We start from the raw sequence: 72089 nt of genomic DNA, 5'->3' as shown, positions 1-72089 counted from the left end.
TTAGGTAAAATGAAAGTGTTAAAATAATAATAGCAGAATAACAGTTACTGTCAACGGGTTTTCTGTTATGGTTCTGCAGCAGGTTGGCGTTTTGTTGGTCTGCTGTTTGCCTGTTTTAGAGGACAGTTTTGGGGTTCTTCTATTTTTAGTTTGGCTGTTGCCTTTCGGCCTTTGTCCTGTGCCAGCTGCAATCCTGTTTTGTTTTTCGGCGAAAAAACAGTTACAAGGCAAAAGTTTATTCTATCCTTCCACAACAAAGATGGTTTGAACACATCCCACTGTATCAATTATCAAACTATGCATGATCAAATAAAATGACAGGGCCTGCAAGCTTAAAATCCCATGGTGTACAGCAATCAAAGTAAAACGGTTTTATCAAAACTATAAAAAATGTGAAATGATTAACTCAGATGCAATGCCCCAGATAGCATCAAAGTACAACGGTAAGTACAAGTGGCTAAACCCACCTATGAAATAAAGTACAACTAGGCTTGAAATTTTTCTCAAGAGTCTTATCTATCCGATGTGGGACTTGAGTTTTTCCCAATACACCCACCTCACGCCCAACAGTCTTTGGGCTTGGTGCGTGAATAGGTAGGTGGCCCTTGAATTCGACAAGCTTTGATAACATGTTGAAATTTGGGACCTAACTCATCCTTAGAAAACCGGATTTGTAAGGTGATGATTGCCTCATCTTTATAAACTCTTCTCGAGAGTCTTATCTATTCGACGTTGAACTTAGGTTTTTCCCAATAACTAGTACTCTTTTTTTTTTTTGTTTTTTGTTTTTTAAGGAGTACAACTGGTACTCTTGTTACCCATCTCCCATTTTATTAATATATTTTATTTTCTTATATTTATTAAATCAATAATGATTAGTCAACCATGCAATTAAGCTCAATAAACTAATGTGTTTCATTTAAACTCGAATAGTTTAGACTTAATTACATTTTTGACTCCCATATTTTTACTCACGAAATTGGTTTGAAAATTATCTAATTTTGGTCTCTTTCTCTAATATTTAGACTAAAAAATATGGTGATGTGATATATTTTAAACTACATGTCATATGCTCTAACGACACATAATGATCAATACCCATGGAATCACTTGAGATCTCCTTAAAAGCTTCAATATAAAGTCTTCGTGAGCTTAACTCAGTTGGTAGGGACATTGCATAATTTATACAGGGACCGGGGTTCAAACCTCGGACACCCCACTTCTCCACATTTAATTGTGTGAGCTCTAACCACTAGGCTACTAGACAGAAAAAAAAAAAAAAAAAAGCTTCAATATAAATATAACATGTCACCATTTAGTTAAAAAAAAATTGAAAGATAGACCAAAACTGAATGGTTTTAAAATAGAAGTACTAATTCCGTGAGCAAATGAAAATAAGGGAACCAAAACTGTAATTAACATAATTGTTTAAGAAAACTTGAGAATAAATCTTACATAAATAACTTTTTGTGCTCTTATGAGAACATATAAATATTACTCTATGTCTCAAATTAATTGACACGATTTAATCATGTGCAATGTTCTCATAATCTAGTTTGACAATTTTTTTTTATTAACATATAAATACATTCTTAATTTTACAAAAATATAAAGACAAACGTTAATATATATTGGATGTTTGATTTGTTTCAATAACTATTTTCAAAATTACATTTTTCTATATTTCTTGCTAATTAATAATAATTAAACATTCAAAGTTGCATGTTCAAGAGAATTTGGATTTGATACATAAATGAAAGAATTCTTTACAAAATTTCATTTTCATTCAACCAAACTTCAAATTAGTAAGCCCCTTTCCCCTTAAGAGTTGGGGATTAACACACAAAATAAGTCAAAGTTGTATGTAGGGGTGGGTATGGTTCGGTTTTTGAAGAAAACCGTGTTAACGGTTTGAAAAATTGAACCGAACCATTTGAGTTTTGCGAGGAATCGAACCAAACTAAAATTATTGTTCGGTTAACCATTTTGTTGTCCTTGAACCGAACCTAAAATAATATTTTGAATAAAAATGTATTTTCTTATCCTTTTGCGAACCAAATTGTTTTTTTATTCTTTTTCATAAATTGGAATTGTGCCACAAGTGTTAAGAATTTTTATCCTCCAAAAAAGTATCAAGACTTTTTATTAATTTCTTGTGATTTTACAAGTTGTATTATAGGAATATCAACAAAAACATCAACAACTTTCAATGATAATGCATGATAAAAGAGAAAATAAATCTTCACTATTAAAATATTAAGTTTGTGCTTTGCTAATGGTTCGGTTTGGAATTTAAAACGGTTCGGTTATGGTTTATTAACTGTTATTAAATTAATTATACGGTTCACGAACTATTATAATGGTTCGGTCAATTCGATGGTTAGGTTGGATGGTTCGGCTCGTAGTTTTTTTTCCGCATCCCTAGTCATATGTATATCGACATATGTAAAATTGAACTATTTTTTATGTTAAGTAGAAAAGTTGAACTATGTTAAATGTTAATTATTAGTATGAGATGAGATGGAAGGAGTAAAATCTCATTTGTCTGAGAATGGAAAGGATCTTCAAAATAGGCATGACGACATGAGCAAAGCTAATTACAGTATCTTAGTAGCGTGGTACTCGCATGTAGCGTGGTACTCAAATGTAGCGTGGTACTTACACAAGCTAACACGTCTTATAATAAACAAAATCTATATATTTTTATCAGTTTTTTCTAAACTATGTAAAATAAATAAATAGGTAGTTACTTGCATTATTGTGGTTAATGTATGTAATCAGAGTGATTAATGAAATATATATGTTTTTAAAAGTCTTACTCTATATTAATATATATAATATTTTTAAAAGTGGCAAAACAAAACAATGTTTAACGTTCCTTAAAAAAAACATTGTTTACCGTATAAATGCCATAAACGGTGCAAGTCTAATATTTGTATGTGTTTCAATATCAAAGCTGACTAAAATGGAGGTGTTTGTGTTTCCCACAACAACAACAATAATCATCTTTGTTCTAACAGTTCTACTTGCTGTGATTCCATGGCATCTCTTCAACAATTTTTGGCTTAAGCCAAAGAGGTTTGAAAAACTTCTCAAAGCTCAAGGTCTTCAAGGTGAACCATATAAGCTTCCATTCTTTGTAGACAACTCAAAACAAAACTATATGTTGAGGTTGCAACACGAAGATAAGTCTAAATTCATTGGTCTCTCCAAAGAAGCTGCTCCATCTATCTTCTCACCTTTTCATCAAACTCTTCATAAATATGGTACGTACATCTTTCTATTTTGTTTATTTAACCAAAGTACACTTTAGGACAAAATATATTGTTTGGAAGTATGCTTTCATAAACATATGTGAATTTTTAGAAATGTGGGAGGTGGGGAAATTTGCTTCCTTAGGATAGACTCTAAACTTGGGCTTTGTTCTAACTCAATCCAAAAGACAAGTATTACTTACCTATATATTAGTCGAACTCCGATTTACCAGAGTTGCATTTTCTCGAGAACAAGAGAGTTAAAAATAAAACAATGAGTTGTCCTCCATTTATAACTTAATCAAATCCGTAAGTAGACATGGCCATCGATGTTGCACTCGATGGAAGTTTACTACGGGTTCAATTGAAGTCGTAGAGATGTCAAAAATCATGATAACACATCTCAAATCATGGTCGGTAGAATATATGTCTAGATCCTTAACTAAAAGGAAAATCATAAAAGTCTTGAAATTTTGATTACAACAGCCTCAGTGTTTTATGTGATACGAAAGTACCACTCAAGTTGAAGGGAAACTTTTATCGCATAGATATAAGACTGACGATGCTGTATGGAATAGAGTGTTAGGTGGTGAAGAACTGGCATAAGAATAAAATCAGTGTAGTAGATATGAAGAAGTTGTGTTGGATGTGTGATAAGAAGATATGAGATAAGATTAGAAATGAAAAATTAGAGATAGAGTTGGGGTGGGCAGCACCTATAGTAGAAAAGATCGTGAAAAATGGGTTTAGGTGGTTTTGGTGTGTAGAGAGAAGAAATGTAGATTTTATAGTAATGAGAAATGATCAGACTGAGGATAGTCAGAGATAATATAAACTACACGCTTGTCGTATCACAAGAGTTTTTTAAAACTAAACGCTTGTCTTGTCGGATAACGAGAGTTTTTAATGAAGAGATTGCATAATAAAAAATTACAACCACTACTCTGGTTTCAGGGATGTAGGCACAATTGGCCGAACTCCGTAATCAATCATTGTATTCATGTGCGTTTATTTATCTGTTCACTTTAGAATTGGGTTTGCTGTTCTAACATAAAGGATATGCAGGAAATAATTCCTTTTTATGGGAAGGTACAATACCAAGGGTTATCATCACAGACCCTGATCAAATTAAGGATGTCTTTAACAAGACTGAGGACTTCCCCAAACAAAAGTTAAGACCCATTGCCTTGTATTTGAGTGTTGGTATAGTACACCATGAGGGTGAGAAATGGGCTACACATCGAAAGATAGTCAATCCGGCATTCCATATAGAAAAATTGAAAGTAAGGTTATTACTTAGCTAATTATTTCAATTTTGCAAATTGAATTTCTAACTTTTCTTCTTATTATATGATTTACTTCATACTATAGGGTATGCTGCCTGCATTTTCTCACAGTTGCAATGAAATGATAAGCAAATGGAATGGTTTATTGTCATCAGATGGAACATGTGAGATTGATGTTTGGCCTTTCCTTCAGAATTTGACGTGTGATGTAATTTCTCGGACAGCATTTGGAAGCAGCTACGCAGAAGGAACAAAACTATTTCAACTTTTGAAGAAGCAGGGAGTTCTTTTGATGAAAGAACTACAAACGAACACTCCATTATGGTACAAAATAACATATAAAGTTGTTAAATATGTTTCAAGTTTAATTGTACATAACCAGAAGCAAGTTAGAAAGCTTCTACATGTTGTTAGACGTAATTCAAAGTACGCAATTAATTGAACCATGTTGCACTTATTATACTATGACATTAATCAAGTGCCTTTCCTCACAATTAACAACACTGGATATATGTATTTTTCAGGCCTTTACCAACAACTAACGAGAGGATGATGAAAGAAATTGAAAGAGACATCCGTGATTTACTTGAGGGAATCATTAGAAAACGTGAAAAAGAACTGAGGAACGGTGAAACCACCAATGACGATTTACTAGGCATGCTTTTGCAATCAAATCATGCCGAAAATCAAGGACATGGAAATAGTAAGAGTATTGGAATGACCACTCAAGAAGTGATCGATGAATGCAAATTGTTTTACTTGGCAGGGCAAGAGACCACTTCAAGTTTGCTGGTTTGGACAATGGTGTTATTAGGCAGGTATCCTGAATGGCAAGAACGTGCAAGGCAGGAAGTTTTGCAAGTTTTTGGGAACCAAAATCCAAACTTCGAAGGACTAAGTCAACTTAAAATTGTACGTATCGATTATTCTCATGTTTAAATTTCAAATGATCTTAGTACATGAAGTTTTGTAACTATCTCTCTCTTTACTGATATAAAAGGGGTGATTTCAAATTTGAGCTTTCTGGTTCGAACCTTGTATAAAGTAAGTCGACCTAGGTCGGAGATGAATTGGTATGAACCCCCGCTAGGACCATGAATCCCCCGGAGTGGGGAACTTGTGGAAATTAGGGGAGATCATGTCAATTGTCGAAAGAGAGATATATAATCACCCTTAGCAATTTCACTTGAAAATTTGACGTGAGAAGATCGTTTTTAATCACACAATTTCATTTTGATGAATATTAATACATAATCTTTTCTGATTCCATAGGTTACCATGATTCTGTACGAGGTACTAAGGTTATACCCACCTATAATTGGCTTAGTCCGAGCTCTTCGAAAGGATTTGAAACTTGGAAACCTTTTGTTACCTGGAGGAACACAAGTTTCGCTACCAGTACATTTGATTCACCAAGATCAAGATCTATGGGGTGATGATGCAAAGAAGTTCAATCCTGAACGGTTTTCTGAAGGAATTGCAAAGGCCACAAAAGGCCAAGTTTCGTATATCCCTTTTGGATGGGGTCCTAGAATTTGTCTTGGACAAAACTTTGCCTTATTAGAAGCAAAGATAGCAATATCACTGTTGCTGCAGAATTTCTCATTCGAACTTTCTCCTAATTATGTGCATGTTCCTATCACGGTGCTTACTTTGCAGCCAAAAAATGGGGCAAGCATCATTTTGCATAAACTGTAAGAGCATATCTAATGGAGTTACTTAGTAGCTTAACTTCTTTAGAATAAGACACTATTGCTTCATGTAGGAAACCACATTGATGAGTTTATAAATTGCGACAAATTTGTTAACGATGGTGGTTAATCGTTATTGCTTTTTTAATGTCGTCGGATCAAAGATAAATGGGTCCTAGGTTTTCTACTCCTAATGTCTATATTTTTCTTCGAGTGTTGCTGATTTTGTTTTCTGCTAGCGTTGCTTGTCTATATTGCTGCTTTGTTCAAAACTTGTCTATATTTACTGCTGGTTATCATGTGCAATATTGCACTGGTGTTATTGATGTGACTGCATCTCCTCTTCCTTTCTATAAATGCACCACATAAAAACCATAACCTGAAAAAAAAAAAAAAAAAGTGAAGTAAATAGTTCAATTTAAAGTTAGGATACAACGTAAAAAAAAAAAAAAGCTAGGATACATGATTGTCAATTTCACTTCCATGTATGCACCCTCCTAAGACTTATAAGCATAAGAAGCATAAAAATTCTACAAGATCATATTATTAGACAATTTTAGCAAATAATAATATACTTCTTATACTCTCCCTTTTGTTATCAACAAAAAGAACTATTTGTATTAAAGATACTGAGAAAATAAATACAAGTGATAAAGAGTTCAAATTAAAAAACAAAGGGTTCCTAGGAGACTAGAGTCATTAGAAGCTGCTGAATGGTATCCAGTTGAGTCCTATGAAACATGGACTCCGACACGGACACCTGACACGACACTGATATGGACACTTCGACACTGTTAGTGTAAAAAATATAGGACACCGACACCATTATGTATATATTAATTTATTTATAGATAGTCTAAAATGAAAATCAAAATACATATATAAGTATCTAATTTGAGCAAATTATTTCATTAGAAAAAGTTATAAAACAAGATATCACAGTATTTGACATTTATTTATTCATCTACTATCAAAAAAGCTAAAAATGTTATATGTCTATAACCTCCCAGTTGATCAACATTTTTCAAAACATATGTAACTCTTGTATCTACGGAATGTGGAAGCAAGAGAGAAAAAAATATTTCAGATATTCGTCTTAGTTGTCCGACACACGGCTCTTATAAGTGTTATATAGGTGTCAGACACCGGTCTTAAGAGTGTTGAATTAAAGAAAAAACAATTTTATTTAGGACACCGATTTTAGTTGTCTGATACGTGTCGTACGAGTGTCATAGGAGTGTCGGACACCGTAATACGGCTGGTTCAAGAGGTGTCCGTGCTTCATAGGTTGAGTCTTCACTACAACTTGAGTCTCTAATTGCCCTTTAAGTTGGTTCTGCATTTAAATTTGAACAACATGTCGAGAAGCCAATTCAGCTCTAACATCCGCTAAGAATGTTGAAACTCAGTAGCAGACACAAACTCAGCAGAGTTCTGAGGTCTTGGGTCAGAGTCAGAGATAACTATGTTATCAAGCTTCAGAAGCACTATAGGAGTATCAGACACAAACATATAGATCTCTGGCAGATTCATCAAGATGAGGAAGCAAATGACGCTTAAGATTCCATCTGAGATCATCTAAGTCCATGTGACTGAGCATGTTTGAGAATCATCCTCCCAGAGCTTCCTTATTAGCTAACATTTGTTCACTCCCACCTTTAGCAGAATGTCATCAACTTGATTTCTGGTCATTCTTTTCAAAGCTATCAATCTAAAATAATTCTTACATGAACACAAGAATTTTGCCACTTCATTCGGTCACACACAAAAAAGTATAAATGCTAAAATCTTTTTAAAATTAATGATTATTTAATTAAGACTTTTTCTTTTTATGCGTGTTGATCAAATGAAGTGTCCAAATCTTTATGTCCACCCACGAATTGTTCATCAATCTATGACGTCTCATTTAGCGAATTCTTCACCCTATCATAAATAGTTGTATTTGGATAAGGTCAGGCCAGATTAAAAGTTGAGAAAATTATGATTGTTGGGTTATTTGGATTCGATTATTGGCTGAAAAAATATTTGACAAAATTTTATTTTTCTTCAACCGAACTCCGAATTAATAGATTTTTTTTATTTTTTATTTTTTAAGAATTGAGGTTAAGAAACAAAAGTCAAAGTTGTATGCATAATATTAACAAATGTAAAATTGAACTATTTTTTATTCTTTTTTGTACAAAATTGAACTATTTTTTTATTTTGGGTTAAACTAATAAGTGTTCTTAGGACACTAATTAAGAAGTAAAAAATATAAATAGATTATAAATTTGATGTATAAAAATTACATTTTTAAAGTTTCAAGGTTTTCAATATAACAATCCTAAAATAAACTTTCTCTTTTAAGTTTATTAACAAATCCCTTTGAAGTATCCACAATGATAGTAAACTAAAAAGAATCTTTAAATAAATTCCAACGTCATTTATTTTTATTTTTAAATAAAAGTATTTATTAAAAACTCAATAACTTCAATAATACTAAACTAAAAGGAATCTTTAAATGAGTCCACTAATATGTATTTTAACATGTGCATTTAGAAAGTAAAAATAAATTGAAAAGAGAAATGTTGTGAAATTGAAGAGTGAGTCCTTATATAATTTACCCGGAACTAATAAACACCCACTTTTTTCTTCTCTAATAGAGGTCTTTGCTAACTAAATAAATGACTTTTCATTGAAGATATTCTTAGGGCATCTTCAATGCAGGTTGTTTATTGCCTAGCTGGATGTGAAGGTTCCGTCCCTTAAGTTCTGGAGCGTTGGAGGAGATCCAGCTGAAGTTCTCATTGTTTATTTCTTTGTGTCAGTTGCTTATTTAAGTAATGCATAAAGTGTGTTGCTTGCCATTAAAAAATAATAAAACCTTGTTGAATTCTCAACAGAAAATTTGAAAATTTGAAAAAAATAAGAGAACAGAGACATGAAAATGTCTCAAAGACACACTTTCTCCACAGATTAATTCACGAATGCTAAAGAATACAAAAACAAATGGTAGATCTAAAAATAATGGAGGAAGGAAATTATAGATCCAGAAAAAGAAAAATCGAATTAAAATGTGCTGGTGAAGTAGATTGATCCAAGGAGAATTTGAAAATGGTGAGAGATTGAAAATTGATTGAAGAATGATGGAAGTGAAGTCTATACCGTGGGTTTAAATTTGAATCAAATTAAGTGAAAATGAAAAAAATATTAAAAGAACACAAATTAGTGGGGTCAAATATAGGTTGCTTATTGTAGTTATTATTGGATTAAAATTGGTTGAATTATTGTAGTTATCATTTACCTTTTATTTTTTTATTTACTTTTTATTTTTGAGTAAATTACATTCCCGTACTCTTAAAGATGATTGAATTATACTCCTCCCCTCTTATGTTAAAATATATACTTCTCTTCCTTTGAAAAGTAAAATCTACACTCCTCTCTCCCCTCTTATGTTAAAAAAAATATTGAGGGAGTAAAGTGTAAATTTTAACATAAGAGAGAAGATGAATGTAATTCAAGTTTTTTTTAGAAGAGAGGAATGGAATGTTTACTAATATGTTTTAAATAATAGGAAAGAGAAGCGTAATTCAAGTATCTTTATTTTAATCGTGAGCTTAGCTCATTTGATGAAGACATAATATAGATAAGATCTCGGATTCACACCAGATCGAGAAAAAAATCTCAGTACAATACCGACATGAAAAAGAATCTTCCGCAGATATCCGTCCAAAAAAAAGATAAAGATCTATTTTGATGCTTCACAATTTCTCATATTTTCATGTTGAGCAAAAACTTGTCACTCTAAAATGGAGGTGTTTGTGTTTCCCACAGGAACAACAATAATCATCTGTGTTCTGTCAGTTCTACTTGCTGTGCTTCCATGGCATCTGTTCAACAATTTTTGGCTTAAGCCAAAGAGGTTAGAGAAGCTTCTCAAAGGTCAAGGTCTTCAAGGTGAACCATATAACCTTTCAGTATTAAAGGACAAATCAAAACAAAATTATATGTTGAAGTTACAACAAGAAGATAAATCTAAATCCATTGGTCTCTCCAAAGAAGTTGCACCATCTATCTTCTCAACTCTTCATGAAGCTGTCCACAAATATGGTACATATACTAAATTCCTTTCTAAATCTTCACAACTAGAAGTTTAGTTTATAGGTCAAATGCATCTAAAGGTTTTTTAAGTTTTTCATTTTTCCTAAAGTGGTCCTTTAAGTTTCAAAAGCTCCAAATAAGTCCTTTTAGTTTTTGAATCGTTTCAAACAAGTCCTATTGTAGATAGCATAGTTGGTAATTGCTTCCTTGAACTCATCTTTGGTACCAAATCTGGCTCCTAACACCCACTTAAAATTAGTCATCTTTTTAGGCATGGCAAATGGTGGATAATCACCATCATCCTCTAAAAGGACATGTTTGAAACGATTCAAAAACTAAAATGACTTGTTTGAGACTTTTGAAACTTAAAAGGACTTGTTTGGAACTTTTGAAACTTAAAGGACCACTTTGGGAAAAACGAACAACTTAAAGGACCTTTAGATGCATTTGACCTAGTTTATATTATCAGATGCAAGGGCCAAACATGCATGAAATGGACTTGATGTTAATATCAAATCACAAATAGATATCCAGTCCTCCATAAGTCAAGTGTTAAGTATGGTTTATATTCACTGATAAGTGGGAAGATGCTCTAGCATAATAGAGCAAGTAAAGCTGAAAGAGCAACGAGCTTAGCGAAGTATTTAAACTTATCTTGTACTATGTAATCTTAAGCATTGCATAATAGAAAATTACAACTGCCACATTGCTCTCTGAGACGTAGACACAATTGGTAGAACTTTGTAATCAAGCATTGCATTCTTGCGCGTTTATCTATCTGTTTACTTTGGAGTCGGGTTTAATTTGTTGTTCTAACATAAAGGATATATATGCAGGAAAGAATTCCTTTTTATGGGACGGTGCAACACCAAGTGTTATCATCACAGACCCTGATCAAATTAAGGAAATCTTTAACAGGATGGAGGACTTCCCCAAATCAAAGTTCAGATCCATTTCCAAGTATTTCGGTGTTGGTATAGCACACCAAGAGGGTGAGAAATGGGCTAAACATCGAAAGATAGTCAATCCGGCATTCCACATAGAAAAATTGAAAGTAAGGTTATTGCTCTAGCTAATTATTTCAATTTTGTAATTGAATTTCTAAATTTTCTTCTTATAATATGATTTACTTTATACTGTAGGGTATGCTGCCTGCATTTTCTCACAGTTGCAATGAAATGATAAGCAAATGGAAGGGATTATTGTCATCAGATGGAACATGTGAGCTTGATGTTTGGCCTTTCCTTCAGAATTTGACCTGTGATGTAATTTCTAGAACAGCATTTGGAAGCAGCTATGCAGAAGGAGCAAAAATATTTCAACTTCTAAAGAAGCAGGGATTTATTTTGATGACAGCACCACGCACGAACATTCCATTATGGCGGTATCACTATTAATCTTTAGCATATTATTTTTCATTCATATTCACAATGAGATAATACAATCCTTAGATATACTAATACATGCACACAATAAGATAACTACAACAATTAGACAATAACTACTTAATATCTAACTAGTACAATATACCTACCTATAACCCCTTTCTAATATAAACTACCTTAACCATTATTTTATCATTATCAAGTATACTATCACTGTGTTTCAAGTTTAATTGTACATAACCAGAAGTGGGTTTGAAAGCTTATGTATGTTGTTAGCCTGCTAATATGCCTGTGTGATTGATGTCTACATGTCTGTAGTCTTTGTTGTCTGAAGCATAACATGCTAGACAAAGGAACCATGGGACACAAGAGGTCTAATGTGTGACATATAACTCTAAATAATGAATGTGCAAGAAACTTGATTTATAACTAACTCTATGCATTTCTTAAAAAAAAAAAAAAAAACTAACTACATATTTTGTTTTACTGTATTTCTCATCCCAAGTTATAATCTAATATTATTAAACAAGTGCATTCCTTCACATTTAACATCACTAAATAAATGTGCTTTCTAGGCTTCTACCAACAACTGCCGAGAGGAGGATGAAAGAGATTGAAAGAGATATCCGTGATTCACTTGAGGGAATCATTGAAAAACGAGAAGAAGCACTGAAGAATGGTGAAGCCACCAATGATGATTTATTAGGCATTCTTTTGCAATCAAATCATGCCGAAAAACAAGGACATGGAAATAGTAAGAATATTGGGATGACCACCCATGATGTGATAGATGAATGCAAATTGTTTTACCTTGCTGGGCAAGAGACCACTTCAAGTTTGCTGGTTTGGACAATGGTGTTATTAGGCAGGTATCCTGAATGGCAAGAACGTGCAAGGCAGGAAGTTTTGCAAGTTTTTGGGAACCAAAATCCAAACAGCGAAGGATTAAGTCAACTTAAAACTGTATGTATTACTTACTCTTATGTTCAAATTACAAATCAAATTTCAAATGATCTTGGCACATAAAGTTTGTATCTATCTCTTTTTTTACTGATATTATTGGGGTGATTTCAAATTTGAGGTTTCTGGTTCGAACCTTGTATAAAATAAGTCAACCTAGGTAGTAGATGAATTCGTATGAATCCCCGCTAGGACCATGCCTGGAGGGTGGAAATTGTGGAAATTAGGGACATCATGTCAATTATTGAGAGAGAGATTCATAATCTCCTTATTAATGTCACGTGAAAATTGGACACAAGAAGATAATTTTTAATCACATAGTTTCATTTTGATGATTATTAATACATAATCATTTTCGGTACTATCTGATAATTCTTTTGTTTCCATATAGGTTACCATGATTTTGTACGAGGTACTAAGGTTATACCCTCCTGTAATTTACTTCAATCGAGCTGTTCAAAAGGATTTGAAACTTGGAAAACTTTTGCTGCCCACAGGAACAAATGTTGCCCTACCAATAGTATTGATTCACCATGATCAAGATCTATGGGGGGATGATGCAAAGGAGTTCAAACCCGAAAGGTTTGCTGAAGGAATTGCGAAGGCAACAAAAGGACAAGTTTCTTATTTCCCCTTTGGATGGGGTCCTAGAATTTGTCTTGGACAAAACTTTACCTTATTAGAAGCAAAGATAGCAATATCATTGTTGCTGCAGAATTTCTCATTTGAACTTTCTCCTAATTATGCGCATCTTCCTACCATGGTGCTTACTTTGATGCCAAAGAATGGGGCAATCATCATTTTGCATAAACTGTAAGAGCATGTCCATTGGAGTCACTTAATATCTTAACTCTTTTAGGTGATTTATCTGGAAACATGAATTTATTTAAAATAGGACACTATTGCTTTATGTAATAAACCACAGGGATGAGTTTATGAATTTGGACAAATTTTGCTCCAATATTGATTTTGGTCTCCTGCTCTTGCCTAAAACTGATCATGCTCCACAACATTGGTGTGTTTTTGTTTAATTTTTCTTACAGTTAATCGAACCTGGTTCGCCATCTTTAAACCAATTTGAAGAGCTTTTAATACATTGAAAAAAGGCGTATGGTCATAGGATTTAAGGCAAAGGATTGGTGGTTTATTTCCTGATGAGGTTGTTGCTGGTTTTTGATATTTCTTCTTTCTGGTTTCTGTGTGGTGCTCTTTTCGCATCGTTGGATTATAGAAAAAGAGTCCGAGCATAATATCTGACAAATTTTCTACTCCTGCTTGATGTCCATATTTTGCCCGAGTGTTGCTGATTTCATCTGTATATTTTAAAAGTTCTCCCATAATGAAAATATAATAACATGATTCAAGCATTAACTATCCCTTCTAGTGTAGGAAGTTTCAAGTCATTACCTATTATAAGAGAACAATATGGTCCAATTAAAAAGCAAACTGAAAACTAAATATTGATTGAACAATACTTGATTAGTAGCAACTGTGCATCAGTCTTGCACTATTTTCTCTGCTAGCTCAGATGGAAGCGTTCGATTCACCTAGATGAAGTAAATGGAATAGTAAATAAAGTAGCACGTCCTACTTCCATAAAAATGGCCATATCAATATCAGAGATTTTAGTAGGTAATAAATAGTATAGGCAAAGTAAATGGAAAACAAAATAAATAGTCTGTCAAACAATATAGCTTCACCATTCGATTAATCAAAGAAAATAAAGTAGCATGTCTTACTTCCATCCTGCAAACAACAAGCGAAACATTCAAAGGAAGGAAAATACCAGAAAAAAACTGTCCAATAGGTAAGAAACTAATCACAAAATAAAGAAGTAATGAGATACTTTCATAAACAAATTTAAAATCCAAGTCTTCTGTGGAGCCAGAAAGAACTACTAATATACACAACAACTGTGAGCCAGAAAATCATTTACAAAAAACAGCAGGTAATGTACTTCCCTCCAGAGGCACATTGCCCCCTCCAACAAGACCATCTCCTACTATGCAAGTCCACATCCACGAGGTATTTTCTTCGAACTCGAGTCTTCAATGTACGTCCTTGGGATCATACATTCTTTGGTTGTGAGTACTAGTTCATGGTACAAAACTAATCTAGGAACAACCTCTGCCATCCCCGAACTAGGATGTATGTGAACAGTTTGTAGATGTTTAACTCTTCTATAAGTTCCACTCTTTTGCAGCTTTGTAGTGCTTTGTAGTATGTGGGAAAAATCCAGATATTATATGGATTTCTTGATGGCAACTAAATCATTGGAATTTGAAATTAGTTCGATGTCAACCTTATCTAATAGACCTAAAAGTTGATCACGGATATCCCTAGCACGTTTCATACTCCTTACCTGTATATAATTCTCATAACACCATCGTGTTGAATAATTGGCCTGTTTCCATGTACTGTAGACCTTTAGATGAGCAATGTGGTCACCAACATCTCCAGTGTGAAAATTCATTCTTGCATTGTCTGCATGTACTTGTTTATCCTTCGGACGGTAGAATATTGAGTTTCCAACAGAGAGCATAGAAGCAATGGAGATTATCTCGTCAGAACACTTGTATTTTTCTGAAGCAACTATCATTTTTGACAACATAGGATCAAGTGGAAACTCTGCCATCCGTCTGCCTACCTTAGTTAACTTGCCATACCCATTTAAAGCACCCAAACTATATAAAAGCTCCATGGCTTTCTTACGGCATCAACTGGTGGAGGATCCATAAATTCAAAATGCAACAGCTTGTCATACTCAATACGAAGACTATTTAAAGTTAACACTACATTTGCAAGGTTCGTCCTTTGTATTTCAGGTGTAGTGTCATCTTCCAAATCATTTTCAAAACTGTATGCAGTATACAATCAGAAGCACTTAACAGGACCTATTCTTCCAGACCGACCAGCTCTTTGCATTGCTGAAGCTTTTGAGATGGGAGTTACTGGTAAAGATTCGATTCCAGTCCTTGGATTATAATTATAACATTACATCTTGCAGAACCCTGGATCAATGACATACTTGATCCCATCAATTGTCACTGGTGTTTCCGCAATATTGGTTGCAAGGACTACCTTTCTAGCCCCTTCAGGTGTGGGTTCAAATATTTTAGCTTGTGGTTCAGTTGGTAGGTTGGCATATATAGGACATATAATTAATTCAGCTATTTTAGTTCCTAAACGTCTCATCCGATGCTTCAGGATTTCTTCTACGGTTTCAATTTCTTCTTGACCACTAAGGAATACCAATATTTCTCTGGGAGATTGAGTGGCATGGATTTGAAGCGTTGTGACAATAGCAGCATCCAAGTAGTCAGCTTCTGGTGCTTTTGTGAAGTGTATTTCAACTGGATACCGTCTCCCAGGAATTTTGAATATTGGAGCAAGATCAAAGTAGTTACTAAACTTCTTTGCATCAAGAGTAGCACTTGATATCAGCAACTTAAGATCAGGCCGGGTACGAGCAACATCCTTAACCAATCCAAACAAAATATCAGTTGAAAGTGTTCTTTCATGAGCCTCGTCTACCATTATAACACTATAACTGTCCAGCTCAGGCTGAGCAAGAAATTCCCTCAACAACATTCCATCCGTCATATGGTCTTTTCCGACGTGCAATCCTCAAATCGTATGGAGTAACCAACCTCATGTCCTAGTTTAACACCCATTTCTTCAGAAACTCGGGCAGCAACACTCATAGCAGCAACACGTCGTGGCTGAGTACATGCAAGCATTCTTCCATGCTTTATGTATCCAGCTTCATGAAGATATTGAGGAATCTGTGTAGTTTTCCCAGAACCAGTTTCACCAACAATCACAAGTACTTGGTGATCATGAACAGCTTGGAGAAATTCATCCCGAAAAGGATAGATAGGTAGCTTTTTCCTCTCCTCCTGAAGTGCCTCGAAAACTGATCTCTTTGCGCTAGATTTTTTCAATGCAATCTCTTGTCCATAATCAAACTTATGTCCATCCATTACTGATGCCTTGATACAATCAATCTGCTCCTCAAACACAAACCGATAATCATCAGAGACTTGTCGCTTATTTTTCGAACCATATTTCAGCTTTGCCTTTCTAATTTGATGTTCCTCCCAAGCCTCTTCTTTGTGATTAACATTTGCATCGCTATAAGCTTAATTGCAACAGAAAATCTCTTTTCTTGATTAACGCCACTTTGTTGATCATCATAAGCTTCTGGCATTCTATACGCATTATCCGCACCCTCTAACCCTATTTTCTTCACAAGTACCTCGTATATCTCTTTCTTGTGCATGAGATCACGGCATTCTTCTTTTGAAAGCTCAACTCCTTCAAATATTTCTCATCTTCAATATCATCTTTGAGTTCTTGTATTTTCTTTTCCTCCCGTTTCAAATACCTTTGCTTGAATGAATCAGTGGCGGAGCCCCGAAATTTATGGAGCCCGTCAAAAAATTAAGAGTTTTTCTATTTACACCCCATGTTTTTCTGGTTACACCCAAATTTTCTTAAAAGTTTTTTATAATACCAAAATTGCTTTTTTATATAAATTTTCTTAAAACCCTAATTTTATTCATTGTCAGTGAGTTTCACCCTCTTTCACCCCACAAAGCGATCGATCAAACAATTTGATGTTCAATATCAATCTCCATGAAAATTAAAGAGTGAATCAAAATATTTTTCATCCATACTCAATTGAATATAAGTAAGTGAATTTCTTCTTCTATTTGCTAGTTTCAATTTTTTTTCCTTCAACTGCACTGATGCACTGTACGATTACAGTTTTAATTTACATTGGCAAGGTTAACTTAAATTCAGTTTAAGTAGGTTCATGTAAACTAAGTTTACATGAACCTACTTAAACTGAGTTTACATGAACCTACTTAAATTGAGTTTACATGAACCTACTTAAACTGAATTAACATGAACCTACTTAAACTGAGTTTACATGAACATACTTAAACTGAGTTTACATAAACCTACTTAAACTGAGTTTACATGAACCTACTTAAACTGAGACATGAACATACTTAAACTGAGACATGAACATACTTAAACTGAGTTTACATGAACCTACTTAAACTGAGTTTACATGACCTACTTAAATTTAAATTGAGTGTACATGGCTTAACTTACATAAACTGAGTTTACATGAACCTACTTAAATTAAGTTTACATGAACCTACTTAAACTGAGTTTACATGAACCTACTTAAATTAAGTTTACATGAACCTACTTAAACTGAGTTTACATGTGCATACTTAAACTGAGATGAACGTATAATCATTGAATAGGATTGAACTTTTAGATGTACACTTAAACTAAGTTTGCATGATCTACTTAAACTAAGTTTACATGACTTACTTAAACTTAGTTTACATGAACCTACTGAAACTGAGTTTAAGTTGGTACTTACTTAAATTTAGTTTACATGAACTTAATTTACATGACCTACTTAAACTCAGTTTACATGAACCTACTTAAATTGAGATTAAGTATATACACTTAAACTCAGTTTATATGACCTACTTCAACTAAGTTTTAGATTAAATTTTATGAAAGGGTAATCTTGTCATTTTGGGGTGCAACCATGATTAACTAGGGTGCAAGTAGAAAAACTCAAAAATTAATAGTAAATTCAAATGTGACATAATATATAAACAGTCATGAATCGAAATATTTTTATTTTTTATTTTTTTCCTAAAAAAAAATTAAATAAAAGAGGTTTATCATTTTGTCAACAAAAGTGCAATTTAAAATAGGATTATTAATTAAAATTGACCACGTAATATACTTAAAGTCTGAAAATTGACCCTGTAATTAATTAAATAACATGTATTCTGACTATGTAATTCGAGATTTTTATTATTTATAACCTGTAATATACGCGAAGTCCAAAAAAGCAACCGAGAGATTGAATTTTTTCATGATTTCCTAGAGGCGAGTTAAGAACGTTAAAATATGGCTTTAACAAAAAAATTATAAATTTTCGACAAACGACAAATTAATTATGAATTTTTAAAGTGTCAAAAGCTCAAAAAACAAAACAACAGAAATCTCGATCTATAAATCGAATTTTGAGCTCATTATTTGCAGAGACATCTATAAAAATACATAAAAAGGATTTGTAAAGTTTCATAGAATTTCGAAGTCGTTTAAATTTATTTTGATTTTTCAACTGAAACGTGCAAAATTGAAATTTTGTTCCGCGAAAACGTATACTCACAAGCAAATTTAGTTCCCTAATTTTGTAGGCATGATAAGAACCTTCACAATAAAATTTTGTAATTTTTAAACGAGATACAAATTAATTATAAATTGTTTAAGAAATTCATAATTATGAGGGAATACAAATTCATAATTAATTTATCCCTAGTCGAAGAAATTTAATTTTGTGCAAAGCTATATTTTAACGTGCTAAACATGTATGAAAAAAAATAGTGAAAAAATTCAACCTGTAGGTCACATTTTTAGACTACACGTATATTATAGGGTGTCAAAATTAAATAAGAAGAAATTCAAGTTACAATGCTAGAATATATGTTTTATATTTTATTGGGTCATTTTTCAAACATAGAGTATATTACAGGATAAATTTAAACAATTAACCCGTTAAAATAAGATATATGAACCCGTCAATAGTGTGCTAAATAAAATTCCAAGACCTATTTGCGTGTGAAAATTTTCAGATTGCCCAAATTTTTCTTTTGTAAATGTGTTAATGGACTTTTTGGTTGAGTTTAATGTGCAAAAATTATCAATCGAGCCCGGGTGACCGCCCGGGGTCGCCATACGGTAGAACCGCCACCGCCTTGAATCACTTCTCAACGTTTGAATCGTTTTTCTCTTCCTGGAATCCCTGTCACTTTCCTCAACTTGACCTCCTCTTCTACTTCTCTTCCTGGAATCCATGACTTCCACGAGACTGGAGGTGCGATGACTGACCAACACCATAGGTGGTGGTGAAAAGGTTGAAGAATGCTACACTAAACTTTGAAAGAAAAATATTACGCCAATAGTTAGGGTTTTTCTTTCGATATAAGCAATCCTTCTAGGATAGTAGATCAGTTTGAAAACTAACTCTAAGAAATTCAGGCGATGGGATATATCTATACTTCTTTTTTTGGTTACAATATATCTATACTTCTATATTAGAGTATTATCTATTTTATAACCCCTAACTTTTTCTCTTTTCAAAAATACCCTCAATTTTCAATAAAAATAACACATTTAATAAATTGATAAAAATAAATTTAAATATTAAAAAAATGTAATAAACATAACATGAATATATATCAATAGTGTATATATATATATATATATATATAAAGTAAGATTTTTTCTGCCAAATGTCACTTCCACATTTATTTTCAATATTTTTTTTATTTTTCTATTTTTTTAAAACCAATATTTACTTTAATAGGTCCTTCCACGTTAAAACGAATATTAAAACGAAAACCAATATTTTTATTATTTTTCTATTTTTTTAAAACCAATATTCTATATAAAGTAAGGTTTTGACATTAAATAACTTTTTCTATTATAAAGATTGTTATTGGTGTCATAAAAAAAATTGATTATATTTTTTTGTTATATTGTTGATGTCATTGAGATAGGTAATCATGATTAGTTTGGTTTGTTATAACTTGAAAGCAACAAACATTTATATTTTTAATTTTTAATCAAAATTTCATAAAAAAAAACACCGTTATAATTTTCAAACGTTAGCGCAATAAAAAGAACATAATGGCGGGCACGATTTAGTCAAAAATTTAATCCCCTATTTTCAAAACCACCAATTTTTTTTTTTTTTTTGGTCAAGTGGCCTAGTGGCTGGATTCACACACATTATGTGTGGAAAAATGGGGAATCCAGAGTTCGAACCCCGACCCCTGCACAAATTATACCTGATCTATCAACTGAGCTGCGCTTACGCGACTCAAAACCACCAATTTAGTCCCCTTATTTTGTATTTCTTTGTTTTCTAATTAGTCCGTCGTCATATTTGGTTATGTGTTATTCTCATTAATGACGACGATTCAATGATGTGTCGGTGCATGTTTGCTAATTTAGTTTTCATGTCATAATATAAATTATTAAAAATAATAGGATTAATTATTAAAATGAGAAAAAATAATTAAAACATCAAAGAAAGGGAATCAGATTGGGGAAACATGAACACTAATTTTTAAAACCCCTAGTTCATTCATCCTTCTCCACCTTCCTTTCCAATTATCCTCGTCATTCTCTTTCTCTTTTGCGTTTTCGTTTTTTTTTCTTCAAGCACATAGACACCATTCCTTTTCGTACATCCTTAATCTTTCTTAAGCAGAACATGAATTCGAAACATCCCTAATTCATTTTTGAATACCCAAACTATTTCATTTTCCTTTATTCACCTATCAAACATGTTGAATTCGAATTTCTCATACTTAAGTCGTGAATTCCTACTGCATCAACTATTGCATACGGGCTCGACAAAAACAAGTGTTGGTGAGAAGAATGTTGATTTTTTATTTGGAAGTGTTGTGTGCAAGTGTGATCACTCACATCCGATAGTAAAGTGGAGGTTGAACACTTTAAGTGAGACCATAGACTCATTGCCTTAAGATTTTAGATAAAAGTGCGGTGTCTCTCGCTTATGTTGTTGATATGGCCTAGATGTGGGCAGTCCTTTAGACTCCCCTTGTGATCCAATAGTCGTATCAGATCCTAGTTTGATGGAGGGTACATTGGGCTTCTTGTGTCGGAAGTCTTCCTAACAAGGTGTTCAGCAGCTTATATTTTTAATCATAGTTATGAGAATGAAGTTCTCCTAAGGTTTCAGAAGCGCTGAGGAAGGCCTAATGAAGATGGAGTCTCTAAATATGGGAATTGAAGTAGTTGATGGTGCTTCATTATACTGTGAATTTTGATTATGAGAAGGAGGAGCACAATGTCTATGTACGGTTTCGTCCTCACCTAAAAGAATTCCTTTACGAAGTTCCTGGTCTTTTTGAGATTATTGTATATTGATGCTCAAAGTATTTATGATGACAAACTCCTAAATATGCTTGACCCAAGCCGAAAAATATTCTGTTATCGTCTATTCCGTCAAAGATTTAACGTTGCTTGATCGAGATTTAGCATGTGTTATAATGGTTGAATTCTCCCACATTAATTTTGGTTCCAAGTGGAGAATGAATTACTAATTAAGAGTTGGTTTTCTGATCCTTCAGATGAAGAATTGATTTTATTGCTTCCTTTCTTGAAGAGTTTTGTAGGAGTTGATGATGGGCAACATATTTTAAAAAAATGCATATGAGAGTGTCTGCATGTCACTAATACACTTAGACCTTTTGGTAAAATTTGATGGGCAACATATTTTAAAATGTTGCTAACCTAAGTTTAAAGTAGTGTTCTTGTTTACATTGTTGCAAGAATATTAGTATTTATTAAGTATTGCTCTCATTAAATACACCCCGTTCTTAATTTCTAGCTCGCTCTATCGTTTTTTCTGATGATTATCTCTTGATGAAATTGCATTTGCCAGCTTTGCCGTTCATTATTCTTTCTCAATTTTGGAAAAAGATTTGCATCTTGTTCACATCTTTTGTTCAATTTTGCTCTAGTTTTTGTATCATGATCCCAGTGTTTTTGTTCAACTCTTCTTTTTAACATCTCACATGTCTTTAATATTTCGGAAGAACAAATCAAACTGGTAAGTTTTTACTTTATATAACTTCTGATTTGCTCTCAGATTATAATTCCATTCCATTTTAATGATAATTTTGTATTGATATAATCTAAACATGTAACTTCCTTTTGGATTTAGAATTCAAAGGTACGTAAACTTCTTGTATTTGATTTTGAAGTCTTTGGTGTGATGACTTCTTGTCACAAGGTTTGATGGCAAGATTTTTGAAGCATATCATCACATCTCTACTACCAAACAGCTCCAAAGTATACTTTTCATGTGATGTGCTCTTCCGCCTAAGTCAAAATATTCTCAAATATCGTAACTACAAAAATTCACATTCACAGGTGTAAACATGAGACACTTTCAAATAATATTATGCAATATATGACATGATATGATAGGCAAGGATCCCTAAAGTGAACAATTCAATTTAGAGTATAAAGCGAGAAAATTAAGAGTTGTTAACGTAAGAAACTCATGATTTGTTATGATATTCCAATATCTATCTTTAATTTGCTAATTAACGGCTGATAGGTCAAATTGTGGCAAACGCAGGCAGTAAGAAGAAAAGAATATTTAGGGATGTATTGAAGTAGCAATAAACGTCGCAAGAAATGGGAGGTTTGAATTGTGAACCTTTTAAAATTTATTCCTGAAACTTAAATAAGTTTATATACTCAAGAAGGCTCTTGGTAAATGTTAGTCTAACAAGATTAGAGTATTATATATATAACAATTGATTTATACAGGACCAGAATGATCTGGATTAAATAACCTTAAGTGATTAAATAGTTTTGACAAGAACCAGAATGTTATGGATGAATTAAAGCTTAATTGTTTTAATTGGTTTTAACACTGAAATGTTCTGGAGAATGATTATATAAGCATAATGATAAAAATGATATTAAACTGAAATATGAAAACTATTTTATCAAGGACCAGAATGTTCTGGAGAATGATTAATATAAGAGCAGAATGATAAAAACATTATTATAAGCTAATTTTAAACGTGAGTTTATCTTTAGATATTTATGCAGTTGTTTTATCTTGAACAAGTATGTTCTTGATGCAGTTGTTCAATTAATATTGACTGAAATAATAAAACAATAGTAATGATTAAGTTAGGACCTCAGAACTATGGATTAATTTGGTTGTGATTAATTAGTACTAGAATATTCTAGAGAGATTAATAAATAATAATATGATTGTGATTGTGTGTGTAAATAGTGTAACTTAAACAAAAAGAGAAAGGGAAGAATTATAACACAAGAGATTTATCTTGGTTCACCAAATCCGGCTACTTTCAGTCCACACACCTCGTGTGAGATTATCCATTATAGTATCATGCTAACTGAAACTTCTGACTAGCACTATAAGTTCTTGACCATACCAGATAAGTTCGTTACTCCCTGTATTATCAACATCAGTAGGTTTCTACAATTCTTTGCTTTCACACATGAAAGGTTGTTTCATTTCTTTCTCAAACTATCGTACGAATAGACTTGAGAAATACAATACACTTTGTATGTTAAGATTTGGTTTGGATCAAATAAATTTCTCAGCACATGTTTGAGATTTAATAAACATATTTGTATGAGTATGATCCAAAAGATATAATGAGAGGGCTTGCAATTTGTTTGTTTGTGAGGAGCTTTGTATGTAGTGATGATTTTCACTTGAGAGAATGCTTGCCTTCAAAACTCTTGCTTTCAACCTCCAAGACCACTTGTATATCGTTTTGTGCAACTGTCCAAAGCTTCAATTGATTTCGCTTTTCTTCTTCAATTCGACCAGAATGTTCTTTTACACATCTAGAATGTTCTGGACGGGTAAGCAGGCCTTTGCTGCTTTACGTGAATGAGATCTGACCGTAGTGAGATGTTGCTTTCTATGTTGAAGTGACCTTGATTATGTCATTCATTTGTACTTTGATGATGTCATACTATTTCACATGTGCTTATTTACTTTTCATGAGATATTTATCCATTAATTGGCTTTTCTTTAAATGGATCGAAAATTCTCAAGGCCCAAGATAACTTCTCGTGTTCTTCTCATGTCATGCTTTCCCTTTTTGTTGATTTGTTCTTTGATGTAAATGTTTTATTTTCTTTGTGTCTCAGAACATTCTCATGAAATAAATCCTCGCCAAACAAATTAGTAGATGATAAGATTAAATAAAGATAACATGTTTGTAATCTTTGAAACATCAAATAAAGATTTTGTCTCAACAATCTCCCGTTTTTTGATGATGACAAACATTTATATGTTATTTGAGAGTATCACAAGAATATTTGTTTGTTTTTGAGTTTGACAATTTTATTAAATAACTCCCCCTCAATTTATGCATTCAATACTCATATGCAAATTGAGATTTTAAAACAAACATAAACATCATTTCATTAGATAAAATCATGAAGATTAATACAAGGTTTCAATCCTAGTATTTCAAACATAAAAAAGATCTAGAAATGCAATAATCATTTTCCCACATACTAGCATCATCATTGAACCTTTAATCCACATGATCAAAATACAACATCACATCAAAAATAAATAAAAGACATACTAATAACAACAACTAGCAAACAACAACTGCAGCAACTTTTCTTAACCTTCCCTTGATCCTAAGTCTTTTTCTGGTCCCTCAAAATCATAACCCTCTAAATCATCTCATTGTCATCGCAAAAAGGGGCAGGAGCAGTACTCGGAGGCAGAGTTGGAGAAGAAGCATCAGAAGAAGATGAGATAGTAGAAATAGGCATGGTATACATTGGAACTGGAAAAGGATTAGGTTCCGGTGGAGGTACATCAAACTTTATGCTCATAACCTTAGACATCCATTTCCTCTGAATTTGCAGCTCAAGGGTATTGTAAGAAAAGTGATGCATGATTGCATTGTTTCCTTCAAACAATCTTAGCAAATCAGTACGAGTCTTGCTAACATCTCTTTCGACCCTTGTCCTTTTGAACGTCTTACATTGTTTTGGGTCACCCTTTGGGCCATGGAAGTTGTTCCGGCAAACCGAGAAGCAGCATGGGGACAATGTCTTAAATGAGTAGTTTGAAGAGACTTAAAGGATTCTGTGCTCGCGATTTTCGGTTATCAAACCATTAATTGATTTGAATCGTCAATCTTTGAACTCTCGATTTTTATTCGTGGGAAGGGAAAAAATGAGTAAAAACCCTTATCGAGACTTTGGATTCGGGGGTTGGTTACGCAAAGGGAAGGTGCTAGCACCCTAAGCGTCTACGGTATTCCGTAGGAACCTCTTACCTAAATTATCTTGTGCTAAATTCATTGCTTATTTGAAAATTATTACCTAAAAGTCTAAGTGAAAGAATGGAGGGAGAAGAAATATGTTTTTGGTTTTTTTTATTTGATTTGGAAGGACAAGTGTCCTCTGCCTACGTACCCGTGAGGGATCAAAACCTCGTAGTTCGGGGTAGAAATTGACGTTTGATTTGTTTTTGTATTTTTTATTAGTTTTCAAAAAGGTTTTGAAATAAAAAGGCAAGTGGCAAATGAGGATTGATTTGTGTTTTTTAGATTGAAAGAAATTGACTTGAAGTTGAATTAGAATTGATTTGAAATTTGATTAAGAAAAATAAAATAAAAAGACGGTCACTTGATTTAAGATCAAGGTTTTTTGTGAAAAGTTCTTTTTGTTGTTTTGGAATAATGATATGAAAATTATATAAGCAGAATGAGAAAAATGACGTTAAGCTGAATTATGAAGTTATTTTAACATAGACCAGAATATTCTGGAGAATGATTAAATTAAACAAAAAACAAATAAATATTAACAGTTAAGTTTGGACCAGAGCACTCTGGATTAACAAAATTAATATTAACAGTTAATTTAGGACCAGAGCACTCTGGATTTAAACTAATTATCAAGGACCAGATTATTCTGGAGAATAATATAATATTGACGGTTAATTGAGGACCAGAGCACTCTGGATTAATTTAATTAACAAGGACCAGATTATTCTGGAGAATAATTTAATTAACAAGGACCAGAGCACTCTGGATTAATTTAATTAACAAACAAGGACCAGAGCACTCTGGATTAATTTAATTAATAAGGACCAGATTATTCTGGATTAATTTAATTAACAAGGACCAGATTATTCTGGAGAATAATTAAATTAAACATAAATATAATATTAACAGTTAATATAGGACCAGAGCACTCTGGATTAATAGAGAGAGAATTAAAATGCATGAAAAAAGAAATTAGAAAGATGAGATGCTGGGGTGTGTGTGAGCAGTAAAGGAGGGTGCAGAAAATAAAATGAAGAGGATTTGGGCCTTGGGTGAGGCCAGGCGCGTGTGGGCCTGGAATAGACCGGTTCAGACCGGTTCCAAGGTTGAACCGGTTCGGTCTAGCATTATATATATAGGCAGGCACCGGTTTTTTTATTCATTTTCACTTCAAACTTCTCTCTCTTCCCTTATTTCTAGAGAGAGAGGCTCTCTCTTCTCTTCTCCTTTTCTTCATCTTCTCCGGTGGAGAGATGGTGGTCGGAGGTGGTTCCGGCGCGGTGGTCGGTGAGCCATCGCGGCTGCGCCGCCGCGCCGGAAATGAAAGTGTCCCTTTTTTTATTTTTTTTCGTCCTCTCTTCTTCTTTTCTCTCCCTCTTTCCGATTTTAAGCTCAAAAATTATTTTTACCAAGCGGTTTGACCTAGATCTAAGGAAAGAAATACTACCTTTTGGTAGATCCGGTTTGGATTCGAAATCGGTGGTGGTACGGTTCGGATTTGGTGATTTGTTGCGCTAGGGTTACGGTTTATGATGGTTTGGTGATGGTATTGTTTGGATCGATTTGTAGATTTGGTGATGGGGTTTATGGTACTGTGATGTTATTACGTGAGATTGGGGAAAGTTTGTGAGATTTTGTTGTACTGGAATTTTTTATGAGTTTTCTCCTCCCCTTTGCTGGTGGTTGTTGGTTGTATTTATAGAGCTGAGTTGAGCAGAATTTTGTTGCTTGGAGAGGAACATGACAGGCTGTTTTTTGTGGCTTGGAGAGGAAGTGTGGCAAAGCTGTCGTGGCTTGGAGAGGAAGGGTGGCAAGCTGTTTTGGCTTGTGTTCCCTTTGGATAAAATTTTGACAATAATAATAATAAAAATAATAAAATAAAATAAAAATACAAGGACTAAAGTGAATCAAAATGAGATAAAAAAAGATAAAAATTTAAAACGGATTTAAAATTAATAAAAGTTGAAAATAAAAATTAAATGAAAATTGAGAGAAGAGACCCGACTCGGAATCAAATATGAATATGAGGTATTTTAAAATACCTCTTTGCTGAATTTTTTGCTCGAAAGGCTGAGACCGGTTGGAGTTAAATGACATGTGTCACTATTGTCTTAGGTCAAAAATTGGGGTATGACAGATTCCATTGGAATGGAAGACTCAAACCGAGGTTGTGGAACAAAGAAAGTATCCACAAAATCAAGTTGGAATAGCGCAGAGTAGTTAGTTTTTGGTGGAGAGATGAAGAGATGTGATGGCTTTGTTACCCTTATGGTTGAGGTTGGTTCAGAGGAAAAGCTTTGAAAGACATGAGAAGCTCGGACAATTGAGAATGTTGGACAGTTGAGAACGTTCTCTAGCAACGTTTTGGTGGCTGAGTTGCATTAGCAGAGACATTTTGAGTTGATGGATCAAGAGGAACAGAGGAACACTCATCCCTTTTTCTCTTTTGAGAAGGTATATTTGGTCTAGTGATGACAGTTTCATCTTACATATGACTCATGTTTTTGGGAGTAAATTGAGAGAACTCAAAACTTGACTCTTCTCCATCAAGAGAGCCTTTGAATTTGTGAATTTTTTTTGTCAAAGCCATGTTGTATAGGAGGTTGAATTTTTTGTTAGAGGATTAAGTAGTAGAAATCATGTTCTGAATAATAATGAATGCTAAATTTAATTTTTCTTCCATTAAAAGATGATAATTGAATAACAAATCATTATCATGAATTTGTTGAAAATTACAATTTTTTGGTAGAAGACTATGCTAACTCATGACATTGCGCATTTTGGGTGTTTGTTTAAGATTGGAAGAGCATAAAATCTGGGTATTTGGCAAAGAAAATTTTCAAACTCAACATCTAGTTCTTTATACCAAGATTCGCCAAACATAGAAGGACCATTTAGAGGCAGACCGAAGATATCAGATATTACCTTAGGAGTAAGATGTATTTCGACATCTTTGATTTTTGGTACGATCAAACTTTTTCTAGAAGAACTTCTGCTCGGAAGTAAAAGGCTTGGATAACTTTTGGATAGTATCTTTCTCTAATTTCCTGAAATTTTGTCCATCCAAGAGCATCAGAGTATTCTTTCAGAGAAATTTTCTCTTTTTCTAGCTTTGCAAAGTCGATGAATCTTCCTACCCCAATTGGTCTTGTAGACCATTTTTCCTTAAAGTCTTTCTTAAGATCTTTATCAAACAGAGGGACCTTTTTCCGTTTGGACAAAGACAGTTTGTTAGAAGAAGGTTTGGAAGTTTTGGAAGAAGAACGTTCTGGTTGAATGGGAGAACGTTCTTGTTGGGTGATAGCCTTCTCTTTTCCCTTTTTTTTTGGGTAGGATGTGGTTTTGATACAGACTTTCGCGGAGTGGATACCTTATAGGAGACTTGAGGAAAAGGTTGACTTTGTTCGATGGATGTTTCGGTTCAACTTCTCAATCTGAAATATCATAGATAGTGTTGTTAACACTCCTAGTTTTTCTTGTACCAATCCCCACTATAACTCTTTGAGAACAACGAGTTCGTATGTTTAGAGTGGATTTGGTTTTCTTAGGTTTCGATTTCTTTGAACGGGAAAAGGTAGGTTTTGGGTTTGGAGGAGGCGAATCATTTCTTGGGTTTGAAGGAAGGGAAACCTGAGAACTAGTGTACACAACCATGGAAAGGGGATTCTAGTAAACAGGTTTAATATCTGGGTGGAAATGACTTTCTTCCAGGTTTTGAGAAGATTGATCATGAGTTTGTTCTGGAGGAGAAAACAATGTTTTTTCTAGAGATGCATGAAGGGTCGAATCGAAGTTTTGCATGGGTGTGATTTCTGGAAGTTTTGATGGTGATTCTGGTGGGATTTTGAATGATGTTAGTTCCTTTGCTTCTGGTGAAGGAGTATAGGAGGATGATGGTGATGGAGTTGGTGAGTTAGGTTCCTTCAGTGGTGGTGGTTTTGGAGAGAAGGAAGATGAGAAGGTTAAGGGAAGTTTAAGAGAAAGTGGTTTAGTGAGAGAGAGAGAGAGAGAGAGAGAGAGAGAGAGAGCCGGTTTTGGGAGAAGAGAGAGAAAATTTTAGATTAGACAAAAGGTGGTTTAATGATGGTAAAATAGGTGCTTAATTAGCTGTAAGAACTTGTCTTGGAACTAGTAAAAAAATTAAAACTTATTATTTTTACTAAGAAGATAAAAGGATCCTTTTGAGGCACATGACTCAAGTTTGTTTAGGAAGGGTTTATTAACGAGAATGATTCTAGAACTATCTAGTTTCGTTTTTTGCAAGGATTTTTCCTTGATAAAGATGGGATTTGGTTTGGATCAAATAAATTTCTCAACACATGTTTGAGATTTACGGGTTAATTAAGATTTTATGCCCTATAAATATTCACAGTTTTGTTTTTAGTCCCTACAAAATAAAATCACACTTTTTAGTCTCTGTGACATTTTCCTTAAGCATTTTAGGGACTAAAAATGTTGATGGAAATTTTTTATAGGGACTAAAAATGCTGACAGAAAATTTTATATGGACTAAAAACACTAACGGAAAATTTTGTAGGGACTAAAAAGTGTGATTTATTTTTATAGGGACTAAAAACAAAATTGCAGATATTTATAGGGACCAAAAACTTAATTAACCCGAGATTTAATAAACAAATTCGTATGAGTATGATCAAAAGATATAATGAGATAGCTTGGAATTTGTTTGTTTGTGAAAAACTTTGTATGTAGTGATGATTTTCACTTGAGAGAATGCTTGCTTTCAAAACTCTTGCTTTAATTTCAACCTTCAAGACCACTTGTATTTATAGGTGAGGAGTGATTTGTTAATCAAGAGTGAAAATAGATTTGTTGGTCACGATTTGTGCAGCTTTCTAAAGCTTCAATTGTTTTCACTTTTCTTCTTCAATTCAACTAGAATGTTTTTTTACACATCTAGAACGTTCAGGATGGTTCAACTGGCCTTTGATGCTTTACGTTTATGACAAACAACGACGCACAAGTACAACGAACAAAACAACGTCGCACTAAGACGACGAAATCACGAAAGAAAAATCAAAATAGATATGAAAACTACTTATTTCAACAAAAGTGAAAGGAAAAAACGAGTTAAAGGAGCAATTTTGGATTAAAAATTGACCCTTTTGATAGATGAATGAGAAGAAACTAAAATTTCGACGATGGCTCACAAGAGAGAAGGGGAAGAGAGAGAAGAGATTACATAGTAAAGTATCATAAAAAGTTTTTTATATTCTTATTACATTTTTTGACTAATATAATTGATTAATTAATGCTACTTGTACATTTAGAATCCTAAGCATAATCAAGCTCAAATTAACAAAACGTACTCGAGCTCAATGCTCAATCAAACTATTGCACAAGTATTATTATTATAGCACTACCTTAGTTTTCAACAATTGCAGGAATCTTCCAAACACCCTTTTTCACAAAGTTCTTGTCGTCCCAACTATGATATAACCCATCTTGCCTTACCTCCCAATAGACAAAAGCATGACCTTGATCATATTGTGGATCATATCCATCGAACAAAGCACTTGAACCATTCCAACTTGCACGACAGATTACACGTTGACCAACAGGAACAGTGACATGCACATTACCAGACCCTTGATTAGTGAGACCATTGCTCTCACTATTGCAACTAACAAATACCCCATCTGAAAAATTAACATCGACGTTAACTGATTCAATTGAAGCATTGCATAAGCTAGATGCAAAAGCAAGAGCAAACAACATGGCAACAAATGTTGTCACGGGCATTTTGGAGTGTGATTCCATATTCATTCATACACATAGACAAGATGGTGTTGCATATTTATATGTGATTTGTGTGTGTTTTTACATTAAAGTAAATGTAGTATTTCTTTCAACGCAATTTATGATTTACCAATAATATTAAGTATTGACTAAATATACGATGCATATCATTAAATTTTTTTGACTATATTTATTATATTCATCAATGTATAAAATATAAAGAAAAAGAATAAAAGAAAAACTAAATGTATTTGGTCTGAATTTTGGACTAAATAGGGTTGACTAATTACAGTCTAGAAGGAGTAGTATTTAATAATATTGCATCGTAAATGTTGAAATACGAGTTGGAAATCGGAAGAAAGTTGAAAGACTAAACACCAAGTTTTGGATGATGTCTAGATTAACGTCTCTTGTTTAGAGGATATTTACCCTTTCAAGATATCAACCAATCAAAATGTAATATACAAATGTAACATTAAATGTCAAATAAATGTGTCAATCTTTTTATAAAAAAAAAATCAATTTTAATAAGGTAACTTTTTATTTTTATTTAATTATATTTATGTATGCAATCTTAATTAATTTACACTATATGACTTGTAACAATTAAAATTTCACATCAAATTCAACCCATCATGGCTGTAATTGGTAACACGAATAAGCTAGCTTATAGCTTGTCTAGCTTATAATCTTGTTTTGATATAATAAAATGTGTTTGGTAAAAAAAAACTTTTTTCACTAGCTTATAGCGTTTTTTTAGAAGCTATTTCAAGTAGCTTTTGAGTTTATAGCTGATAGTTTTATATATTTTCTTCCAATTTTAACCCTATTAATTTAATTTAATTATTTTTTCATAAAACAACATGTTCATGACTTAAAAAATAACGGCCAAGTTCATAGCTTATTTTTTAATAAAACAAGTGCCACATTTTTTCATTTAAAAAAAAATTGTCATGCTTTATTTTATTTTTTAATGAACGCTTTATATATATTTCTTAAAATAAATTTTTTATATTTAACTATAACTAGCCTACGATACGTTGTAAAATTTTATATATTCTTGCTTGCATTTTTTTCCACCTTCCTCTTATTTTTGGGATTCATAAAAGTAGAGATCAATGAGCTTTTGCCCTCTTTTGTACAAAAAAAAAAAAGCAGAGATCAAAATTGTTGGTGAAATTTAGTCTCCAGTAAAATTTAACTCATTTATTTGACATTTAATGTTACATTTGTATATTACATTTTGATTGGTTGATATCTTGAAAGGGTAAATATCCTATAAATAAGAGAGGGTAATGTAGAAAATACCCAAGTTTTGGATATAGAAATGTTGTTGTGTTAATTCAAAAACGCTGTAGTTTCACATTGAAAGGAACACACAAATTTGTATGTAAGGCTGATATAGTCACTGCGTCTTAAACTGTAAGCAAAAAAATTCATTTTCTTTGTCCCAAAATGTAGGAAAAAAAATAAAATTTTATTCTATTTAATCTTGTTTTTTTTATTTTAAAAATCATCATTTTCAATAATTTTTTCTTTGCTTATTCTCATGAAATTAAATGCAATAATTTTTTTTGTTTATTCTCATGAAATTAAATGAAAATTACATTAAATTTTCTCTCTCTTCCATTTTTTTCATAACCAATAGCCAATTGTTTTTACATCTTTCCATGAAACTTATTCTAAAGAAAACACAAAAAACTATACTTCAAATTCTTATGTTTTAGTTTTCTTACTAAATGCGATTTTTGTTTTTTTGCTTACAATTTGGGACAGAGGGAGTATTAATTAGGAGATGGACTTTCACACGGCCGTTGACTTGGGGTATCCACTTTTGTGAACAAAGTGAGTATACACAAAAATATAAAGTACATGTGTGTCAGTTCAGGCTTGGGTATGGGCTTGGCCTTGAGACATTAATTAATTTTAACATTTTATGCGTGAGTTTTTTAATGTACATGTTTATTATGTCTGTTTAAACTATTTCCGTTATTTTTTCGATTCTTATCCGCGCGCAGTGGTGGAGCCACTTATGGGCTAGGGTGGACCACGACCCACCCAAACAAAAAAAAATAAAAATTCATAGATATGTATACATATTGGTGGCATTTATCATGGGTAAGGCTAATCCTTTTCCACCATGGGAAATGTTGCTTTATAAGGAAAGCTTTTTTTGTTGTGTTGCTTTGAACAAACAGAATTTAGTGCAATATAATACAAAATTTGGATTACACCCTCCCCTATTAAAAACGCTACTTTTTACACCCCACTTATCTATGTCACTCCAAAATATTTATACCAAAGCAATATTGTTTTATACTAGGATAATTAAAATACACAAATACAAATTTTTTTTTGAGAGCAAAATACACAAATACATGGTTAACACTTTTTTTTTTTTTTTTAAGGATGGTTAACACTTTTTATTAACCACTATTCTGAAAATGTAAATAAATAAAATGTGATACCTCAATTCCCTAAAAAAATCAATAAAATAATGAACGTCAATTATACCAAAAAAAATTAACAAACATCAATAGTTAAGAAAAAAAAATCATCAAAAATAAATTGACAGAATAATCCAATTAAGTACATTTTTTTTCCAGTATTTAAAGTATAGGATCAGACATAAACGCAATCTCATATATCAATAAAAATAATAATTTCACATTATTAATTTTTTTAAGAATATCTTCTTAAGCAATCTCATTATTAATTTTAAAAAAAAAAATATCAGTTCAAATTAATGGCTGGATGATGGAATTTCATTCCATAGATTAAGAATATCTTTTTACCACTATAATATAATAAACTGTATATTTTCTTTCAAAAAATATCAATCCTTCTCATTGGTCCATTGTACAAAAAACATTTTACAAAAAATAAATAGAATAAACTTTTTACTCATTGGTTCATTGTCTAATATTGTACCTATATCCCATTAAATAAATAACATTAAACCAATATAATGTGGGGTCATAATTTTTGTACAAATTTTAAAACCAAAGAGTTAGCAATAGGTAGCAAGTGGTCCATCTCAACCATTGAAATTTTTTATTAATATATCAAAGGTCAAAGATCACATTTCCCATGGTAGGAAAGAATTCACCTTTTCCATGTTAAACATCACCATACATATTTTATAAAATGAAGTCATATTATATATGGGGTAATAGTCATTTTATTCCCTGAATGTGTGTAACTAGTAGGCACAGTAGTCCATGCATGTTTTGTCAAAAAAAAAAAAAAAAAAGTAGTCCATGCATGTATTGAAATTCCAAAATAGTCCTTAATTGTGCACTTTGTTAATCAAAATAGTTCTTTATCTTAAAATCTTCCATTAATATTATCATATCATTCTCTCAATATACTTACTTACTTTCATATTAATCTATATAAGTATTTTCAAATTGTCATATCAATCCTTATAAAAAAAAATATTGTTAACATCGAAGGATTATTTAAACATCAAGGACTATTTTGACTAACATATTGCAAACTCAAGAACTATTCTAAAATTTTGATATATTAAGGGATTATTGTGACAACTTGTGACAGATTCAGGGATCAAAAAGACTATCACCCCTATTATATATACTATATGATAAGTTCTCACATGATTGCGACACGAGACCATTATCACTTCTCTCTCTCGGATTTTTCTCTGACCTCTCTCTAAAAGTCGCTTACCTCCTTCCTCTTATCCAAACCGTTTCTTCTCCAATGTAGAGTACAAGAGTGGTGGTGTGACAAGGTTTAACATGCGCAGCACTGGTACCACCCTTTCCTCTTCCGGCGATTCAACGTCTGCTCTTCGTCAGATCCGTCATATCCGACACCGGTGTCCTGTTTTTCTGTCGTTGTTGCAGTTTGTGATTGTTTAGGCAGCATGTCTCAGCCTCGCTGGAGGACTTGGGGTTGTTACGAGAAGCGGCACCGCCGCTAGGTTCAGTAGTAGGTGGGTCGTTCTGCAAAAGTCGCCTTCGGTTTCACATCTATTTAGCCTCTGTGGATCGCTCTCCGTTTTTGCTCCGGTCCGGTTTCCGATTCGTTTTGATTTGTTTCCAGATTTCCGATTCTTGTTTGTGTGTGTCCAGATCTCTCCTTCACCGGTGCTGTTTCGTGACTGTTGGTAGCGATGGGAGGGTGGTGTTTAGGGAGTTTCGTGTTGTTGTTGTGAAGGAGGAAGCTGTTAGGTTTTTGGGTCTATGTGGTGGAGACTGGTGGCAGTGAGGTGTGGTGGGGTGATGCGGATACAGTGGTGATACTGTTTCGGTTGTGTGGTGGTGGTGCATTTTCATTGTCACCAACGGTCGACTTTATACGATCTAGGTTGAGTTTCCGTTTCAAACAGGCATCGCTGCCCAGGTTTTGTTGTTCGGTTTCATCTTCCTCGAGTCTTGTTTGTGTGGCCGTTTGTTTCTTGGTGAGGCAGTTTGACGAGTAGTTTTTGTAGTGGTGGTGGGTTGTTTAAGTGGTGGTGGTGGGTCGTTTTTGAGGTGGTGGTGGTGGGGATTTGATGTTGGAACGGTTTGCGGACGGGAGCTATATAAGGGAGTGGCTGATGTTGTTTAGGTGAGGAGGCGGGTGTTTGTTGGGGTGATTTCTTTTTGGAGGCAGCCTCTATTTCATGGGTCCATATTTGTCGTCACGTGCTCTTGTTGGCGCTTTTGAGTTGTTTAGGTGCTAAGGTTGTTTGGAGGGTGCGTGTCCTGTTGTGTTTGAGCCTTTTCCTTGTGACTGGTTTGTTGTTTGCACCAATCACATATCATGTCTATCGTCTTACATATTGTGTGTTGGTATCTGGTGGGCCGATTATTTTTTCTTTGAGATCGGAAGTTGGTGCCTAGCTACAATCCTGTTTGGCTTGATATGGTGTTCTCTGGTGTACCGAGGGCGAGGGGTGCCCTGCTGATTTGGTTCTAAAGTCTGGTGGGCTGATCACTTTTGATTCGAGATCGGGAGTCAGCTCTTTGACTTATGTTGGTTTTTGGGCTTTTGTTTTGTGCTCTTTCAGTGGATCAGAGGTCGAGAGGTTGTGGAAACAACTTGTTCATTTGGTTAGGAGCTTTTCGAATGTGGCTCAGCTCGGATGTTGAAGTCTGGGAGTTTTATTTTGAGGAGTGTTCTTTTGGAGTGAGTAGTGGCGATGAGTGGTTGTGGATTTTGTGTTTACCTTGTTTTGTTTCTGTTAAGGTGTCTGTCTTAGGTGGTGATGTGTTTTGGTGGTTTTATCTTCAGGGGTTTTATTTGGTGGTTATGGTATACCGTCTATATGCGGCACCATTTGTATCTTGTTCCGTCCATACCTTGCGTCTTGCAGGATGACGTTTAATAATATTTGCTGATTCAAAAAAAATATATATACTATATGATGCGCCTGAATTACCAATGGTGTTTATGTTTCTTGTTCAAATGCTTGCTAGCCGCGTTTTTTTTTCTTCATTTTTAGTTCGTTTAAAAGAAACAATTATTTAATAAAATATTTAAGGAGAATCAAACCAGCGCACCCATAGACACTCAAAAAACACCTAACCGCCAAAGCAACAAGCTAAAATAGCCAAACAATCACATAAAAAAGTAATTAGAGAATCTGAACCTCTAGGGCTATGTTTGAATATTTTAAAACGAACGGAATGGAACGGAGCGGGATGGAATTTCCATTCCATTGTTTGGGTATTTTATAGAACTCATTTTACGACGGAACGGAACAAACTTGTTTATTCCATTTTTACCCTTATTTAAAAATAGTATCATATATAAAATTGTATAGTTATAATAAAATAGTAACAAAAATAATAGTAGCAAAAAAGTTTTAATTTTGTTTGAAAAATTTGTCCATCACGTTACCCCCACCATCTCCGTTCGTTGCGTTTTTTACACTTTTTTATTTAATTATAATGAACTTTCATTGATTTTCATGAGTAGTTTGGCTTTGTAGAAAGGATTTTGATGTATTGGACTGTCTAGTGTTACGTAGAACAGTGTTGTAGAGTTTGATGTTGTTGGGTATAATTCGACATGAACTCATGAAAAAATAGGGAAAACAGAGGTAACGTGTGTAATTAAATAAAAAATTGGGTTCAATCGGAAATTTGTGGCTACCAATTAGAAATAAAAAAAAACTGGGTTAAAAAGGTAATTGTCAAATTAATAGACCTCATTCCATCCTATACACCCCAAATTGGGAGGAATGAAAATAAAGGAAGATGATGGAATGGGATGGAATGGATTACATCCTATACCACTCCATTCCACTCATTTTTTAAATATCCAAACAATGGAACTCTATTATATACCACTCCATCCCATTCCATTCCACCATATGCCATCAATCCAAACAAAGCCTAGATCTAATACATATATGCAAGTTGGATGGATGATAACTTTACTAGAAACGGAAAATGATATTTTATTGCTTTTTTAGATGACCGTTCTGACTTTACTTATCTATATGTCAGAGACGCTGAATATTGTTCACACAATTTCAACGAGCTTTATAAATAGCACACCTTATTCTCCAGATATTAATGGTAAAGTTGAAAGAAATAATAGAACCTTTACTTAGGTAGTGGACCAGTGGTTGCTATCATTCTTAATTCTAGTGTTGTGTCTCATTGCAGTTGCTCCTTCAATTGCTTAATTGGTATCTTAGTCTAGGTTTTGACGATTATTAGGTTGATGTTTTGTTCTTCTTTATTTTCTTAACTAAAATTGTAAAAGCATCCTAGTTAGCCTCTATCAAAAGTATCCAAGTTTTATAAAAAAATTCCTTTTATAAAACTTTTATTGGATTCAATTTTTTCTTGGAAAATTTGAATCCTGTGCAAAGTCGTTGTTTCGATTCAAATGGCTGCTTTGCAGAAGTTGAATCGATTCACTCATTGCCTCTGATTTCGGACTTGTGTTTGTTGAATCGTATCAAGGTTCTTTTAATCGTATCATTTCACTTCTGAAAACTTTGAATCAATTCAAACCTTTGCCTATAAGGTTTTTATTCGATTCAATCTTCATTCTGAAATTGCTCTTTCGATTCTACTCAATCTTCATGTCAACCAAAGTTCTATTTTTTGCACTATTGAATTTATTCAATCATTCATTGATTTGATTCAAACACAGCTTTTCATGGCAAGGATTTCGATTTCGATTTTTGAAACGCCCGAAGGATGACGAGGGTGGGGAGTGGTCGCCAATGCACAAGGTATGATAATTAGTGGCTCATGGAAACTTCTAGAAAAACCGAATCACATCAGAATGAGACAACATGGTTGAAGGAATGCTTAGAAAAATTGTTTGGTACTACATATATCAACATGATGCATCTTCTTTTCGGTAGCACATTCCATAAGAACTCACAGTTAAATTTGCTTGACTTGGAGTAGGCTTTGGATGGGCGACCTTCTGGGAAGTTTCCCGAAAAGTGTGCGAGTGAGGACAAAGCACACTGAAAAGACTTGTGTTGGTTTGTGGGGCCAGTCGGCAATACTTAAAGTCGTCTGGATGAAGAGGAAGACTCATGATGAAAAGTTGGGTTGAAGAGAAAGACTCCTCATCGTACTCCAAGCTGACATTATCTAACAATCATCGTCTTGAATATTTGTACCAATCAAGGGTACATGCGTTCAATCCACAATCGGGGTGAATATATATTCAATATAAGAAGATCGCATAAACATAATGAATAGACTCGGATATTAAATACAGAAAACATCATTGATCATATATATATATATATATATATATATATTATTCACATTATTAAATAATCATTATTTCAATAATTACATAATTTTATAATCACATCAATACACAACGTCAAGTAACTCACCAATAAAGAAAAAAGAAGTTTTATTTTATTTTTTTATTTTATTTTTTATGAACCGAATATCTTCTAGGAGAAACGGTAAATATTAATCCCTCGATATGGATAGCACCCCAACATATGTCAAAGCTCTCCCTCAAGATATTTACCGGTGATACATTTCAATGATTAGATTCGAACCCAAATCTTTTGGTTAAATTAAAAGAAATTTCTTGTGTGGAAACAAAATAAGTATTTAGTTGAAGCTTTTTTGCATGTAAATTAAAAATATGATTATCTTTTATGATCTTGTTCATAAAAGTGACCTAGTTGTTGAAGTTTTTTTTTTTTTAATGATTTATTTAAGGAATGTTTAGCACGTGAAAATATTACTTTACACATAAAATTTTAATTTTCAGATAGGTGACAGATTAATTATGAATTTTTAAAGCGCCAAAAATTTAAAATACAAAAAACTGAAATATCAACTTAGAAGTCAAATTTTGAGTTGATTTTTGCATGCAAGTCTATCAACATGCATAGAGAGGATTTGAAAAGTTTTGTAGCATTGAAACTATGCCTCAATTTATTTTGATTTTTGAACCAAAATGTGCAATATTGCAATTTTGTTTCAAATAAACAACCATTCACTGGTCAAATTATGTTCCCTAATTTTGTAGCCATGGTTACAGCATCATAAGAACATTCACCAAAATAATTTGGAATTTTTAAATGAGGGATGAATTAATTATGATTTGTTTAAGAAATTCATAATTTTGGGGAATGAAGTTTCATAACTAATTGGCCCGTCATCTAAAAATCCAAAATTTATTGGTGAAGGTTCTTATGATATTGTAACATGACTACAAAAATAAAAAAAATCCAAAATTTATTGGTGAAGGGGTGTTTATAGAGGTGTCTGCAAAAAATCAACTTGAAATTCGACTTGTAGGTCGAGATTTTCATTGTTTAGTTTTTTGATTTTTTGGCGCTTTAAAAATTCAAGATTAATTCACCCCTTGACGAAAAATTGAAATTTTATGTGGAAAGTCATTTTTTAATGGCCAAGACATGCCTACAAAAAATAAGAAGAAATTCAACCTTTATGTCACTTTTTTTTTTACCTCTATGTATATAGAGAAAAATATGAGGTCAAAAATACGAAGAATCACAGGGTTAAAATCTGTGTTTTCTTTGTTCATGGTCATTTTTCAGACTTTGCGTATATTATTGTGTCAATTTGAATAATTAACCCTTAAAATATAAATAATATCATAATATTTTGAAAAATAAAAATAATTGTTTCTTAATAAACTTTTTATTGTCTTTCGTGTTAAAATATTACCTTAAAGAGGGAAAATTACATCTTAGTGAATAAACATCCAAAATAGTTAAGGATAAAAAATAAAAATTAATAATTTACTTGACATTATAAAAGTGACATTAAAAATCTATGAATCCTTCAAAAAAATTAAAATATCTATAAAGCCTCGATACTTTAAAATGCAGGTGTATTAGTATCAGCATATACATATTACTTATATATTATTGGTGTCCGATGCTTCACGAACTCACATGTATGAAATTACTTGGATACTGATACTTCATGAACACACACCCTAGAATTATTGATACTTCACAAACACACCCAAGAAGTATATTACTAGTATATTACTGATATATATATATATATATATACTTCGTGAACACACACCCTAGAGACTAGAAGTATCAAAATATTTATTTTGTTTTAAAAAATATGTTATCGTATACATTTCAGATACGACAACTATATTCGTGGATACATATCGAGAATATGTGCCTAGGATACATGCATAAAATTAGTGGAGATGTGCATGAATGATAGTGGGTTGGTTCATACTATTGACTTTAAATGGAATCTTCCACAAGTGAACGGTGGAATTCAACCCGTTAAATTAATCGGTCCTTAACAATAATACTGAATTTTCAAAAAAAAAAAAAAAAATTTGTATGTCTAACTTTAAAACTAATTATGATTAAGGTCATACAATTTATATAACCTAACCGTTATGATTGATTTATAGTGTAAAAAACTTTATAAATCCATTTTTAGTATCAAGATATCATTTTAAAATTCATTAACTTCTTCATTAATTTTGTAAAGTTCCTACACAGTAAATCAATGATTTCATAGCTAACTTACTTACCTAGTGGCAAGGAGAGGAAGCTTAACACGAAATCTGTGCGTACTTGTTCAACCCACGTGTTTTGGTTTATTCCAAATGAAACACAATAATTCAAAATTGACCAAACTTGCAATCTTTGATTGAAATAATTTATCAATATGTAGTTGACTAATCATATCCTAATCCCTATTAAGCATGGATACGGACACTGACACGCCGACACAACTAATAATTTGAAAAAATCACATAATTTAGTGTAATTATAAGTGTCGGTGTCGTGTTGGTGTCGGACACGACACGAATCCGACACCGGGACACGCCTAATCCGAGAAGTGTCCGTGCTTCATAGCTAATCCTAATATAGTAATATCTGAATTTTCTTTACATGTGATGCTTTGAATAGATACAGAAGTAGAAAATTTGCACATAATAAAATACAATAATTGACTAAATAGTGTTTGGTACTAAGTGTTTTTCAGCAGCACAGAATACATAAACTTTTCTGTTAACATACATATATGTCTCCCTACTGTTTTGGGAAATAGTTGAAAGTAAAAACTTAACCATAAACATGTCACAAATGAACATGACTTGTACTGCAAGGTTTCTAAGCTTCATTCTACTTCATATTTTTCTCTTCACCTTAACAAATGCACAATCACCATATTACAGGTTAAATTTTTGCCAGAATTCAACAGAAAAAACAAACAACACATCATACCGATCCAACGTTAGAAATCTTCTTCTATGGATAAACACTGATTCTGCAACAGGCTCAGTATCTAACCACATAGCCATAAACAGCAACAAAACTAACAGCAATGATAATGATGGTGATGTTGTGTATGGATTCTACGATTGTCGTGGTGACGTAACAGGAAGTTTCTGTCAATTTTGTATCAACGCTGCTGTTAGAGCGATCGCTCAATGTTGTCCCAATGGCGTCTCGGCTATGATATGGTATGACATATGTGTCATCGGTTATTCTGACCATAATACATCAGGAAAAATTTCTGTTACCCCATCATGGAATTTAACCGGAACCAAAAACACGAAGGACTCAACTGAACTTGAGAAAGCAGTAGATGACATGAGGAATTTGATAGGAAGAGTGACGGCAGAAGCTAATTCCAATTGGGCAGTGGGAGAGTTCGATTGGAGTGACACCGAGAAAAGGTATGGTTGGGTGCAGTGTAATAGTGACCTTACAAAAGACGGGTGCAGATATTGTTTGGAAACTATGTTGGATAAAGTTCCTCAATGTTGTGGAACAAAGGTAAAATGGGCAGTGGTGTCTCCTAGTTGTGGAATGGAGATTGATGATAATAAGTTCTACAACTTCCAAACAGAATCGCCTCCTTCGTTGCCAAATCCAGGTAATATCATTTCTTGAATTCGGATTCCTTTCAAGTATTGAATTGCAGGATAACGTCGTGAATGCAGAAACTTTAAAAATCATAATGTTTGTTACCAAGTTTAGTCACGAAAAAGAAAAAGCGTCCCATGGTTTTCGGAGACATTTTTTATGATTGCAATGAAGACTTGCGTGATATACCTTGTCTTAAGATTGCGAAGATCTCAATGAAGATTTGTGCGGTCCCTGCAATCATGATAAACATCTATTCTGCATTAGCCATTCTTGTTTCTTGAAACTTCTATTTCATGATAAACATCCAACACAAAAAATATCACCAAAAAATTCTGTTATAATTACATTCTTTTTGAAACTTAGGACTCGTGTTTCGTATAATTATTATCAACAGATCATGCAGGAACCACGTTGGAAGGTCTAATATTTCAACAAACAAGAAATTGCAAATTATGTTAATCAAGTTTTGTATAATTGCTTAATTGTAAACCTTTCACTCTCTACTTTTCCAATTCTGATGCATTGAAAGACAAAGAATCTCTAGTATATTATAGGATGAAAAGGATTCGACCTAAAAATTGAGAAACGAAATGCAACATTTTCATATATGATAGTGTTGCAGGCAAACAGGACGGGGCGAGTAATACCAAAACCTTGATCATCATCTTAGTAAGTGTACTGGTGGCAGTAGCTCTACTAAGTTGTTCTGTCTATTACTACCGGAGAAAAAATAGGTTAAATAAAGGTAACATACATTTTGAAAGTTCTATACGCTTATTTCGCAAAATTACCTATGAAAAAAAGTCACTATTTAGACATACTACTTCCTTGTCAGGTGGTTTGCTGTTAAGGACCATTACTCCTAAGTCTTTCCGTGACCATGTTCCAAGAGAGGATTCATTCAATGGAGATCTTCCTACAATCCCTTTAACTGTAATTCAACAAAGCACCGATAACTTTTCGGAGTCATTTAAATTAGGAGAAGGTGGATTTGGCCCAGTTTACAAGGTATTAATTAATTGGATCTAGAAGTCAAGAAATGCATTTATATAGTTTTGCCGTATAAGTTTGACATGTTCCTATTCTGTTTTCGTTCAATTTTGTTAGGGTACTTTACCAGATGGGACCGAAATTGCAGCCAAAAGGCTTTCAGAAACGTCAGGTCAAGGTTTAGAGGAGTTTAAGAATGAAGTAATTTTCATAGCGAAACTTCAACATAGAAACCTTGTGAAACTCTTAGGTTGCTGCTTTGAAGAAAATGAAAAGATACTAGTATATGAGTATATGCCAAATTCAAGCCTTAACTTTCACCTTTTCAGTATGTTTAGACAAACCTTCCCATTTTCTTTCATCTTTATATTCCTTTACTTACTCCGATTTAGTTCTAATTAATAAAATTTCTGGTATATACATCAGTAAAGGTGGTAAGGGGTACAAAGGGATTTGGAGTTTGAGACTAAAACAAAAATTGAAACAACTTAAAAACAAATCGTAACTGTGGGAACATTTTGCATTGTGGAATATAAATTAACATATAATATCCCGTGATTTTTCCCTGTTAAAAAGTTAATGGTAGTCTTGACTCTAAATAACATGAATACGATGTTCCTCAACTTGGCAGATGAAGAAAAACATAAGCATCTAGATTGGAAACTACGACTAAGCATTATCAAAGGAATCGCAAGAGGACTTCTATACCTTCATGAGGATTCTCCACTTAGAGTAATCCACAGAGATCTGAAAGCGAGCAATGTTCTTCTGGATGATGAAATGAATCCAAAAATATCTGATTTTGGATTAGCAAGGGCATTTGAAAAAGATCAATGTCATACAAAGACAAAAAGAGTTATTGGCACCTAGTACGGGTTATTGAAAACTCTTTTAAAACAAATATGTTAGAAAAATTTACATGATTCACAACTGACATTGTTCTCTTGATTTTATATATATAGTGGATACATGGCTCCAGAATACGCTATGGCTGGGTTATTTTCAGTGAAATCCGATGTTTTCAGCTTTGGAGTTCTTGTGTTAGAGATAATTTATGGAAAAAGAAATGGAGACTTCTTTCTTTCAGAACATATGCAAAGTCTTCTATTATATGTAAGTTTTCCTTATCACATCTCATTAACAAATTGATACTTGATCGAGAGAGGAAATGCTCAAGTATTCCAAGCCAAAAATTGTTTTATAGTTTTATGAAATCACTAACATTGCCTTCAAAGGAGAGTCTCTTGAATATGAAATATTGATAATGTATAAACACGCTTTCCTACCCTATTATAAAGGCTCTAATAGCATATTATGAGCCAACTATCCAAATGCCATGAACACACTAATGTATTTTTACATTATCTGACAAAATGTTTCAACTCAAGTTTCTAAATATCCATATTCGTTTGCAGACTTGGAAACTCTGGTGTGAAGGAAAAAGTTTAGAATTAATCGATCCATTCCACAAAAAAACGTATGTTGAGAGTGAAGTCATGAAGTGTATTCACATTGGTTTATTGTGCGTACAAGAAGACGCAGCAGATAGGCCAACGATGTCCATCGTTGTTCGCATGCTAGGGAGTGACACAGTAGACCTTCCAAAACCCACACAACCAGCATATTCCATTGGCAGAAAGTCGAAGAATGAAGATCAAAGTTCAAAAAATTCTAAGGATAATTCTGTTGATGAAGAAACCCTAACTATTGTTTCACCTAGATAGTTGACAATATCGTTCACTTTATAGAAGATTCGAAAATATGTTTGGACTCAAGAAAAAGTTTGAATCCAAAAAAGAAACAAACATTTTAAAGGTCCAAAGGATATATTCATATTGACTACTAACAAACTTGAGGTTATGATTATCCAATTCCAGCACATCTTAATTTGGATCGCTATTTGTAGATTTAATTCATGTTTGTATCCGTTAATTATTTTTTCATTCGTAGTTTGTTCAGAGTTAAGTAGAATCAGAAGTCACTAAAATCCTATGGAATTAACATGAACGCATAAAGGAAGCGATTCAATTCACTTCATGTATATCAAATATATCAATATCAACAAAACCTATAATCCTCATAGTCCTTACAAGCAACAAGTAAACCAAAATATTAACGAATAAAGTTTTGAACAATCTCATTTCTCCTGATTGAGAGGTGTATTACAATAGTAGTTCTGCATAAGGAAAGAAACAAACACTGTGTTTTTCAATCAGATGCTATAAATCAAAACCGCATGGTATTAGCGAAAAAAAAAAGTATAAAACCTACAAAAACAGATGTCAAACTGAAATTTCAGAAATGAAGGTTATCTTAAATCTTAAAGAAAACACAGAAGAAAGCACCTGGTTAAACCACGACATCTGTGATGATTGCAATTAAACAAGCTTCTCTTTATGCAGTACCCCGGAACATGGAAACAGCACTGGCCTTGTGACCTGAGACAGATAAAACAAACAATCAGAGAGCATGTCTAGAGGTCTATACATACAAACATCAAACATCAAGCGTGAGAAAAACACAGTCCAAAGCTAAAACCGCACAGAAACATGAGAAGTAGGATTTGATTTGTCAAATGGCATATCATAAAACAGATTCATATCTAACAACAATGAAATTCTGAGTGTCTAAATCCAAAGCTTTACTTTCCAAGGGGTCACTGATAAGACATTCTCATTACGCATAACAAACTCCAAACAAGATCGGTGAATTAGTCATATGTCGTTTTGAAACATGCTAAGTATCACACACTACACAAATAGATGATAGAAATAACACTAAGGACAATAACTTGCAGAGCAAGTAATCTCTATAGTTCATTTTGTATTGTACTTTCCATCAGTGTAGTAGAACTTGAGTAGTGTAGTACAATTAGATTAGCTATATATACTGATTGTACTCTCTCTATTACATAATAATGAAGATTCTTTTCTCATTTCTATTGTTTCATAATATGGTATCAGAGCTCTCTTTGAGAGTGGTTCTGAACCTAACCGTTTTTTGATCCTAACCGTTTTTCTTCCATTGATTCCGCTGCGATTCATTGCTTTCTTCTTCGTTTCTGGTTGAAATTCTTGCGTTTTCACGCGATTTCACCATTGATTCTTTGTATATTCACTATTTTTCTTCTTCTTCTATACTCTGTTTTCAACTTTCTGCACTTCTTCTTCTTCATCAATGGCGCGAGGTCAAACTTCTCAAACACCTCAACAAAACACTGATTCAGTGTTCTATGTTCACCCTAGTGAAGGGCCAAACTCCGTTATTGTCACTCCTCTTCTTACTGGTTCGAATTACTTGGCTTGGAGTAGATCCATGCAACGTGCTCTTGGCGCGAAAAACAAGCTTGTGTTCATCAATGGCGCAGTTCCAATTCCTGATCTTGAAGATTTGAATCGTGATGCATGGGAACGATGCAATCACCTTATTCACTCGTGGAGTGCTCTCTAAGCAAAATATTTATATATTTTGACTTTTACAATTGATTTTTGCCTTAAATTTATTGTGAAATCCACTACAAATCGAATATATTTCAACATAAATCACTTTACGTTCAACTCACTATTTTATGAAATCAATTCAACTTACCACATAACCAAACAATCCCAAAATGTGTTTGACTTTCTCTATCTACTCAATTCATCATAATCCATTTGTTTTGGCTTATTTCAAAGAATAGTGAATACTTTCCCGGTCTCTTTTTTTGTTACCACATCGGTCTCGTTTAATAATGACTAATCTCAGTCGGTGAACCTGTCAGGCACACAAGGTGGAGTCTCCCCTCCCAATCGGACATTTTTCATACACATGAGAAAGAAATCGAACCTCTAACCACTTGTTTAAAGAGCCCAAATCCCCTGGTCTCATTTTCATTATCACTTTTTAATTTTTTTTATCAAAAAAATTGTCATTTTATAATGTCAAATGCATAATTTATTATTATTTTCCATTAATTTATTGAATTTCACTCCACTTAATTATCCTACTAACTACAATAATAAAGTGTTTTAGTAAATAATATTAATTCTACCATTAAAATCAACTGAACTAATCATTTTCTTAAGAACTGCACGAAACCTACATGTGACAATTAAAATGAGCAAGAGCGGATAGTTCTGATGCAAACTGACATCTAAAATGAGACATGCCCCTTCGTCTGGCTGCGGTTATGGTGCATAAGGAAATCCTTATGCACCCTCCATAAATTCAGAAATGGTTTCTCTGAGTTGTACTCCAAAACCATTAGATGTACTTAATGGTTTCCAGCACCCTGCATAAATCATAGTATGTTTTGTATAAAATTATACCAAAACCATTTTGCTGTGGAAATGGTTTCTGTTGCGAATTCGATGAAAATCACACCAATAACAACTTGATGTGTGGAGCAAGGGATAATCAAGCAACCAAAACAAAGTGTATGAAACAATTAAATACAAGGCAAAAATAGAAAACAACGGCGAGAAGAACACAAAGAAGAGAAGAACACAAAAGAATTTGTTGACCCAGTTCGGTCCAAATTGACCTAGTCTGGGGAAGAGAGCAGCCCTCTGATCCACTATATGATGAGTAACGTTACAAAAGAGAAATCAATGGGTTACAAGAATAAGTCTCCCGCCTAATTCTACCCAAAGTCCTAGTTTCTTCCCGTAACCAAGAGACTCAATCCTAATAGTGTTTTCCAAGGTGAATCAACCCACAAACCCTAGTGTTTGTTCCAAAAGACAAACTCTATACAAACCCTAGTTTTGTTGTTGCCTTTCTAAACCCTTGTTTCAGCCCCCTTTATCTCTCTCAAAGTTTAGCCTGATACAAGGTCTATATTTATAGTAAAAGTATAACTCATAAATTTGGAACAAATACCACACTGAAGATACGTTTTTTTTTCTCCTTCAGTGAAAGAATATTTGCATCAAAAATATAATATTCCCTTTCAAAATATATTTGCATCAAATCGTTCTTCATACGATACAAAAATATATTTATTGTCCATAAATATATTTTCAACACAAAATATATTTGAAACAAATCTTTTATATTTTTAGCAACAATATTCTCCATCCATCAAATTTTGAGTCATACTAAAACAATTTCTGTAAGTTGTACTCCAAAACCATTTCTGGATTTATGCAGGGTGCATAAGGATTTTCTTATGCACCATAACCGCACCCCCTTCGTCTGACATGCATCAGTATCCAAAGTTTGTAGATAAACTTTTGTCTATTTTTACAAAGGGAATTGCTAACAAGTGTCCTAAGAACATTTGATAAAAAGTTTAAAGTAGCAATTTTATCTTAAAAATTGTGTATTTAACTTATTGAAAGATTAAAAAGGAACTTTTTATACATAAAATTTAACAATTGCTTCCTTTTATGAAACTTTGACAAGTGCCCTAAGAGCACTTGTTAGCGCAACCCTTTTACAAATATCTAAAAAAATCTTTGTTTCAACACATCTTAGATAGTTTGAGATGGAAGAAGCACATAGTTTTTGCAAAGAAGTAAGCACAACTATTACTTATATGGAAGACGTGAGCAATAGAAATGACCAAGTCAAAGTTAAGAAGATGATGTATTGAATCAACTAACATATTTGTGATATCTAGAAGTCTACTCCTTGAGAATATTAACGTATGAAGAGAATTTGTGTGTAACAATTTTCAATTTCAATATTTCATAGATAATGTTTATTATATATTTAACTATAGAAATATGTATTGGTATCAATGTCATATATTTTTGAACTAACGGTATCCATATTCCATATTGGTCTCAAGTGCTTCATATGCTAAGTCAATATTGACGGTTCTTTGACTATAACTTACAGTCTTAGATGGAAATAATATACTATCAATAGGTAGAAGACTAATATAACCTCATATCTGAATTTTCCACACATGTGAGGTATCAAATATACAAAGAAGCAGAAAAACAATCACATAATAAAATACAAGAAAAAGACTAATCAACATTTCAAAAAAAAATGTTACACTACAGAACACATAACACAATACACAAATTGTTGTGTTAACTTGTTCCTTAAAATTCATGGGAATGGTTAAAGGAAACAATTAACAGCCTTGAAAAATTCACAACACAACATGACTTGTACTACAAGGTTTCTAAGCTTCATTCTACTTCATCACTTCCTCTTCATGACGCTAACGAATGCGCAATCACCATTTTACATGTACAGTTATTGCCAGAATTCTACTGAAAAAACAGTCAACACTTCATATCAATCCAACGTTAACAACTTTTTGTCATGGACAACATCGGATTCTGCCAAAGGAACTGTATCTAACCACAACACCATAGGTAGCAACAACAGCAATTATAATGATACGGTTTATGGGTTCTATGATTGTCTAGGTCCTAACACAAGAAGTTTCTGTCAATTTTGCATCAACACTGCTTTTAGAGAAATTGCAAAATATTGTCCCAACAGTGTCTCGGCTATTATATGGTATGATGTATGCATCATGGGTTATACTAACCAGAATCCCTCAGGAAGAGTTTTTCTAGAACCATCATGGAATGTAACCGGATCCAAAAACGTTAAGGACTCAACAGAACTTGGGAAAGCTGAGAATAGCATGACGAGTTTGATACGCAAAGTGACTACAGTAGCGAGTCTCAATTGGGCAACTGATGAGTTCAATTGGAGTGACACTGACAAAAGGTATGGCTTGGTGCAGTGTAATACCGAGCTTAGTAAGGATGGCTGCCGACAGTGTTTGGAGGCTATGTTGGAAAGAGTTCCTCAGTGTTGTGGAACAAAGGTTGGATGGGTAGTTTTGTGTCCTAGTTGTGGGTTGAAGATTGATGATTATAATTTCTACGAACAACAAACAGGATCTCCATCTCCTTTGCCAAATCCAGGTAATATTAATTGTTTGTTTTTTAATTTGGATGCCTTTCAATGTTGTAAATTGCAGACTCATCAATCTTAGGAAAGATAATTAATTAGTTGCTTGAGGCACACTTGTAGGAGATGTCTCAAGTCGCAATTCCAACGAATTGAGATGTTTAGACATCTTCAGATCTTCACTAGCTCCTCTTCATAAGCCGGCACGTCAGACCAATGATGTAAATGCGGAAATCAGTGGCTCAAGCCACTAAGCTTCCCTCAGCTTCTACTCCCCTTATAGAAATCATGCTTGTGTTTTTTGGGCCAAATGATTGGGCCATCTATCCTGTTGGACCTTGGTGTCCTATCTTATACACATACATAACATATACAAAAAAATCTGTCTATTGTTTCATATTGTTATGCAAAAACCACAAGGGAAGGTCTAATATATGAGCAACAAGAAAAATGTAAATACATATTTTAAACAAACAATGAACTTGCAAAATATGTTAATCAAATTTTTTAATAATTATTTAATCCTAGGCCTCCACTCTGTTTTTCTAGTTTGATGCATTCGAAAAGTTAGAATCTATAGTATTTGAAATGAATTCAGCCTATATATTAAGAAAGAAAAATGCAACATTTTTATATATGATAGTATTGCAGGCAAGCAGGAAGGGGCAAGTCATACCAAAACTTTGATCATCATCGTAGTAAGTGTGCTTGTGGCAGTAGCTCTACTAAGTTGCTATGGCTACTATTACTGGAAAAAGAAAGGATTAAGTGAAGGTAAATATAACAAGTTACATAATGTTGAGAATTCTATAAGCCCATTTCACAATTATCTATGATAAAAAGTCACTATTTAGACTTACTATCTTCCTTCTTAGGTGGTTTGCTGTTGAGAACCGTTACGCCGATGTCTTTCCGTGATCATGTTCAAAGAGATGATTCATTGCATGGAGACCTTCCTATAATTCCTTTAAGTGTAATTCAACAGGCCACGGATAACTTTTCAGAGTCATCTAAATTAGGAGAAGGTGGATTTGGCCCTGTTTACAAGGTATGAATAAATTGTATCCAGAAGTCAATCAATGAAGTTATAGTTTTGATTTTTAACTTGAGATTCATCTGTTTACCAGGGTACTTTACCAGATGGCACAGAAGTTGCTGTGAAAAGGCTTGCAGAGATGTCTGGTCAAGGTTCAGAGGAGTTCGAAAATGAAGTAATCTTCATAGCCAATCTGCAACACCGAAACCTCGTGAAACTCTTGGGCTGCTGCATGGAGGAAAATGAAAAAATACTTGTATATGAATACTTGCAAAATTCAAGCCTCGACTTTCACCTTTTCGGTATGTTTTTGCTTTAATGATTCTGTCTTTTACTTTTTCCAATTTAGTACTAATTTTAGAAGTTACTGTATGTTCTAATTATTAAAGTATAATTATCATATCCAGTGATTATTTGATTAATCATTCCTGGGCATATTATGCATTTTGGAGCATAATTACAATATTATATCCAGTGATTATTCCTGTAAAACAACTATGAAGATAAAAATGAATGATAGTATCCATCCATTGCTATCGTTATTATCACTAACATGAATTCAATATTCCTCTACTTGACAGATAAGGAAAAGCATAAGCACATAGATTGGAGATTACGACGAAGCATTATCAATGGAATTGCAAAAGGACTGCTATACCTTCATGAGGATTCTCGACTTAGAGTAATCCACAGAGATCTGAAAGCCAGCAATGTTCTTCTAGATGATGAAATGAATCCAAAAATATCAGATTTTGGATTAGCAAGGAGATTTGAAAAAGATCAATGCCCGACAAAAACAGAAAGAGTTTTTGGCACCTAGTAAGCATTATTGGAAAGTTTTTCAAAGCAAATATTATAAATTTTCACATGATTCACAACTGACAGTATTTTAATTTTATACAGTGGATACATGGCTCCAGAATATGCTATGGCTGGCTTATTTTCAGTGAAATCCGATGTTTTTAGCTTTGGAGTTCTTGTATTAGAAATTATTTACGGAAAAAGAAATGGCGAATTCTTTCTTTCAGAGCATATGCAAAGTCTTCTATTATATGTGAGTTTTCTTTTGATAGGCTCTTGGTTACAAAATATTGATAATGTATAAACAAAGCTTGCTACCTCGATCTTGCTTAGGAAAACACATCGGTAGCACATCTGAAATTTCAGATGACTTGGTCATATGGGTCTAATAGCATATCATGCGCCAACTATTCAAAAATTTATGATGACACTAATGTATTTGTACTTTTTCTAACAAAATGTATCAACTCAAGTGTCTAATAATCCATATTTATATGCAGACTTGGAAACTCTGGTGTGAAGGAAAAAGTTTAGAATTAATCGATCCATTCCACCAAAAAATGTACATTGAAAGTGAAGTCTTGAAGTGTATACACATTGGTTTACTTTGTGTACAAGAAGATGCAGCAGATCGACCAACCATGTCCACCGTTGTTAGCATGCTAGGGAGTGAGACAGTAGACCTTCCAAAACCCACGCAACCAGCATTTTCAGTTGGTAGAAAACCCAAGAATGAAGATCAAAGTTCAAAAAATTATAAGGATAATTCTGTTGATGAAGAAACTATAACTATTGTTTCACCTAGATAGTCAACACTGGTTCACTTTGTGCCAGATTCAGAAATGTTTGAGTTCTTGTAGAAAAAGATTGAGTTCGAAAAGGAAGAAAATCATTTTATAGGTCCATGAGTACTGTCGGCGTAGTGGTAAGAGTTTGACCTTGTAACCTCAAGGGAAGGATTTCAAATCCCATATGGGACGGTTATAAAGTGACCATTGGTTCTACTTCCCCAATTTTTTGTTAGAAAAGAAGGAAACCATTTTTAAGTTCCTGATGCTACCCTAGATTTATTAGAACGATGATGAAACACATGTTCAATTCTCGGTTGAGCTGGAAATATACATTTGATGTGTTCTTAGTTTGCCAATGTTTAATTCTCCAACACAAAGTCATTTTTAACATGTAACACATAAAGGAAGCGATTCAATTCGCTTCATGTATGTCTTCTAAAATACAAAGTTGTAGGATACATTTTTAACATATAAAGTTACCGAAAATATTAACGAATAAAGTTTTGAAGCAATCTCATTTCTCATATTAGAATTAGTAAGTTGTAGGATAATATACTTCAAAAAATTCATAGGCTTGCAGCTACCGAGCCTTGACTTGGATCAGATCTGTTCCTTAGTTGAGACCTTGGAATGAGCGCGCATTCCTCATCCATAGGCGAAGGTTACTCGGATATGCGCCTCAGCTTCGATATGAACTTGGGGCCAAGTCAAAACCAAATGGCAGTTGCAAGTATAATATGAATTATCAATAGATTAATTGCCAAATGCTATAAGGCTAAAACAGAGTTATAAAACCTACAAAAGCTTAAACAAAACACCGAAGACAGCAGCAAACAAAGTTCCTTGTTCCACCACGACATCTGCCAGGAATGCAATAAAACATGCTTCTCCTCATGCAATGTAATTGATCAGACAAAAACGGTTATAGGAAACAAATTGTGAGACACATGCAATGGTATAAATAAACATAATGATAATGATGATACTAATACTATGAAGTGACACTTACAATGTCATCATTTTCATACACTTGAGCAAGAAAGCAGAGAATATTGGTTTGCAAGGAATTTCCATGTTTCAACCATTTTCAAGATAAAACTGCGTCGTTTCACAAATTGGATTTCGAGTTTAAGGCATATTGAAATAGCGAGTGAAAGTGAATGGTTATAATTTCTTATAAGAAGCATGGACACCTAAGATGAGACGTGGTCCCGTGTCCGACACATTGATGTTTGACGTAGAGTTTGGATTTGCTTCATTTTTCTATCCTTCAACTACGATTCATTTAGGTACACACAAGAGAAGGAGTAGTGAGATTCATCAGTGGGGTCCACTTATTAAAATAAGAACCACTCATCTATCTTTTATGTTTATTTCTTTTATAAATGGACGGTCATATAAATAGAACAAATTTAAACTTAAGTGTGACATTTGTATAACGCATGTACGACAAAAAACATATGCAGGGGTCGAGGTTCATACCTCAGACACCTCATTTATTTATCTTAAAGGTGAATTTGTAACTATTAAGCTACTTGACTAAAAAAATTTATAAAATATAATGTTTGTTGAATAATCTTTTTTATAATAAAACCAATTGCTCAATTTAGATATTTACGGAAAAAGTTCATATTAATTTTTTGTGTGAATTGAATACACGCAACTACAAAACATAGTCCTTCGAGGTGGATGGCAAAGCTCTCTCAATAGATTTAACATTCATTCTCAGTTGGTTAAGCTCAAAAAGATCCCTTATCATCTCATCCAACTACTCGAGCATATTCATATTTTACTTAATTATAAGGCATAAATACATATTAATTAATTATAATAAATAAATAAATACATATATACTATTGGTGTCAACTGTCAATGTCTTGTAAGGTGTCCTATCGCCATCAGAATGCATACTTCATAAGGTAATTCAATTTGACCGTTCTTTGATTAACTTGCAGTCTTTGATAGAAATAATTTATTAATCTTAGTAAGTTGACTAATATATTCTCACATCGGAATTTTCAACACATGTGAGGCATTAAATATAGAAAAAAGCAGAAAAATATTCACTCCCATAATAAAATACAAGCAAAAAACTAATCAAAAGTTTCTGCTACCCAACAACATGTGATGAAACACAGAACAAAATACAGAAATTGTTATGTCCAATAAAATTCTTGGAATGGTTAATGAAAAAAATTCAACCATGAAAATGTCAAAACACAACATGACTTGTACTACAAGGTTTCTAAGCTTCATTTTCCTTCATTTCTTCCTCTTCATGATCCTAACAACTGCACAATCACCATTTTACTTGTACAGTATTTGCGAGAATTCAACAGAAAAAACACTTAACACTTCATACCAATCCAACGTTAATAGCCTTCTCTCATGGATAAACTCAGATTCTGACTTAGGCACAATATCTAACCACAACATCATAGGTAGCAACAACAGCGATGATCATGACAATGTTTATGGGTTATACGGTTGTCGAGGTGACATCACAGGAAGTTTCTGCCGATTCTGTATCAACACTGCTGTTAGAGAAATCGCTCAACGTTGTCCTAACAGTGTTTCGGCTTTGATATGGTATGATGTATGCGTCATGGGTTACACAAACCAGAATACGACAGGAAAAGTTATTGTAACACCATCATGGAATATAACCGGATCCAGAAACGTTAAGGACTCAACAGAACTTGGGAAAGCTGAGAATAACATGATGAGTTTGATACGCAAAGTGACTACAGAATCCAGTCCCGTTTGGGCAACGGGTGAGTTCATTTGGAGTGACACCGAGAAAAGGTATGGTTTGGTGCAGTGTAATAGAGACCTTAGTAAGGATGGGTGCAAAGAGTGTCTAGAGGCTATGTTGGATTTAGTTCCTCAGTGTTGTGGAACAAAGGTAGCGTGGGCCGTTATGTCTCCTAGCTGTGGGCTTAAAATTGATGATTATATGTTCTACCAACTGCAAACAGAATCTCCTCCTATGCCGAATCCAGGTAACATTAATGGTTGCAGATAAATTAAGGCAGGTTAAATCACAAAAGATAAATTAAGAAAACATATTTGATGATTTCAATTAGGACTTTCTTTATAAACCTTGTATCTTGATTGCAGAGATCTCAATGAAGATTTTGTAGGTATCTGCAATCGCGATAAACTTTCCTAGTGGTTAAGTGACTCTTCTTGTCGCCTGAAACTTCAAAATGAAAATATTATTTTTCATGACAAACTTCTAATACAAATACAGGATATAGACAAGAACTTCGTCTATTATTTCATATTATGATTCAAGAGGTTATGCAGGAACCACATGAGAAGGTCTGATATTTGAGCAAAAAGAAAATTGCAAATACACATTTTCAACAAACAATGAACTTGCAAGACATGTTAACCACTTTTTCAGTAATTGTTTAATCGCAAGCCTTCACTCTATTTTTCCAATCTGATGCATTGGGAAAATATATGAAATAATTCAGGCTAAATATTGAGAAAACAAGATGCAGCTTTTTCATGTATGATACTGTTGCAGGCAAGCAGGAAGGTACAAGTAAAGCTAAAACCTTGATCATCATCTTCGTAAGTATAACAGTGGCAGTAGCTCTACTAAGCTGTTGGGTCTACTCTTACTGGAGAAAGAATAGGTTAAGTAAAGGTAATTATTACAAGTTACACGACTTTGTCTAATTTTCACAAGTAAAATAGTCTTGCACGTTGAAAGTTCTCTAAGTTAATTTTACAAAATTACCTATGACGATGAGTCTCTATTCAAACATCCTAGCTTCCTTGCTAGGTGGTATGCTGTCGAGGACCATTACACCTATATCTTTCCGTAATCAGGTTCAAAGACAGGATTCATTCAATGGAGAACTTCCTACAATCCCTTTAACTATAATTGAACAAAGTACCGATGACTTTTCAGAGTCATATAAATTAGGAGAAGGTGGATTTGGCCCAGTTTACAAGGTATGAATAAATATCTAGAAGCCAAGAAATTCATCTGTAGTTTTGCTTTATAACTTTGACTCGTTCGTTTTCTATTTTCCTTCATTTATATCAGGGTACTTTACCAGATGGCAGAGAAGTTGCTGTCAAAAGGCTTTCGGAAACGTCGAGTCAAGGTTCAGAGGAGTTCAAGAATGAAGTAATATTCATAGCTAAACTGCAACATAGAAACCTTGCAAAACTCTTGGGTTACTGCATTGAGGGAGATGAAAAAATACTAGTATATGAGTACATGCCGAATTCAAGCCTTGACTTTCACCTTTTCAGTATGCTTAAACAAACCTTATTCTCCCCATTTAATTTAATCATCATATTCTTTTACTTGCTCCAATTTAGTTCTAGTTAATAAAAAACGATTTGGAGTTTGGGATTATATACAAAATTTGAAAAGAAAGAAAACGAATAATCCCTTGATTTTTACTGTAAAACAACTATGAAGGAAAAAGTTAATGATAGTTTCTGTTAGTGTTGTTGTCATCATTAACACGAATATGATGTTCCTCTACGTGACAGATGAGGAAAAACATAAGCATCTAGATTGGAAATTACGACTAAGCATTATCAATGGAATTGCAAGAGGATTGCTATACCTTCATGAGGATTCTCGACTTAGAGTAATCCACAGAGATCTGAAAGCCAGCAATGTTCTTCTGGATGATGAAATGAATCCAAAAATATCAGATTTTGGATTGGCAAGAACATTTGATAAAGACCAATGTCAGACAAAAACAAAAAGAGTTTTTGGCACCTAGTATGTGTTATTATTGGACACTATTTTCAAACAAATAGTAGAAAATTTCACATGATTTTTCACAACTGATGGTGTTCTGTTGATTTTATATATATAGTGGATACATGGCTCCTGAATACGCTATGGCTGGGTTATTTTCAGTGAAATCCGATGTTTTCAGCTTTGGAGTTCTTGTGTTAGAAATAATATACGGAAAAAGAAATGGCGACTTCTTTCTTTCAGAACATATGCAAAGTCTTCTACTATATGTGAGTTTTCCTTATCACATCTAATCAACAAATTGATATTAGATGCACAAAGAAATGTGTAATTACCCAAGTATTTCATGACAGAAATAGCCTATTGGATACAAAATATTAATTAACTGTTATTGTTTAGAAATTAACCGTTATTGTTTAAAAATACATGGGTAGCAACTCTGTACTTTCGGATTACTTGGTCATATGGGATCTAATAGCATAGTATGACCTAACTATCAAAAAAGTTATGATAGCACTAATATATTTTTAAATTTTCTAACAAAATATTCAACTCAAGTGTCTAAATATCCATATTTGTATGCAGACTTGGAAACTCTGGTGTGAAGGGAAATGTTTGGAATTAATCGATCCATTCCACCAAAAAACATACATTGAAAGTGAAGTCTTGAAGTGTATACACATTGGTTTACTTTGTGTACAAGAAGATGCAGCAGATCGACCAACGATGTCCACCGTTGTTCGCATGCTAGGGAGTGACACAGTAGACCTTCCGAAACCCACGCAACCAGCATTTTCAGTTGGCAGAAAGTCCAAGAATGAAGATCAAATTTCAAAAAATTCTAAGGATAATTCTGTTGATGAAGAAACCATAACTATTGTTTCACCTAGATAGTTGACATTATGGTTCATTTTGTGCTAGATTCGAAATGTTTGAGTTCTGTTAGAAAAAAGTTTGAAGTCAAAAAAAAAAAGATGACCATTTTAAAGGTCCGTGAGATATTAGCTCAGTAGTAAGAGTTTAACCTTGTAACCTCAACGGACGGAACTCAAATCCCATATGGGACCATTGTGAAATGGCTGGCTATTGGGGCTAATTTAATTTAAGTTGTTGAGATGCTACCCCAAATTTACTAGAAGGGTGATGAAACACTTGTTCAATTCTCGGTTGAGCTGGAAATATATTTCCGATGTGTTATTAGTTTGTCAATGAATAATGCTCTAACACAAGGAATTTTTTAAATATGGTTATAAAACATGTTTTTTATGCATCAAAGTCTTCGAGTAATAAGGCTCGGATTCCAATTCTTATTTATCTATCAATATCAACAAAGCCTCTAATCTTCATACTCCTTCCAATCAACAAGTAAACCAAAATATTAACGAATAAAGTTTCGAAACAACCTCATTTCTCTTATTTGATGGGTGTATTAAAATAGCCAGAGAAGAACTGAGGCAAAACAAAAAGTAGTTCGATATAACCAAGTCGTCAACTAAACTTGAAACAAGAAGCAAGGAAAAGAAACAAACACTGTTTTTCAGTGTGGAGGGGTGAGACTCTAAAATGTGATTAAAAGTACCCTATGAATCAGATGTTCTAAATCAAAACCAAACGACAGTTGCAAGTATCGTAAGTCCTAAGTATTAAAAGGTTAACGGCCAAAGAATAAAAACAAATTATAAAGTCTACGAAAACAGACATGAAACTAAATTTTCAAAAAACAGGTTATCAATAAGCTTAACGAAAATAGAGAAGAAAGTAGCAAACAAAGCACCTTGTTCAACCACGACATCTGCTAGGAATACGATAAACATGTGTCTCTTTATGCAGTACCCCGAAACATGGAAACGGTACTGACCTTGTGACCTGAGCTGATATAGATTAAAGTAAAACAAATAACCAGATAAGTTGTTACGAGATCTACATTGGCAAACAACACGCATTCAAGCATGATAAAAAACACCGTCCAAAGCTAAAACCACCCATAAACATGAGAAGTACGATTTGATTTCTGTAAAGTCTAATGACATATCATATAAAACAAAAAGGGAAGAGTTATCAATCTTGATTAGATATTTAGAAAATCAAGCATTGTTACGCATATTTACACTTTATTTTAATAGCCTCAAAATTTAATAAAAAATTGATTCATATCTAACAACAAAATCAATAAAACAAAAGGAAATCATTATCTTAAGAGCAAGCTAATTCAAACATTCAGTGAGGTTAATGTTTGTGCCAAAGAAGAATGTGTTGGCATTGTGGCACTGTTTCCATGTACAGAAAAAATTCCTGACAAAGTAAAACGCAATAGACTAACAAAAAGACAAATAATTTGCAGCAGAAGTTCATAGGAGATAAATTAAAAGGCATCTTTTGTTGTATTAAGGAATAAAATTCTGAGTGTCCAATTCCAATGCTTTGTTCGTAAGTTGTCACTAAAAAGGCAGTCTCATTGCACATAACAAAATCCAAGCAAGATTGGTAAACTCAATTAGTCCTATATCCATTTCTTCTGAAACATGTCCAGCTAACTTGGGATTCTTGTACCAATAAAATGGAAAAAGAAAAAAGGATTAAAATTTGTTAGGCCCAACATCCGTTGGGCCACCTTCCATCGGGTTTCCTCTATCGGCCCATCCACCATTTATGTCCACGAACCAAGCCCAATAGTGCTGGTCGTGCACAATGTGTTTATAAGTGAGAACAATCCTCACCTCACACGCAGGTTTTGTGGGGTTGTGCTAGGCCAACCACAATTTCTAAGAAAATTGTAGTAAGATAAATTTGAAACAACAATAATTATGATCTTGAGTTGAATAAAATGAATTTTGATCCTTCCTAAAACAGTTTGAAAAGTCACATTATCACAAACGGAATTTTCTTTTTCTCTTCTTAAAAACGTTTTCTAAAATTGATTTATATAAAACATATTTTCAAAACTAAAGCCAAAAATTGTTCCAAACAAACCTAATAACTTATAAAGACATTTTTTGTTCAGAAAAGAGGATTTATGTCTAGGGAAGTAGTAACAATTATATGAAATTAACACTTACAATGTCATTCTTTTAATGCACTTCAATGATAAAGCACGACCTTATGATGATGCAGAGAACCTTGGTTGCATGTTTCCGTCCAAAGAAAGATAAAACGGCGTCGTTTTAATCAGGCAAATAGGATTCAGAGTTTAATGCAAAATAGTTAGTTAGTTAAAGTGAATGTTTATTTTTTTTTGAAGGAAGTCAAATTGAATGGTTATAATTTCCAAAGTTTGTAATTTAACAGCTAATTTTATTTACCCGGTTGGACAAGTTAAGGAGAAGAAGCTTGACACGAAATCTTTGCATGACTTTATCTGCTGAATTTACCAATCCACGTGGTTTGTTTATTTCTCTTTACAAAAACAATGGTTGTATAGTATTCTCAAACACTTTTTCAACATCTCATTTTATTTTTATTTCTTAGATCATCAATCAATCACCATTTATCATATTACTCCATTTTATTTATATTTTTCTCTGAGCAGTAATAGGCATTTTTTACTGTTTCTCCTGAAGTGAACAAATACTTATCACAAATTACAAAAACCGTCAAAAAGGGTAAGAGAGGGAGATCTAGAAAGCCTAAGAGTCCCAAATCACTTTCTGACACCAAATCAAAACACTAAACCTCTACAGATCTTACCGAGACTGGCTCTGATACTGTGAATACAAGATCCAAACATGATGTTATCAAAAGCAATCCCAAATATGATGATTAGAGGATTAGGAAATTTCGTTACTCATCTATGTTGCATAATAGATGTTATATCTGATTAGATTTCTTTAGGGGCATGTGCAGCCCTATGCTTTCTGGCAGGCTACACTTTGTTTTGTTGCTATAGGAAAGCCTTTGACTTCATTTCTCTCTTTTGTGTAAACAAATTCAGACCTTAATCATGGTTTGCATTTTATTTTCATTGCTTTGAAAGAAAAAAAAAATATGGTTCAACAGAAATGATGGGATGGGAGGAGAACGATTTTAATTAAATAGGAATATGATTTTTTTTTCCGAGGTTTGAACGTCAGATCTTACATATATTATACATTGTCTATATCAACTAACTAGGCTCACGAGACAAATATAACATTGAATAACATGAGGAAGAAAGATGTTAAAAAATAAATTTACATTTTGATCCTAATAATTTTTCAACAAAGCAAAACATTTTTACACGTCAAGGGGAGAGATGGGATATGTGTAAAAAATTATATGACACAAATTACCTTTTTATCCTTATAATTTTTATATCATCAAAACATAAAAATTAATTTCATAAAAAATTAAATTCTCGATATATACAGTGACACAATATGATATATAACAAACAAATGAAAATATCTCCATAACCTTTTTTAGTTGATAAGAACATTGTATAATATATACAGGAGCTAGACTGAATTTGAACCAGCATAGACATATTGCCAACAAATTTACAGTTTGTCCTTATTTACCACCTTGGCATCGACCCACCCACTTATTCACTTTTAAGAATATAAATTTCATGAAGTTCAAGACAGTGGAATACTTAAAAAAAACAAATGAAAATAAAATAAAGTACTAAATAACAAAATCAAAGACAGTCGTCAAAATCATATAACATAGCAGGAACGTCATGATGGCATTGGCAAATAGAGTAAGAAACATTTTTTTATATAAATAAATATGAGAAATGACATTTGAATATTTATTTTGTGACAACTTTTATGACAATTTTCTTTCTCATACTTACATCATATTTTCATTTTCTTTCTCCATTGCTTTGATTTTTGTGACTAAATCTCATGTTTCTTTGTATATTTTAGTTGTCCTACAAGTTGTCTCATAAAATGGTTGTTCAAATAACAACCATGTTTCCCTGTCGTATCAAACGTCGAAATTGGTGCTTGATATGCTAATTCAATATTGACCATTCTTTCATAAAAGTATTATTTTTTTTTGAGAGATGATAAAAATAATCTGTTGTTGACTAATATATTTTCATATCTGACAACCAACACATGGTGAGGAATTAAATATACAAAGATGCAAAAAATATTGACAAACTAACATACAAGACAAGAAAAAGACTAATCAAAAGTTTGTTGTCGCCAGCACCAGTTCTTTTCAACAACGTGTGAATGTGACACACTATACAGAACACACAACACAATACAGAAATTGTTGTGCTAACATAGCATGTCCCCAAAACATTCTTTATAATGGTTTAAGGAAAAAACTCAACAATGAAAACGTCACCACACAACATGACTTATACTACAAGGTTTCTAAGCTTCATTCTCCTTAATCTCCTCCTCTTCATGATCCTAACAACTGCACAATCACCATTTTATATGTATAGTGTTTGCGAGAATTCAACTCAAAAAATACTCAACGCTTCGTACCAATCCAACGTTAACAACTTTCTGTCATGGACAACATCGGATTCTGCCAAACAAACAGTATCTAACCACAACACCATAGTTAGCAACAACAACAATGATCATGATACGGTTTATGGGTTCTATGATTGTCGGGGTGACATCACAGGAAGTTTCTGTCAATTTTGTATCAACACTGTTGTTAGAGATATTGCAAAATATTGTCCCAACAGTGTCTCAGCTATGATATGGTATGATTTATGCATCATGGGTTACACTAACCAGAATCCCTCGGGAAGAGTTATTGTAACTCCATCATGGAATGTAACCGGATCTAAAATCGTTAAAGACTCGACAGAACTTGCGAAATCTGAGAATAACATGATGAGTTTGATACGAAAAGTGACGACAGAAGGCAATCCCAATTGGGCAATGGGTGAGTTCAATTGGAGTGACACTGAGAAAAGGTATGGTATGGTGCAGTGTAATAGAGACCTTAGTAAGGATGGGTGTAGACAGTGTTTGGAGGCTATGTTGGATAGAGTTCCACAGTGCTGTGGAACAAAGGTTGGATGGGTAGTTGTGTCTCCTAGTTGTGGGATGAAGATTGATGATTATAATTTCTACGGACAACAAACAGGATCTCCTTCTCCTTTGCCAAATCCAGGTAATATTTGGATGCCTTTAAGTGTTGTAAATTGCAAAATCATGTCATGGTATGATTGCCGAGACCTCATAAATCTTAATTTAGTCACAAAAAAGATTACCTTGATTTTCCGAAACTTATTTGATGATTGCAATGAAGACTTCTTTATAAAGCTTGTCTCTTAATCGTAGAGATCTCAACCAAGATTTTTCAGGTCTATGCAATTGCGATGAACTTCTCTCATGAATTAGCCACTCTTCTTATCTCTTGAAACTCCCAAAAACACTTTGTCATAAAAAAAGTTACCTTGATTTTAGGAGACTTATTTGATGATTTCAATAAAGACTTGCTTTATAAAGCTTGTCTCTTGATCGTAGAGATCTCGACAAAGATTTTTTATGTCTATGCTATCGTGAACTTCTCACGTGAATTAGTCACTCTTCTTTCTTATCTCTTGAAACTCCCAAAGAAACTTGGTCATTAAAAAAAAAAGTTACCTTGATTTTCGGAGACTTAGTTGATGTTTGTAATAAAAACTTGCTTTATAAAGCTTGCCTCTTGATTGTAGGGATCTCAACAAAGATTTTTCAGGTCTATGCTATAGCGATGAACTTCTCTCGCGAATTACTCACCTTTCTTATCTCTTGAAAGTCCCAATTTTTCTTTTCTTCATGATACACATACAGAATATAAACAAAAACCATTGTGTCTAATGTTTTATATCATTATTATTCAAGAGATCATGCAGGAAGCACAAAGGAAGGTCTAATATTTGAGCAACAAGAAAAATGTAAATACACATTTTCAACAAACAATGAACTTGCAAAATATGTTAGTGAATTTTTAAACAATTGTTTAAATTGTAAGCCTTCACTTGGAATGTCTAGTATATTATATAAAGTGAATTTGGTCTAAAAATTGAGAAAAGAAATGCAACATTTTCATAAATGATATTGTTGCAGGCAAGCAGGAAGGATCAAGTAAAACTAAAACCTTAATCATCATCTTAGTAACTGTACCTTTGGCAGTAGCTCTACTAAGCTGTTGTGTCTACTATTGCTGGAGAAAGAATGGGTTAGGTAAAGGTAATTATAACAAGTTACATACATGTTGAAATCGAAAGTTCTCTAAGTTCATTTTGCAAAATTACCTATGATAATACGTATCAATTCAAACTTACTAGCTTCCTTGCTAGGTGGATTTTTCTTGAGGACCACTACTCCTATAGCTTTCCGTGATAATGTTCAAGAAGAGGAATTGTTGAATGCGGACCTTCCGACGATCCCCTTAACTGTAATTCAACAGGCCACAAATAACTTTTCAGAGTCGTCTAAATTAGGAGAAGGCGGATTTGGCCCTGTCTACAAGGTATGCACAAATTGTATCCTGAAGTCAAGTAATGCAATTGTAGTTTAGTTTTATAATAACTTTGACATAGTCCTACTCCTATTCTATTTTCTTTCATTTTCATCATTTTATCAGGGTACTTTACCAAATGGCACAGAAGTTGCTGTCAAAAGGCATGCAGAGATGTCAGGTCAAGGTTTAGAGGAGTTCAAGAATGAAGTAATCTTCATAGCTAAACTGCAACACAGAAACTGAAGGTGAAAAACACAAGAGGGGGGGGGGGGGGGGTTGAATTGTGTTTTCTTTTCCTCTTTAAAAAAAAACTTCTACTGATAAAACACCAGAAGCAGTTTGATTGCTTCTGATGAAATGATCAGAGACAGATTGCAGCGGAAAAGAACAGAGCAGAGAAAAGAAAGACAAAGACACAAGCAGTTATCCTGGTTCCTTCCACAACACGGAAGTAGTCCAGTCCCCCTTGCACTTCCAAGGAGATTTCACTATAATCACAAAGATTACAACTGCTCAGTACTTTCTAAGTATGAGACTTCACAAAAAATGCTCAAGCACACAAGCAAGAGTCTTCCAATGCTCAAGCACTAAGCAAGAGACTTCTAATGCTCAAGCACGCAGGCAAGAGACTTCTAATCAAACAAAAATACAGAGAATTGAGTTTGAATTGAACACTTGATATACAATCAGTGGTGTTCACAATACAATACAGTAAAGACTCTAGACTTTGAATTTCTAAGATGTATCAAATCAGTGCAGAAATTCAGTGTGCTTTGTAGAATCAAATTGACAGAGTTTTGGCGCTTTTGAACTTATGAATCTCTATCTATAATCTTCAAGTCTTCACTCCTTTATATAGAGGCGTGAAAGAGACGTTGAGATAATCAGCACGTCTAAAGAGTCGTTTGAAATCCTTTGATTATCCACCAGTGATCCTTTGCCTGATTTGGGTGTAGTCCTTTGAAGAATAAGCTTCAAATTCATTCCCATCTTGAGTGTACAAATTCTGCAGGCATGGCTGTTGTTTTGTCTTGTAGCGTAGACAGAAAACAGAGTAGTGGAGGTAGTGGTTGTACACTTGTACTTTGTCAACTCTATTAACGAGAGACAAGTGCTCAGTGCTATCCATATATCCGTTGATACATCCCTTTCAATTCTTCGTTCTTCTTGGATAAGACTGAATTGAGAGTTAGCTACTTTGAATCTTCAGTTTGATTAAAGGATCAAACGTAGCTTCTGGTGAAGATATTGCTTCTGATGAAAACTTTTGCTTCTGATGACCTTCTGCTTCTGATGACGTCATCACTTCAGAAGCACTTCAGCTTCAGGAGCAGTTTTCTTCAGATGCTCAGAATTTCTTTTTCTTTCCATTGTTCTTCCAAGACCTATTGAAATAACTTGAGTAGCCTTTGGTCCTGTACACTTGAACAATTATTAGTAATAACCAATTGACAATTTTTAATACCTTGTTATCATCAAAACTTAATAAGGTTCATTGTGAAACACATTTTGTTCCAACAATCTCCCCCTTTTTGATGATGACAAACAATAGTATTTAAAATGTTCAATTGTTGTTGATCTAATTAATAAGTTGACCACTGGGATAGAGGTTTGTAAGCTCCCCCTGAGTCTAATAGATCTTTAAGGTGAGGTTTGTAAGCTCCCCCTGAGTTCTATTCTTATTAATTAAATTTCAATAAAATACTCATAAAAAAAATCAAATCAGAAGTATTAAAAAAAATTTAGAAGTGGTTATAGTAGGGCTCAGTGCCTTAAAATACTATACATTTACTCCCTCTTTTGTCATCAACAAAAAGAATAAAAACAAAAGAAAGAGTATCAGAGCAAATAAAACAAACGAATAAACATATAAACCTTAAAAAAAATATAGGATTTCAGAGCAAAACATATTGAAGGTGAAAAACACAAGATCAGAAACAATGATAATATATATAAAGAAAGATTAAGATACAAAGACAAAGCTACTAAGAACAAAAGTAAAAAAAAACAAGCTAGAGTTGGGTGTGCAACTAAGGTTGGGCTTGCTTATACAACTGTTCTAAGAGATACTTGATCCGATCATCCTTCTTCTAAAGTAGCTCATCCTTTTCCCTCATTCTTCTTTTATACCCAGCCTGAATTCTAGCAGCCCTTGTGATGTACTCTTCTTCTGGATAGAAAGGAGTGATGTCCAGCAGAGGCACAAAATCCATCTCTTTCTCCTTAGCTGCTTCATGCAGATCATCCAACAGCTTCTTCAGCATAGCAGAGTGAGATGACACACATTTAGTTCTGAGCTGACTCATCAGATCAAGAAAGCTCTTCTCCAGATCCATCCACTGATCATAATAGTGAATAGGAGGTACAGGAACTGTTCTGCGAAGAATCAGTGCCTGAATCTCATCACTAAGTCTGATCAGCTGTTCCTCTATATACTCAGTCTCAAGGATACTGTCAAGGATGGGTGAGGGTTGAGTTTGAGTTGAATTTGATGTGGAAGGTTGGTCAGAGGTTAAGTCTATTATTGGTGGCTCTGGTTGTTGTTCTGGTTCTGTTGTTTGGTCAGAGGCTATTTGTTCAGAAGTTGTTTGCTGGTCAGGAGCAACTTGTTCAGAAGCAACTTGTTCAGAAGCATCTTGTTCAGGAACAGTTTGTTCAGGAACAGTTTGCTCAGGAACAGTTTGCTCAGGGATGGTTTCTGTTTGTTGGTTTTCTAATACAGTCTTTCCAGGGACTGTCTTAGAGGCCTTTGTGGGTGTTGGTTGCATTTCACCACCTAAGTGTTTTTCTAAATTGTGAAGGGATGAGGATTCTTGTTGTTGGGGGGTTTCTGAAGTAGTTGCTTCTGAAACTACTTCAGAGGCTCTTTGTGGAGTTTGGTCATTTTGTGGGTTTGTTTGGTTAGGTTCAGGTTGTTGTATACTATCAGGTTCTGGAATATCTGGATATAGTGGATGAGTAGTAGGTAAATTGAATTTCTCACACAGTTTAATCCTATTTTTGGAAAATTCTATTTGAGTACTCTCATAGTCAAGTGTTCCAAATTCTGTTAGTTTGGTGGGTTTGGTTCTAAGAAGTTTGTCTATGTGTTGGCTAAGGGGTTGGTCATCTGATTCAGTTGATGATGAAGAGGGTGAAGAGGGTAGAGAAGGAGACTGAGTATTAGTTGGAGCTTTAGATGGATTACCTGAAGAAAGAGGTTCTAACTGAGGTGCTTCTGGAGCATTTGTAGAAGGATCTGATGATGTGGCTCCTGAAGCTTGCTTGTTCTTCAAAGCTTGTGAAAGCAGAGTTGCTCCATACTTAACTGTTTCTTGCTCTAACTCAGATGCTAAAGCAGCAATGACAGGAGTAGGCACATACCTTGCAGCCTTGAGACGCTCATCCCTTTCTTTCTCAAACAACTCCTTCATCCTTTTTCTTTCTGCTATCTTGGATGCAGAATACTCCCTAGCGTACTGCTTTAATTCTTCAGTCATTTCAAAACTGGGCATGACTATTATCTCAGAAGTTATAGTCCTTTTTGCCTTCTTGGGGCTTGAGTCTTCATCCCAGTTTTCTTCCAATTCTTCCAACATTTATGCCCTTCGTCCTTCAGCTGTCTTCAGATTCCTTGAAGATCTCTTCCTTTTGATGGTCTGAAGAGCAGCTTCTCTTTTCTTTTTGGGACTTGAAGGCTTTTCAGAAGCAGCTTGATCAGAAGCAGCTTGTTCAGAACCAGTTTGTTCAGAAGCAGGCTGTTCTGCTATTTCTAGATCACTCCTTGTCCTCTTTTTGATAAGAGGGACATCATCCAAATCTTCCACTTCTTCCTGAATAGTGGACATTGCAGATTTTTCTTTCTTAGCTTTCTGATGCTTCTGAGCACCCTTCTCAGCAGCATCTTCAGCAAGATATTCTTCCTTGGTGATCTGCTTCTTCTTAGATTTTCTGCCTTTGGCCACAGGCAGATCACCACCATACATCTCTTCAGGGACATCTTTCAAGCTGATCTTCTTGTTGTAGGTTTTGTAGAAGTCCAAGATGTAGGCCCTTTGTACATCTAGGGGATCTTTCTTGCAGATGGGGATGTGATGAGTGACTAGATCAGATATTGCATCAGATTCATGCATATCAGAATCTAGTTTCTTGAGAGCATTTGCTGGAATCAATTTCATCTTCACAAGTGTTGATGCATTGATTATCTTCCCAGTTACTGCTCCCAGCTTCTGGTTATCATAGATGCCAACATCCTTCAAGGCACTTAGAAGTCCTCCTTCTTGAAAGATTACAGAGAGTAGCCTTCCATAAGGAACAAACTTTCTGTTTTCCATCTGACTCTTCTTGAGTTCATTGATCATGTACTTAAACATGTACTTGGGAACGTTCATTGTGGTCTCTTGAGTGATGGTGTGATGCAGAAAAACCTTATGACCAAGTGACGGTTGATCATTTCCTCCACCTTTGGGAAAGATGTTTTCATTCTGAATCTTCAACATCAACTTCTTTTCCATGCTTAAGGTGCTGTAAGGCTTAGCATCCTTTGATCCGTAAATGGTCTCATTGACAATTTCCTTCCAAGAGCTGGTTCTTGGATTAGGAATCTCTTCTCCAAAGTATTTGCCAGAGGTATCCATTCCCATGGCTTGAGCAATAACCTGCTCATTTATGGTTACGGGAATACCCATGACATTTGATCTAATCTCTGTGCCGGTGAAGGAGAGTAGACCCATTTCTTCTCTGGTTTTTCCCTTCAGAGTAGGATCAACCAGAATCAGTTGAGCTTCTTCCTGCCTAGCAGCTTCAATGTCAAAGACTGAAGCCCTTACCCAGAATTGTCTGACAAGCACTTCATAGGTAGGACCGTTAAGAAGACTGAAGTAACTCATTAGCTTCTGCTTCTTGTAGAACCTTACTAGGTCGCACCCATGGTGAGTTAGAGAAGTGAAATCCACTGGATTTTCCGCTTGAATGATTAACTCCCATTCCTCAATAGACATGGTTCTTCCTTTGATTTCATAAGCCGGAATATCTATTTCCATATTTGATGATGAACCACCAGCAGAACTTGAAGATGCCATTGATTTGAAGTAGTTTTAGGGTTCTAAGGTGTTTTGAGAGGATGAGTGATTGCGCTTACTTTCGCAGAGGGTTGAGAAGAAAATAGAAAGTGTTTGTTGTGAAGTGAGAAGTGTGTAAATTGACTTAGTGTTTTTATTAAAACGTTTGCAATTCAGAAGGGACAAACAAACATAGCATTAATGACAAATTGGGGGCGCGTGTTAGTATGTTAAAAAGCAAGTAAAACATCATTGCCCTTTTTTGTTATACTCCAATACAAATAGACCACGTCAGAGACTCTTCAGAAAACTACCTTTTGGGTAATGGGACAGCTGTTACATAAAGAATACCACTTCTGAAGTTTTAGTGCTGACGTCATCTTCAGAAGCACATTTTCCTCAGAACCTCAGTTAAGAGCTTCTGATGGACCAAATGCTTCTGAATAAACTTCAGAACCAAACTTCTTATTCAGAGGCAAGCAATTTTTCAATCAGACACAAAATGCATGTTCAAATTTTTCTTAATAAAATCAAATCTTTCAACAGATAAAGGTTTTGTAAATATATCAGCCCATTGATGTTCAGTATCAATGAATTGTAAATCTAAAATCCCTTTTTGAACATAGTCTCTGATAAAATGGTGTTTGATTTCAATATGCTTGGCTCTTGAATGTAGAATTGGATTCTTTGACAAACAAATAGCAGCAGTATTATCACAATAAATGGGAATACTGTTGGCATTAATCTGATAGTCTTCCAACTGATGTTTCATCCAAAGTAGTTGTGTGCAACAACTTGCAGCTGAGATGTATTCTGCTTCTGCTGTAGACATAGCGATAGTTACTTGTCTTTTACTTGCCCAGGATATCAGATTCTCTCCCAGGAATTGACAATTTCCACTGGTTGATTTTCTTTCAATCCTATCACCAGCATAATCAGCATCACAGAATCCAATTAACTTATAATCTAGGGATTTCCTATATAGGAGTCCAAGATTAGTTGTTCCTTTCAGATACCTGAAGATTATCTTAACAGCAGTTAAATGAGATTCTCTAGGATCTGATTGAAATCTTGCACACAAGCATACACTGAATAAAATATCAGGTCTAGATGCAGTGAGGTATAACAGAGAACCAATCATACCTCTGTATAGCTTCTGGTCTACTACTGTTCCAGTATCTTCTTTGCTTAAGGTGCAGGTTGGATGCATTGGAGTGTACATCACTTTACAATCTTCTAGCTTGAACTTCTTCAGAAGCTCCTTTGTATATTTTGTTTGATGAACATACACTCCTTCTTTACTTTGGTTGATTTGAATTACAAGAAAGAACTTCAATTCTCCCATCATACTCATTTCAAATTCATCCTGCATTAACTTAGAGAATTCTTTGCAAAGAGATGCATTAGTAGAACCAAATATTATATCATCAACATATATTTGCACAATCAAAATATCTTTCTTAAGAGTCCTTCTGAAGAGTGTTGTGTCAACTTGTCCTCTTTCAAAATCATTTTTAATTAAGAAATTACTTAGTCTATCATACCAAGCTCTGGGAGCTTGTTTCAAGCCATATAGTGATTTCTTAAGTTTATAAACATGGTCAGGATGCTTAAGATCCTCAAACCCAGGAGGTTGTTTAACATACACTTCTTCTTCAATGACACCATTAAGAAGGGCACTTTTGACATCCATTTGATATAATATTATGCCATGATTAATTGCGTAGGATAAAAGTAACCTGA

At 33.8% G+C, this 72089-nt stretch overlaps 5 protein-coding genes, 1 long non-coding RNA gene and 1 pseudogene across 8 annotated transcripts; 5 read left to right on the top strand and 2 right to left on the bottom strand.

Moving 5' to 3' along the window:
• The first annotated feature begins 2855 nt into the window (after window positions 1–2855).
• LOC11415378 (11-oxo-beta-amyrin 30-oxidase-like) lies at window positions 2856–6348 on the top strand. Its single transcript, XM_003628015.4, has 5 exons — window positions 2856–3266; window positions 4320–4537; window positions 4626–4864; window positions 5065–5452; window positions 5813–6348. Exons 1-5 carry the CDS (start codon window positions 2966–2968, stop codon window positions 6236–6238), a joined length of 1572 nt encoding a protein of 523 aa, XP_003628063.3. The 5' UTR covers window positions 2856–2965; the 3' UTR covers window positions 6239–6348.
• A 1457-nt stretch (window positions 6349–7805) lies between these two features.
• On the bottom strand, window positions 7806–31348 carry LOC11407202 (pre-mRNA-splicing factor ATP-dependent RNA helicase DEAH1-like; annotated as a pseudogene).
• LOC11411801 (11-oxo-beta-amyrin 30-oxidase-like) lies at window positions 9888–13649 on the top strand. Its single transcript, XM_003628012.4, has 5 exons — window positions 9888–10320; window positions 11148–11365; window positions 11454–11695; window positions 12272–12659; window positions 13048–13649. Exons 1-5 carry the CDS (start codon window positions 10020–10022, stop codon window positions 13471–13473), a joined length of 1575 nt encoding a protein of 524 aa, XP_003628060.2. The 5' UTR covers window positions 9888–10019; the 3' UTR covers window positions 13474–13649.
• Window positions 31349–41705: 10357 nt separating the features above from the next.
• Window positions 41706–53673, top strand: LOC11406796 (uncharacterized). The gene is made up of 15 exons (XM_003628004.4): window positions 41706–42690; window positions 43306–43428; window positions 43519–43691; window positions 43791–44001; window positions 44305–44542; window positions 44636–44786; window positions 45089–45396; window positions 46919–47107; window positions 49734–50551; window positions 51189–51311; window positions 51413–51585; window positions 51665–51875; window positions 52155–52392; window positions 52477–52627; window positions 52875–53673. Exons 1-15 carry the CDS (start codon window positions 41886–41888, stop codon window positions 53181–53183), a joined length of 4221 nt encoding a protein of 1406 aa, XP_003628052.3. The 5' UTR covers window positions 41706–41885; the 3' UTR covers window positions 53184–53673.
• On the bottom strand, window positions 45677–46588 carry LOC112417262 (uncharacterized). The gene is made up of 2 exons (XR_003007843.2): window positions 46019–46588; window positions 45677–45849 (listed from the first exon to the last, which is right to left on the bottom strand). It is a non-coding gene; the product is annotated as an uncharacterized lncRNA (long non-coding RNA).
• A 1539-nt stretch (window positions 53674–55212) lies between the features above and the next one.
• LOC11411800 (putative receptor-like protein kinase At4g00960) lies at window positions 55213–59147 on the top strand. The gene is made up of 7 exons (XM_024772608.2): window positions 55213–56167; window positions 56701–56823; window positions 56950–57134; window positions 57229–57439; window positions 57687–57924; window positions 58022–58172; window positions 58489–59147. Exons 1-7 carry the CDS (start codon window positions 55324–55326, stop codon window positions 58795–58797), a joined length of 2061 nt encoding a protein of 686 aa, XP_024628376.1. The 5' UTR covers window positions 55213–55323; the 3' UTR covers window positions 58798–59147.
• A 3885-nt stretch (window positions 59148–63032) lies between these two features.
• LOC11416399 (cysteine-rich receptor-like protein kinase 25) lies at window positions 63033–65557 on the top strand. 3 transcript variants are annotated; one of them, XM_024772609.2, is made up of 4 exons: window positions 63033–63969; window positions 64911–65033; window positions 65144–65316; window positions 65431–65557. In XM_024772609.2, exons 1-4 carry the CDS (start codon window positions 63168–63170, stop codon window positions 65548–65550), a joined length of 1218 nt encoding a protein of 405 aa, XP_024628377.1. In that variant the 5' UTR covers window positions 63033–63167; the 3' UTR covers window positions 65551–65557. The 3 variants fall into 3 exon arrangements, with proteins under 3 accessions (XP_024628377.1, XP_039685456.1, XP_039685455.1); XM_039829522.1 differs by having other exon boundaries at window positions 65132–65316; window positions 65453–65557; XM_039829521.1 differs by having other exon boundaries at window positions 65132–65316.
• The last annotated feature ends 6532 nt before the right edge of the window (window positions 65558–72089 follow it).

The sequence above is a fragment of the Medicago truncatula genome, chromosome 8 (assembly GCF_003473485.1).
Source record: "Medicago truncatula cultivar Jemalong A17 chromosome 8, MtrunA17r5.0-ANR, whole genome shotgun sequence".
Classification (NCBI taxonomy): domain Eukaryota; kingdom Viridiplantae; phylum Streptophyta; class Magnoliopsida; order Fabales; family Fabaceae; genus Medicago; species Medicago truncatula.
This window is presented reverse-complemented; position numbering and strand designations above follow the sequence as displayed.

Coding starts and splice junctions, on each gene's coding strand:
- LOC11411801 (XM_003628012.4), top strand. CDS start 10,020: ATGGAGGTGTTTGTGTTTCCCACAGGAACAACAATAATCATCTGTGTT. Junction 10,321..11,147: donor TGAAGCTGTCCACAAATATG/GTACATATACTA, acceptor ATATATATGCAG/GAAAGAATTCCTTTTTATGG. Junction 11,696..12,271: donor ACGAACATTCCATTATGGCG/GTATCACTATTA, acceptor TGTGCTTTCTAG/GCTTCTACCAACAACTGCCG.
- LOC11415378 (XM_003628015.4), top strand. CDS start 2,966: ATGGAGGTGTTTGTGTTTCCCACAACAACAACAATAATCATCTTTGTT. Junction 3,267..4,319: donor TCAAACTCTTCATAAATATG/GTACGTACATCT, acceptor AAGGATATGCAG/GAAATAATTCCTTTTTATGG. Junction 4,865..5,064: donor CAAACGAACACTCCATTATG/GTACAAAATAAC, acceptor TGTATTTTTCAG/GCCTTTACCAACAACTAACG.
- LOC11411800 (XM_024772608.2), top strand. CDS start 55,324: ATGTCCAATAAAATTCTTGGAATGGTTAATGAAAAAAATTCAACCATG. Junction 56,824..56,949: donor AAAGAATAGGTTAAGTAAAG/GTAATTATTACA, acceptor CAAACATCCTAG/CTTCCTTGCTAGGTGGTATG. Junction 57,925..58,021: donor AAAAGAGTTTTTGGCACCTA/GTATGTGTTATT, acceptor TTATATATATAG/TGGATACATGGCTCCTGAAT.
- LOC11416399 (XM_039829521.1), top strand. CDS start 63,168: ATGAAAACGTCACCACACAACATGACTTATACTACAAGGTTTCTAAGC. Junction 65,034..65,131: donor AAAGAATGGGTTAGGTAAAG/GTAATTATAACA, acceptor CAAACTTACTAG/CTTCCTTGCTAGGTGGATTT. Junction 65,317..65,430: donor GATTTGGCCCTGTCTACAAG/GTATGCACAAAT, acceptor TCATTTTATCAG/GGTACTTTACCAAATGGCAC.
- LOC11406796 (XM_003628004.4), top strand. CDS start 41,886: ATGTCACAAATGAACATGACTTGTACTGCAAGGTTTCTAAGCTTCATT. Junction 50,552..51,188: donor ATCTCCTTTGCCAAATCCAG/GTAATATTAATT, acceptor ATAGTATTGCAG/GCAAGCAGGAAGGGGCAAGT. Junction 51,312..51,412: donor AAAGAAAGGATTAAGTGAAG/GTAAATATAACA, acceptor CTTCCTTCTTAG/GTGGTTTGCTGTTGAGAACC.